The 66,779-nt window shown below is 38.5% G+C and overlaps 1 protein-coding gene and 1 long non-coding RNA gene across 2 annotated transcripts; one reads left to right on the forward strand and one right to left on the reverse strand.

Moving 5' to 3' along the window:
- The first annotated feature begins 986 nt into the window (after positions 1 to 986).
- Positions 987 to 60,024, forward strand: LOC309506434 (NACHT, LRR and PYD domains-containing protein 3-like). The gene is made up of 15 exons (XM_082180381.1): positions 987 to 1,160; positions 11,878 to 11,973; positions 12,159 to 12,272; positions 19,093 to 19,206; positions 19,493 to 19,606; positions 22,930 to 23,043; positions 23,327 to 23,440; positions 23,516 to 25,324; positions 26,396 to 26,566; positions 47,686 to 47,856; positions 48,548 to 48,718; positions 52,593 to 52,763; positions 56,733 to 56,903; positions 57,341 to 57,519; positions 59,566 to 60,024. Coding segments are annotated over exons 1-15 (3,615 nt in total). The 5' UTR covers positions 987 to 1,056; the 3' UTR covers positions 59,568 to 60,024.
- LOC309506468 lies at positions 2,176 to 11,479 on the reverse strand. Its single transcript, XR_014208773.1, has 3 exons — positions 11,300 to 11,479; positions 5,029 to 5,186; positions 2,176 to 3,056 (listed from the first exon to the last, which is right to left on the reverse strand). It is a non-coding gene; the product is annotated as an uncharacterized lncRNA (long non-coding RNA).
- Positions 60,025 to 66,779: the final 6,755 nt, after the last annotated feature.

Here is a 66,779-nt window from a genome sequence, read left to right on the forward strand (position 1 = left end):
CAGTCAGCCATATTTAAAACTTAAAAAAATAGTAATGTATTGCACACGTACCCAGTGTTACTTGCTTAGAGGAGCCAGCACCAGGGTCAGATTGTACAGCACCTGTAATCCCATCCATAATCGGCCGTCCCTTATTGCCTACTCAGAGTCAACTCCTCCGCCAGTGTATTCTGGTTTTCTGAATTTATCTCTTTATTTCTTTTTGCTGCAAACAAGTGTTTGTGATAAAATGTTCACAAAAATAATAAAAGGTTGTAGTAAATACTCACCACTTTGAATTACATTTTTATATTTAGTCTTTATCTGCTGCCAAGAACATTTGGAGTTGGGGTTGCATCTAAAAATCAATGAATATTAATCTTTCTTAGTACATGCACATTTTTATATCTTATAAAAATAGGCTATATTACACATATAGGCTACACATACATATACATAACTTTACATAAATATAGAACGTATTTGTTTAACTTACACATTAACAATCAGCAATCTTTCTCCAACAGTCTTCTCTTGCTTTGGCAGCAGAGACCGTATTGTTTCGAGCTTGAAATACATATTTAAATTCATCGTAATTATTAATGATTATCTCTTGCTCCTCCGCGGAAAAATATATCGCTCTCGCTCTACCCGCGATTGGTTGTTCAGTGTCGACGTCACTCTTTTATGTGCACGCGCGCGTGGAGTAATCATAGCTTGAGGATCAAAGCCTGATTTGACAGAGAAAGTTGATGAGCTGCATCATGGTACCAATAAAGCCTGATTGCATCGGTTTGGTTTTGTCAACTCAAAACTAATCCTGTAACCCCGAGTTTGTTCAGCTACCTTCATGGTACAGGTCCCTGGTCCTTATAGTTGCTGCTTTCAAAATAGCCTGTATGGGCAGATCATACTGCGAGTGCGTGTTTACCAAACAGAACACGTGCACGTGCAGGACTGTGAGCGCGCGCGTAACGTGACGCCATCATTGTTCTGCGCGTAAAAAGTGAAAGCAAATGACCATAGTTCATGTTACGCCATTTAAACAGCCAGAATCGATTCTAAACTGAGTATCAAATGCACAGTGTTTCATGGAAACCTTCACAAAAGCTAAGACCGGAACTTAGGTGTAACACGGCGGTGGATTTTGTGAACCTGAATGTGATCAAACGTTTTTCGAGGTGAGTGTTCAGGGGCCTCATTTATAAACGTTGCGTACGCACAAAAGAAGGCGCACGCCGCTCTCTACGCAATAATTGTTTTTTTTATAAAAATCAAACTTGACGGGAAAATTTGCGGTCCTTCACGCAAGCTCTGACCCAGGCGTACGCACAAAAACGGGTGAAATGAGAAATGGCGACACCGTCGGAAGATGGAAGAAACACGTGAAAGTGTGTGAAACTGTAGACCGTTAAAAGAAATGGCAATACTGCCCCTCATAACATGAAGACTTCACAAAGCAAGTCTTGCAGACTACACGAACACCCGTTTGATCGATCTGCAGTGTAAAACAAACACAATCAAACGAAGATTACAACATAAATGCAAATTAACACATATTTGCAAAAAGAAAAGTGAAATATGTTCTGCAATAATATGCAATTCATCCTCATAACACATCTGTAGCTTGTCAGATGCAATCAAATGGATGGTAATATGATGCCATCACAATGCGTAATGACGCACAATTCACATTGAGTGAAGTTACGTTTCTTGGTTTTCCTCTGCCGTGATTTCGCAAACTTGTGGGCGTTTCACGGACTATTTATGGGCAACTATGGGCGTGACATGAAGCCGCAAAAGCTGCGCTACATTTAGAATTGATTGTGATTTATTAAGGGAAAACTGCGTAGGATGTGCGTGCGCACGGTTTTATAAATCCGAATATTTCTGTGCGTACGCACGTCCTATGTTTCATCCGTAAACGACGCAAATCCTACGCAAAGTTTTATAAATGAGGCCCCAGGTCTCGAGACGTTTTACGGGTGACTTTTAGGCCAATATTAGCCTATTTCCCCTAAAGGACATATTAGTTATTTTATCTGTGTTTGATATTTGTCATTTTAGAGCAAAACATGGTTTCATTGTTTCGTGTTGTCTGTGATTTATGTAGCATTTGTGTAAGTCAGCAAATTCACTTTGGCAAAGATGTGGGCCAGATAAACAGCTGAGCTGTGGCCCAGATTAGTTTGTGTTTGCCGGCCCAGATATGGCCCACAACTCCTTTGCCAGAACTGAACCAAAGGACTGCCATAACTCCACCAAGCATGAGCCAAATACTACAATTTCATGTGGCCCATATGTGAGCCTGGTATGCAACTTTAGTATGGTTGAGTTCTGTTAAAATCTAACGGCCCTTATGTGGCACACATGCAGCTGACAGTATTTAAAGTCTTATTAACTCACAGGTAAATTAAACACTCAACAACAAATGTACTCAAAACTATTTATTTTGACAAGCATTTAAATAATTACAGCTAAAGTGTTGTACTTAATTACAGTAGTATTCAGTTGAAAACATTTCATAAAAATAAATATAATTACAGCAAGAGTTGAATAATAATTACAGTAGTATTCAGTTGAAAACATTTCATAAAAATAAATATAATTACAGCAAGAGTTGAATAATAATTACAGTAGTATTCAGTTGAAAACATTTCATAAAAATAAATATTACGGCAACAGAGTTGAATTTAATAATTACAGTAGTATTCAGTTGAAAACATTTAAGAATACATAGAATTACAGCTACTCAGTTGTACTTATTTTAAGTAGAATTCAGTTGAAAACATTTAAGAATACAAATTAATAATATAAATAGCAAAAGTTAATTTTTTACACCAAAGTTCAAAACACTCGATCAAAGCGTGTATTAATGTTATATTCAATTAGTCTAATGAGAGTAATACAAATAAATCACAGTAACTTGGTAAAGAGAACTTTAAAGAGAAATTAAGAAAGTTAAAGCAAACTTGAAAGGTAAAGAGTTGAGAAGTGTGTTGATGTGCAGAGAAGTCTCCAATGAGGGTCCGCAATGTGTTGACCTTTTCCAGTAAGGGGATTCTGCCTGCCTGCGCCTGCAATAAAGAAGAATTTAAATAATGTTAGCAGCAATACAACCTGGAAGCTAGAGCTGCAGGATAATGAAAAAAAAAAATCATTAATGTAAATTTCCTTTAATATTTTAATTGCAATTATTAACAAATGAAACACCTCTGAATTACCACTGTATGAAAGTTTTTTTCCAGTAATTTTTCAAAAGGAATTGCAAATTGTATTTTTCAATATGTGGGCCAGAATTATACCATAATTCCTAATTTAAATTTTTAGAATACTTTTGCACCAACCGGTTCAAATTTACAGTACTGCATGTATTCTGCTTTTTTTTATTTTTTAAAAAGACATGCACACTCTAATGTAAAAACACACCAACACAGACAGCATTAATGTCATGTTTTAGTCCAAAGACAGAGTCAACAAAAATAAGTGTTTTTACTAACACAAAATAAACTCAAGATAATCCGCAATGATGCGAGACAATTTGAAAGCAGAAACAAACAAACAATAATGGGCCAAGTACTGAATGCAAGGAGGAACATAAAGGGTTAGTTCGCCCAAAAATTAAAATTCTGTCTGTAATTACCCTCAAGTTTTTCCAACTTCTGGGTTGTACGTCAGAGCGTAGACTCACTATTGGCCGACGCTGGTCATGTGTGGGATGCTGGCCAATCGTGAGCCTACGTTCTGACGTACAACACAGAAGCACTGTGCTGTTACACTACGTGAACTCACTTAGAGGAAAATGAAGAGTTGAATAAAGTCGTTATTTTTGCTTGTTTTGCACACAAAAAGTATTCTCGACACTTGATAAACTTAAGGTTGAGCCACTGTATTCTTGGACTATTTTAACAATGTCTTTACTAACTTTCAAGGGTTGGCAAGTTTCAATAACAGAGAAGCCTATGGAGGAGTGATCCAGCTCTCAGATTTCATCATAAATATCTTAATTTGTGTTCCGAAGATGAACGAAGGTCTTACGGGGTTGGAACAACATGAGGGTGAGTAATTACTGACAGAATTTTCATTTTTGGGTGAACTAACCCTTTAAATACACAGTGATAATGAACTAAATACAGATAGTTGTAGGCATGCGCTGGTATGAGACTTTGACAGAATGATAATCTTATATTGTGATTACAGCTTTAAAATGTATGATTGAAACGATATGATTCGCAATATATAAAAAATAACTTTCTTTAAAAACAAAACATAAAACTTCTAAATAAAAAAAATGCAGTCACTTAAGTGAGCCATGTATGTGATCAGGTAATGACAAAAAAAGAGGGAAAACCAGAATAGCTAACCCTATCCCCTGTAATTATTATTAATATTTTAATTAAATTAATAAAGATGTCTTACTTTTGCAATTATATACTGTAATTATTGTACTGTAAATATTTTTTATTTATTTATAATGCATTCATAATAACAACATTACAATAATATTTCGATTGCTTCTGATAAACAATAATACACTTCATCCTTACGCATCACTTTCTGTGAGGACTTTTACATGCTTTTCCCAAATCATTGAAGTGATGTCAACGTCCGGGTTAGCAGTAGCATTCGCCGTCAGGCAAGTGTTATTTAAATAAACTCCCGATGTACTTACAAACTTTCCCATGCCTCGTTTTATGAGTACAGAACCTATTTGTACTACTGTAGAAGTTTGGTACCATTCTGGGCATTATTAGTGGGGTAATTTATGAGATAAACCTGGAGCCGTTAGCGCCTGCACTAAGCCACATCCGGCTGATATCTCTAAATAAGCTCTAACTTAAATATTGTTTGGCTCGATCTCATGGTGCAAATGACCCTATAGGTTGATTTTACTCCGAACCATCCCTTTAAGCTCTGAACCATGAATTTGTGACTATTACTGAGATAATATATGAAATAAAAATACAATGTTCTGTAAAGCGGTTTTGAAAAGTTGTGCATTGTGCAAAGTGCTATACAAATAAAAGTGACTTCTAAAAAAGGTCTCACCAATGACAACTTCCTTTACGACCAGGCGTTGGACACCAATCTTCCCATTGACTTCTCTCCAATTCATAACGTGCCACAGCAGTTGTAAAAGTGCCTTTCAGCACTCTCCACACGGTGTTATTCAGGTCAAAGCCACCAACCAGACCCAGATAGGTAATCTGATAGAAAAAATAAAAAAAACATTGTGTAAGGGGTTGAAATATGCATTTAAATAGACCACCCTAAAATGAAAGTGCTTTTATATTCAAAAATGAACTATAAACTATTACTTACTCCATCTGAAACCATATTTTCTAGGTTTTTAATATGGAAATTATTGTCATTGCCCCACCCATACCGCACATTAGGGCTGGGCGGTATGACAGTATACCATAGCATGGTATATAGTAGGCTTGTTTGAGATGCGCCTTGCCTCGCCTGAAATGTATGCGAGAGTAGGCGGCTGCAGTGAGAGGAGGAGTGAAAAAAGTGCAGGCAAGCCGGACAAATCTCTCTTCTCGCAGTGGATCTGACACCTGTGAGATCAAAGATGGATATCGCGGGATTCACGTTCGTGCACAGTGTTGCTAATGAACTGGATGCAATTCAATTTCTGTAGCTTTTATATGAAAATAAATAAAATGAACAAGACACCCAAAGTACTTGTTATTTAATTCCATTCCAAATACATGTTTATCAATATTTTTTCTTTAATACAGACATATGTGTTTTTATTTATTTATTTTTAAATTAAATTGCATAACCGAAAGAGATCGCACTGTCAGATAGTTTGGGAATATTCACACATAACATACACATAAAACCTGATATTAGAGTTTTAAAATCAAAAATTTTAAAAGAGAACAATACATCATGGTTGTTTAAACCAATGAGCATTAAGCTGTGTCGTCAGCAAGTCGTTTCCCATCGTGCTTTTGATCAGCGCAGTCGGTGGAGAAGCAACTGCGCTCGACTGCAGAATCCGACACGTGCGCCTTGCGCTCGCGAGAGATTTTTGACATACGTCAGCATGACATCAGAGCCAGGCGGACAGCACTCAGACACATTTCTAACCGGCATGCATCTCGCGCTGATCACCGGTGATCGGTTCTGCGCAGATTTTGCTCATCTCAAACAAGCCTAATCTCTATCGTTAGAAATCAGAGTAATTATAAAAATGTCCTGCCTCTTCCAAGCTTTATAATGGCAGTGAATGGGCGTTCAATTAATTGATAGTTAACAGAAATACAGCAATTCATTGTTTGTTCATGTTAGTTCACAGTGCGTACCTTCATGTGAAGTTAACAAGTACAATTTTTGGTATTAAAATTTTGGTCATAATTTTGGTATTGTGACTTGACACTAATAGCCTAATGTTACAACTTTAATTTTAAAGAGGGAAAAGTCATGAGAAAAAGTCATGGTTGAATATCATTTCAGAGTTAAATAAAAAGATACATACAATAATGCACACGTATTAATGTGTTTATTCTTGGAATTTTTATATTATTATGATTAGTTGAATGATTGTGAACACAAATTAGGATTTAGGTTTTTTGACAAACAGTAACACCGACATTGGACTGCGTCGCCTTAATTAAGTTGGCTTGGAAAAGTTGGAGAGGCCAATTAGACTCCATCAGCTGCCGCTCTATGTACTATTTCTAATTCATTGAGACTAATTTAATATTTCTTTCTTTCTTTCTTCCTAACTAATTTATCTATCTATCTATGTCTTTCTTTCTTTCTAATTCCGAACTAAATTCAAATTTTGACAGTTGGAGAGGCTCATTAGACTCCATCAGCTGCCATTCTATGTACTATTTCTAATTCATTGAGACTCATTTAAGCTTTCTTTCTTTCTTTCTTCCTAACTAATCTATCTAACTAATCTATCTATCTATCTATCTATCTTATATTTCTTTCTTTCTTTCTAACCTATCTATCTATCCATCTATCTATCTTATATTTCTTTCTTTCTCTCTTTCATTCTAACTCTAAACTAAATTCAAATTTTGACAGTTGGAGTCAAAGTTATTCGACGAAATTTCGCATCTAGTTCACAAATAGGCTACTAGTTGGGGGCCTTAAGCACATAAATAGGTAATTTCGCGCAAATTCATCTAAAAGCGCCAAATTTGGCACAGATGTAGCTCAGGTCATACCGAAATGATTTAGCTAGGGCGCCGGAGCCAGCGACCCTCGGGGCCAAGATGGCGGCCAAATCCAATATGGCCGCCGCCCGAAAAGGGTTCCGGCTTTAACTTTTGAACCACATGAGTTACAAATACAAACTTGATATGTTTTTCAGCTTAATTGATCATGAGAAACACATAGGAATGTTTATATTTATGACCCAGTATATCTGGACCCCTTGATCCTCCAATTCCAATATGGCCGCTGTCCAAAAAAGCAGTTTGGGCTGTAGTATGGGGCCTTACACACCATTGTTCGCGCAAATTCATCTACAAGCACCAAATTTGGCACAGATGTAGCTGAGGGGATACTGAAATGATTTAGCCAGGGCGCCCGAGCCAATGGTCCCTGAGACCAAGATGGCGGCCAAATCCAATATGGCCGCCGCCTGAAAGGGTTTCGGCTATAGCTTTTGAGCCAGATGAGATACAAATACAAACTTGATGTCTATTTTACCTTCTTTGACCATGGGAAACCCATAGGAATACTTACATTTATGATTGGGTATATCAGGACCCCCCAAATTCCCTAAATTCAATATGGCTGCTGTCCAAAAAACGGTTTTGACTACAAATTTTGAACCAAATGCGCTACAAATGAGGATGTGGTGTCTATGTTATGTTTATTGACCACAGGAAGTCCATTGGCATATTTATATTTATGCTTGTGTAAGTCTGGAACCTGTATTCTTTTCAAGACTGTGGTTGAAAATCCTTTTTTTTTTTACCACAACTTTGAAGGTTATTCTCAATGTTGATTCATTTCCTTATAGAAGTGAAATGGTTTTCAGTTTACCACAGGTGAATACATTTCAAAGTGTAATCATATAAGAAAAAATAAGACACAATTAATATTGCAAGGCAACATTTATATTGTCAAATTGTTAAAATAATAATATAGTCAATTTTTCCAAAACTCTTAAAGGTTTGCTTAGCATAACAAAAAAACAGCAATAACATATAAAACAACAGTGAATTCTCATGGTCTCTCACATGAATTATCAATATCACTCACAATCACCGGATCTCTCATTGTCTTCACCATCATTGTTTGTACAAGCACCCTCACATGCACATATAGAAGTGCAACGAACTCCGGCTTTACAGCACTTACAGTGCCCTCTACATGCTGTCTTGCAGCCACAGTGGAGGAGAATGGTGCAGGCTTTACTGGCGTCTCTGAGATTAGTCCAGTAAGGTTCCCAAGTCTTGCTCGTAGAGTCCCGAAACCATCCCCATGCATTAAACTCTGGGATATCTTGCTGGACAGCGGTTGCCTGATTCCAGTAGAAGCTGGCCTGCAGAAGTGCTCTTTTGATGTGCTGAATCAATGCAGCTTGGGTGGGTGGCAGGTTCTCGAGAGACTTGGTACCATTCGAGAAAGGTGATGTCTAGCTTCATCTACACGGCTGGAACCACAGCTCTTGCTGTACATGATGAGCTCATGTGACAGATTCATAGCTCATGGTCCAAATGGTCCGGCCAACTACTGAAAAAACATTCCATGACTACGTTAACACCAATATTGCTGGGTTTGTGAGGTCACACATGAGCTATGAATCTGTCACGTGATTGGATATTGTGTTTGATACATATCCAGAGGAGAACCTCAAAACACAAACTCACCAACGCAGAGGAACCAGATCAAGAACTAAAGTAGATGGGAGAACTCCAATTCCAAAACGTAACTGGATATATCTATTATATATATACTGGATATATTGTTATATATCTAACTATTTGGATATATCAGTGAAGAGATAACCAAGCATGGCATGTCAGGTAAACTCCTCCTTTCCACCAAGAAAGATGCTCTACTCTCCAACAGACCAGGGTATGACATGTCTGCCCTTCAGCCTTGTAATCATCCAGAAACAGATACAAGAATAATCCTGCATCTTGCACATGCTGGGGCCAATGGCCATAAAAAGGCATTTGTCCGGACTGTCGACAGCGATGTTGTCATCCTTGCCATCCGCTTCTTCAACACACTCGGCCTCACAGAGCTCTGGATCGGCTTTGCAGGTGGAAAAAACTATAGGGACATTCCTGCTCATGAAATCAGCAAGGATCTTGGTCCCAAGAAGTCACTAGCCTTACCACTCTTCCACGCTTTAACAGGCTGTGACACAACCTCAGCCTTCCTGTGCCATGGGAAAAAGAGTGCATGGGCAGCTTGGGAGGCAACACCAGATCTCACAGAATCTCTGGTTACCCTCACCTTGGAGCCTGAACAGATCAACAATGACGTCCATGTCCAAAGACTGGAGCGTATGGTCGTCATCATGTACAGCAAGAGCTGTGGTTCCAGCCGTGTAGATGAAGCTAGACATCACCTTTTCTCGAATGGTACCAAGTCTCTCGAGAACCTGCCACCCACCCAAGCTGCATTGATTCAGCACATCAAAAGAGCACTTCTGCAGGCCAGCTTCTACTGGAATCAGGCAACCGCTGTCCAGCAAGATATCCCAGAGTTTAATGCATGGGGATGGTTTCGGGACTCTACGAGCAAGACTTGGGAACCTTACTGGACTAATCTCAGAGACGCCAGTAAAGCCTGCACCATTCTCCTCCACTGTGGCTGCAAGACAGCATGTAGAGGGCACTGTAAGTGCTGTAAAGCCGGAGTTCGTTGCACTTCTATATGTGCACGTGAGGGTGCTTGTACAAACAATGATGGTGAAGACAATGAGAGATCCGGTGATTGTGAGTGATAATGATGATTCATGTGAGAGACCATAAGAATTCACTGTTGTTTTTTATGTTATTGCTGTTTTTTTGTTATGCTAAGCAAACCTTTAAGAGTTTTGGAAAAATTTACTATATTATTATTTTAACAATTTAACATAATATAAATATTGCCTTGCTATAATAATTGTGTCTTATTCTTTCTTATATGATTACACTTTGAAATGTATTCACCTGTGGTACACTGAAAACCATTTCACTTTTATAAGGAAATGAATCAACATTGAGAATAACCTTCAAAGTTGTGGTAAAAAAAAGGATTTTCAACCACAGTCTTGAAAAGAATACAGGTTCCAGACTTACACAAGCATAAATATAAATATGCCAATGGACTTCCTGTGGTCAATAAACATAACATAGACACCACATCCTCATTTGTAGCGCATTTGGTTCAAAATTTGTAGTCAAAACCGTTTTTCGGACAGCGGCCATATTAAATTTAGGGAATTTGGGGGGTCCTGATATACCCAATTATAAATGTAAGTATTCCTATGGGTTTCCCATGGTCAAAGAAGGTAAAATAGACATCAAGTTTGTATTTGTATCTCATCTGGCTCAAAAGCTATAGCTGAAACCCTTTCAGGCGGCGGCCATATTGGATTTGGCCGCCATCTTGGTCTCAGGGACCATTGGCTCGGGCGCCCTGGCTAAATCATTTCAGTATCCCCTCAGCTACATCTGTGCCAAATTTGGTGCTTGTAGATGAATTTGCGCGAACAATGGTGTGTAAGGCCCCATACTACAGCCCAAACTGCTTTTTTGGACAGCGGCCATATTGGAATTGGAGGATCGAGGGGTCCAGATATACTGGGTCATAAATATAAACATTCCTATGTGTTTCTCATGATCAATTAAGCTGAAAAACATATCAAGTTTGTATTTGTAACTCATGTGGTTCAAAAGTTAAAGCCGGAACCCTTTTCGGGCGGCGGCCATATTGGATTTGGCCGCCATCTTGGCCCCGAGGGTCGCTGGCTCCGGCGCCCTAGCTAAATCATTTCGGTATGACCTGAGCTACATCTGTGCCAAATCTGGCGCTTTTAGATGAATTTGCGCGAAAATGTGCTTAAGGCCCCCAACTATACTACACATGACAAACTATACTATTTTATATGTGTACGACAGTGTGCTGTTGATTTATAAACAAAAACATCTTAATTTAAAACGGCAAACCAGCGAACTGCTATAGCCTACATTAAACTTTATTGTAAGTAAACTGAGGAAAATATTAGCTAGTTCAACCCCTTCCTCGATGAAACGAAAAACTAAACGCATAATAACATGCAATATTGACACAAAATGCTGCATATTTCAATTATATGACTTTAAAATGCCAAAACATCACTTACCTGAATGTACACAGTCGTGAGGAATGCAGAGTAAATGGCGTCAGCTGCCCAGCGTCGCAGTCAAATTTGCGCCGTAGTCTCTCCACCAATAGGAGGGAAGATGCATAGCAACCTGAGGTGTGGAACGGCGGATGTTTGCCGCACTTGATTTCCGGATTCCTGTGTTTTTCCACGTATAAGCCAAATGTTTACCAATTACCACAAGTCGGTGTTTCTCACTGTGTGCCATAGCTCAACCACATATGGTTCTCATGTGTTCGTTGTTATCTGGGCCATATACCTCAAAATCAGTTGTGACCACTGATCTATATAGAATGATATTATATAGATCAGTGGTTGTGACCCAAGAGAGCATTTCCCGCAGATTTTAAAGTTATGGCAAAACAAATATGGCTACAATATGGCCCATATCTGTTCAGCCATGCCACATCTAGGCCATATGTGCCAGGTAATACCCACATGTGGCCCAAACGTAATTGCTATCTTTGTGTATTTGAGTGAATGCCGCGTCTCATGATCCTGTTTCTCTGAATCTCAGGTTCCGTTCAGCTGAATTATTGTTTATCATTTCCATTCAGAGTCAGTGGTGAAGATCAGATTCTGTTTCAACTGTTCAGCTTCATCATGGAGGAAACTCAAACATCCAGAGATGAAGATTTTTATCCAGGTTTCAGGTATTTTGAATAAACTCCAGATTAAATCATCTTTAAATTATAGGCAAGAAGATGTTTTTATTAAGTTAAAAACTTTAATTTTATCGAAAACCATTAGACCAGAAAGTTTTTTTTAAATTAAAATACCTTTTAAGAACTTATATGAAAATATTATCACCATTAATTATAAATTGTTTATGTTATAGTTCAGTTCATCAGAAGAGATCAGTACCAGAGCCCAGCTGTGTGTCTATGAGGAGTGACGCGTCTATGGGTCGGCCTGTAAATTTTAAGAGTGCAGATACACAACATGATATCAGGTATAGTGTTTCTGTGAAAATATGACTACTACAGCATGATATTTTTTATTATCAGAATAATATTGGTGAGATTTTCTTCAAGATGTGTGTAGCGAAATCAACTCAAATGAGGGGAATGTATAATTAATAATTAACAATTAATCATACTGGTTATGAGCCATTATTACCTACACATTTTAAATCGCCCAAAAAGGGAATACATAGCCCGTATATTTGTCAAGTCAAGTCAAGTTTATTTGTATAGCGCTTTTCACAATACAGATTGTATCAAAGCAGCTTCACAGTATTAAATTAAAATAATACAACAAAGTTTGTTTCAAGAGGAATTTATTGATTGATAAAATTAAATTAAATATCCCCAAAATATCCCCAACTGAGCAAGCCAAAGGCAACAGTGGCAAGGAACCGAAAAACTCCATCAAGTGACCTAATGGTGTCCTAAAACTCCATCAGGTGACCTAATGGAGAAAAAAAAACCTTGGGAGAACCCAGGCTCAGTCGGGGGCCAGTTCTCCTCTGGCATTTATGAGCTAGAGACCGGATTGTAGTTTGAACTGTAGGATTATATGAATGCCTGGCTGAAGAGATGCGACTTTAATCTAGTTTTAAACTGGGAGAGCGAGTCTGAGCAACGAACAGTATCAGGAAGACTATTCCAGAGTTTTGGAGCCAAATGTGAAAATGCTCTCCCTCCTTTGGTGGTTCTGGATATCCTAGGTATGACCAAAAGCCTTGAATTTAGTGATCTTAAAGAGCGCGATGGATTATAGGGCGATAGAAGATCCGTTAAATAGACTGGAGCTAAGCCGTTTAGGGCTTTATAAGTCAGTAGCAATATCTTATAATTAATACGGAGCTTTATAGGTAACCAATGCAGTGATGATAAAATCGGTGTTATATTATCATATTTTCTTTATCTCGTAAGAACTCTAGCGGCGGCATTTTGGACTAACTGTAGCTTGTTTATTGAGGATGCAGGACAACCAGCTAATAAAGCATTACAGTAATCCAGTCTCGAGGTCATGAATGTGTCACAGGCCGGGGTGGAGCGCCAGCGGGCCGCCCACCCCTCACTTGCGTGCCGCCCCTGAGGAGCTGACCGTGGACACAAAGGGAAAAGGCGGACACAGAATTCAAAATAAATAGGCTCTTTATTAAATAATAAAAACAATCTTAAAAAGTCTCTTCGTCAGCGTTCTCTTCGCGTATCTCAGCACTTTCAGACAGAGAGAGGAATGAACAGAATTCACAGCTTCCGTGTTCTCTTCTTCAGCGTTCTCTTCGCCTATCTCAATACCTTCAGACAGAGAGAGGAATGAACATAATTCACAGCTTCCGCGTTCTCTTCTTCAGCGTTCTCTTTACGTATCTCCGCACCAGGCTCAGGGAAGAGGTTAATGGTATTTCACCAATGCAGCAGGTTCAGGCAGAGAAGGGGTTAATGGTATTTCACCAGCGCAGCTGTACACTCACAGGGCTCAGGCAAAGAAGAGGTTGCGTATCTCACCAACGTAGCTGTACACTCACAGGGCTCAGGCAGAGAAGAGGTTAATAGTATTTCACCAGCGCAGCTGTACACTCACAGGGCTCAGGCAAAGAAGAGGTTACGTATCTCACCAGCGTAGCTGTACACTCACAGGGCTCAAGCAGAGAAGAGGTTACGTAGCTGTACACTCACAGGGTTCAGGCAGAGAGTATTTTCCCCGCACAGCTGCCAGCGATTACCCTCGTTAGCTTTCACTCCCGATATGTTTTTCCTGCTTCCGTGTATCCCCGGAACCGGCCTTGTGTTACACCGGAAGTGCTCCCCGCCACAACAACTTCCCGGCCTGTAGTTCCGGCTTTCGTCACCCTGTGACAAATGCATGAACTAACTTTTCTGCATCAGAAACTGATAGCATATTACGTAGCTTAGCAATGTTTCTAAGGTGGAAAAAGGCTGTTTTTGTAACATATGAAATATGATTTTCAAAAGACAGGTTGCAATCGAGTATAACACCCAGGTCTTTTACTGTAGAGGATAAAGTAACAGGACATCCTATGATGTTAAAGTTGTATTGTGCAAGGTTTTGTGGGCGGTTTTTTGAACCGATAAGTATTACCTCTGTCTTGTCTGGATTTAATAAAAGAAAATTACGCGTCATCCAATCTTTTATATCTTTAACGCACTCTGTCAATTTGGAAAATTTAGCGTTTTCATCCGGCCGTGATGAATTATATATTTGAGTGTCATCAGCATAACAATGGAAACTAATTCCATGTTTCCTTATAATATTTCCAAGTGGCATCATATATATTGAAAATAACAGAGGGCCTAATACAGATCCCTGCGGCACTCCATAGTTTACTGGAATTATGATCGATTTTTCTCCATTTAAATAGACAAAATGGTAGCGGTCAGATAGGTATGATTTGAACCAGCTTATGCTTGTCCTTGAACACCAGTATAATTTTGTAGTCGATCTAAGAGTAATGTATGATCTATAGTATCGAACGCAGCACTAAGATCAAGTAAAACTAGAATTGAGATACAGCCTTGGTCAGAAGCTAAAAGTAAATCATTTGTGATTTTAACGAGCGCAGTTTCAGTGCTATGATGCGGTCTGAATCCAGACTGAAACTTTTCATAGATATCATTTTGTTGCAAGAAAGAGCCCAGTTGAGCAGACACCACTTTTTCTAATATTTTAGACATAAATGGAAGATTTGAAATGGGTCTATAATTTGCTAGATTATTATGATCTAATTGTGGTTTCTTAATGAGAGGTTTTATAACTGCCAGTTTAAATGTTCTTGGAACATGACCTAAAGATAAAGACGAGTTAATAATATTGAGGAGAGGCTCTTCCACTACAGGTAACACTTCTTTCAGTAGTTTAGTTGGTATAGGATCTAATAAACATGTTGTTGTTTTAGATGAAGTGATAAGTTTATTTATCTACTCAAATGAGTTCTTGTGATGATATCACTAGTTGAAAACAGTACTATTTTCGGAAAGCATAGGCTCTGATATTGCGCAGGTGCACGTGATGCAAGGCTGTCAGAGCCGACAGACTTGTGTGACTCATTTCAGTGCAAAATAATTTGGTAAAAAACTATTTAATATACTGGAAATAGCCTACTTGTTTTTTATGTTTATTTATAATTCATTTAGGCGAGCAACAAGGCTACCAAGTACTGCGCACAGTGCGCAGCTAATTCATTTAACGGTTTTTTTGTTTTGTTTTTTACGTCATTTTTAGTAGATTTTTTGTCGAAAATTTCAGGATTTCAGTCGAACAAGATTTTGTTTAGTTGATTACAGCCCTAATTTTTTTACAGTCTATGTTTGAAAGTCTCTAGGTTTACACCGGTGTCGTGCCGAATTTCTACCCCCGCCAAATTATTACCCCCCTGGTATTGGTAGGTTTAGATTAGTTGTGGGGGAGGGGTTAGGATTAGGGGTGGGGTTAGGATTAGGCAATCAGGTACTGACTTCAACGAGGGGGGTAATAATTTGGCAGGGAGTCGAAATTCGGCACAACACCGGCACGCGCATGCCCAGTGTTGGTGAATGGTCACGTGATCTGCGTTTTCAGTCCTTTTAAAGGACAACTCCAGTGAAAAATTAACCTTGGGGTAATTAACACATGGTTACCGAGTCGATCGTTCCCTGGGGTGCGTTTTCATGATAATCGAATGTAAAGAGTTTTATTTATAAAAACAGATTAGCTCATAACACTAGTATATGGGGCAGAGAGTAAGTAAAAACAAATCGCAAGTTAATACCACTAACAAGGCTCAAAATAGCCTCACACTAACACGGTAGCATAATAAGGGTCCATACATGCAAACCGAAGCATTGAGAGCGTTGTAAGTGTACAGACAGTTTAAAAAGAAGATACTTTATAAAGACAGTACATTACGCGTTTACAGGCAGCGGGCATCTTGGAAAACAGACTCGATTAATCGAGCCACGAACGTCCTGCTACGTGAGCTGGTCGATAGGAATTACGTTTGTGAAATCTAATGTAGCAGGGCGTTCGTGGCTCGACTAGTCGTTACTGTTTTCCAAGATGGATCCTGCCTGTAAATGCGTAATGTACTGGCTTTATAAAGTATCTTCTTATTAAACTGTCTGTACACTTACAAAGTTCTCCATGCTTCGTTTTGTATGTAGGGACCCTCATTATGCTACCGTGTTAGTGTGAGGCTATTTTGAGCCTTGTTAGTGGTATTAACTAGCGATTTATTTTTACTTACTCTCTGCCCCATATACTAGTGTTATGAGCTAATCTGTTTTTAGAGATAAAACCCTTTATATTCGATTTTCATGAAAACGCACCCCAGGGAATGATCGACTCTGTAACCATGTGTTAATTACCCCAAGGTTCATTTTTCACTGGAGTTGTCCTTTAAAGCCACACTAAGTAGAAATTGTGTTTTTGTCAAACAGCGACCCCTAGAGTCGCTGTGGAATACTTGCACTGTCGTAAATATATTATATTATAACGTTTTTACATGATTGCAGCAAAATCACAAGTAAATAGTCTATAGTCTAGGCCTACTGTATAATTTAATTTGTGTTGTTTTTATTGGAATGTAAACATTACAAAATGCCAGATAACATCAATTAAGTTAAATGTACGTCGCATTATTTAATAACATTGGCCGTTATGATGTCATTAGACATGATTATTGCAATTTATCATAATAGTTTGCAAATTGTGCTCGTTTACACTATTTACAACCTCTACGTTAGGCTTATTTATGATAATTATGTGAGATATTGAAAGCTGTTCTCATGATAATCGCAGGAATCAACGTCAACAGCGTCGTCTGTATGATATCCCTCAGGACTACGTGATAAATACACCTCACAACACCTGAGTTCAGCTGGCAAACTAATTCGTGAGGCATAGCTATCTGATTTATCAAAACGATTCCATTTACACCTGGTCACATAAATGTATTTTTGCGAAACGGATTTAAATTCGATCTTCAATTCTCGCGCTATATGCAGATTTAATGGAGTTCACGTCACCGAAAGCAACAGATATGAGCTGCATTTTATTGATCATCAGCTAAAATTTCAAAATCAAAGACCGCAATAAGAGAGAGCAGTAACAGCCCTGGTAAGATCATTTCGTTTCTTTACTTTTAATGATGAAGATTGTGTGTTAAGCGTCTGCGACTTACTTTCACTTTGATTTGCGATAGTTTGCACGTTAGCTTGATGCAGTTGCTCATCTGCTGTGATGCGTGTTCCAGCGCGTCGTCATATCTGGATATAACATATAGCCTATACAACGCTCTCACACGTTTTTTTTAATTTTATTTTTTTAGCATTTTTGGGAGGAGTACAATTTACATATGTGGTTTCAAAAACCATATGCGTTTACACTTGTCCAGTTTCGTCTGGAATGCGTCTCAGACCTCCTCCTGAAATGGTTTGCGGGATCGGATTCAAATCTGTCTCAAATGCGTTTCGGAGGGCATTTAAACCTGGACTTTTCACGATCGGATAGCTATCCGATCTGAGAAAATGCATGAAGTGGCCAGGTGTAAACAGCCCCCATGACAAAAACATACGCACGAAAGCCGAAAACAAACGCTGGTTGGTCTCTCACGTCCAAATTTAACGAAGTGGTGGGGGAAGTGACGTATGCCGTAAAGCAGTCGAATTTTGTAGTTCTTTTTGTGCTCTGGTTACTACCCGAACCCCGAAGTTACATAGTGCCAGTAAAAGCGATACAGACCCTGTCAGGCTATGGCAGACGTGTCATTCAACCTATTGTAAGTCGATGTACCATCACAAGGATCTTGGAAATATATTATGAAGGTTGAAAAGTTACATAGTGTTGCTTTAATGTGGACGTATTCGTTTTAATTCTCCGTTTCTAAACTAAAACGCAGTAGTGTGGATGGGGCCATAGTAGTAGATAGTCCGCCCCTTTCCTGGGTGAACTGACCAATATACTTAAGAAACTTTGAGCGTGAGAAAGTTTCTTTGTCTACTCTTGACAGCCTAATTTGCATAGTTTATGATGGTGTTAGAATTTGTCATTTCTACTCCAAAAGATGGTAAACATAGTATAATTCATTTTATGGTAACCTACTATATATATATATTTAGCTTAGGCAAACCGAGAGGTTTAATTCGGTACCAAGATTGATATGTCCGGAAGATACAAACATAGAGATACATTCTTATTCTTTAAAATAAGCACAGTTCAACTAACACAACTAGAAAGTCATAACTAGGCTAATATAAGGGGGGGAAACATACATGCTTACAGGAATATATCATATACATTTCAGAATTACTTATATTCTGAGTTAGATGCAAAGAATGTTTGTGTATGTGTATTGGGCATCTCGGAGAGGGCTTTTCCGGCCACCTGGACTTCTTGCTTGCCGAAAGGCGGAATTGAACTGATTACGATCTGTTTGAAGCTCACAACGGAGTTTGGAGGTGTTTCTGTTCAATTTCCACCAGGCCACAAACGTGTCAAAGGGAGCAATTCGATTCAGACTCATTGGCGCCAAGCTGTGATTTACATGATATGAGTCAATGGGTTAAAAGCTTTTCTGAATTTTAGAATGAGCAAGTTATCTTGATTTTGTCCATACGCTACATATGAGAAATTCTCATTTATGTGTAGCTAATATTTGAATGCATAGTGTTACTCACACATGAGACACCTATATGAGAGCACTTAGTTCATTTTACAGGTTTGTTTTTATCAACATTGTGAAAATAAATTCTTTAAGGATAAATGAATGTGATTTTTAAAAACAGTTATTCTATGTATTAACTTTTAATCTATTTATGTTATAGTTCAGTTCAACAGAAGAGATCAGTACCAGAGCCCAGCTGTGTGTCTATGAGGAGTGATGCGTCTATGGGTCGGCCTGTAAATTTTAAGAGTGCAGATACACAACATGAAATCAGGTATTGTGTTTCTGTGAAAATATGACTACTACAGCATATTTTTTATTATCAGAATAATATTGGTGAGATTTTCCTCAAGATATGAGAAATTCTCATTTATGTGTAGCTAATATTTGAATACGTAGTGTTACTCACACATGAGAGACGTATATGAGAGCACTTATTTCATTTTACAGGTTTTTTTTTTTATCAACATTGTGAAAATAATTTTTTTAAGGATAAATGAATGTGTTTTTCAAAAACAGTTATTCTATGTATTAACTTTTAATCTATTTATGTTATATAGTTCAGTTCATCAGAAGAGATCAGTACCAGAGCCCAGCTGTGTGTCTATGAGGAGTGACGCGTCTATGGGTCGGCCTGTAAATTTTAAGAGTGCAGATACACAACATGATATCAGGTATAGTGTTTCTGTGAAAATATGACTACTACAGCATGATATTTTTTATTATCACAATAATATTGGTGAGATTTTCTTCAAGATATGTGTAGCGAAATCACCTCAAATGAGGGGAATGTATAATTAATAATTAATAATTAACAATTAATCATACTGGTTATGAGCCATTATTACCTACACATTTTAAATCACCCAAAAAGGGAATACATAGCCCGTATATTTGTATCTCTGTATATAGATAATTAACCACAACGAATTATAATTAATTATAAATAACCTATACAGATAGGCTATAGATCAAATTTCAGAATAACCTACAAAATTAATTCCACATCGAATAATCCGTTCGTCCACCGAATCGACCATACGATCTTCTTATCAACTCTCAGGGAGTATTCTTCTTCTTATAAACTCTCAAGAAAGGCCATTCTTCTGGCCATGAAGCATAACCTTCTTGTTCTATAAGATTACTAACCTGTAGGCTGATCAACAATGTAAAGCTTAAGATCACACATTTAAGAGGCTTTGAGACAATCAAGCATATAATGGGTTTTTAATAAATGAAACTATAAACATACAACTACATTTAACAAAGAAAAACAGTAACGAAAGTAAATTAAGAAAGAAAGAAAGAGCAGATTACAGAATGGCAAAATATCACAAACAGTTAACCATTGAGAGCCAGCAAAGTATTAATCACCTTAAAGACAACCTTAAATGCATTTAAATCTCGATAGAAATAATACTTGCATGGGACTTTGTTGCTGAGCGAGAATGCGTGTGTGTGAGTGTCCGTCTTTGGTGTGTCCTTAGTTGGAAGCGTTCTTTCGGTTCTCCGGAGCGCTTGTCGTCCGTAGGAAGTTCAAACGGTTTACTTGTAAGCGAAGTTGCCAGAAACTCAGTTTAAGTCCGTTTCACTCGTAGGTAGAAATGAATGAGCACGACACTAAAACGGGGCAAGACATAAAACAAAACTCGGAGAGAGGACAAACTTAGATAGACAAAACAAACTTGAAGAAAAACAAAAGCTTGAAGAGAGAACTTGAAGAGCGAAAACATGAAGAGCGAGATGAGCACCGTTATCTTCCTATAAGAGAATTAGGCCCCATCCACACTACTGCGTTTTCGTTTAGAAACGGAGACCTTTTGCTACGTTTGCACCTCCCGTCCAGACTAAAACGGCAAAAACGAAGACCTAAAACGGAGAAGTTTAGAAACGCTGCCGACCCCGTTTTGCGTTTTGAACCGCCAGAGGGCGTTTTAGTGAAGACGGGTCAAAACGGAGGATTTTAGAAACGATGACGCAGAGGCTCACGCTCGGCTCTATGATTGGGTGTCATCAGTCATGGAGTATACACAGGTAATATTCAGTACCAGTAAACTCCACCCGCTGGAACAGTTTCTTACAGTAAGGTGCGTCTCAGGCGCAATGCGTGCATGCTAGAAATAGAACCGACGCCTATTTTTTATGCGACACGCAAGCGTCGGAAGCGTTTCCAGGCAAAATAGAATAGGAAAAGATGTTTATATGTCATTTTGGCACAAATGCATATTAATAAATGACATTTTGATGTTTGAAAGCATTTTTTTAGGGCTGTAATCTCCTAGTCAATTAGTCGATTAATTGGTCGATACGTTCTGGCTCGACCAAAATTCTGATTGGTCGATTTTTTGCCGCGTTCATTTCATCAGGTGGAAAGCACTAATTGCTAAAGGGGGTGTTTTCAGAGCACCCCTGTTTCACAGATAACAGTCTGTCTTCAGAACACCCCCTTGCTTTCACTTCTTTTGGTTTAGCCCAACCCACTGGAGAAGAGACAGATTGAATAAAGTAGGCTACTAGAAGGTTTTCTGAATATTATTTATTTAATTGTGAGAGCGTTTAATTCATAGTCAGTCCTCTTCTACCATGTCAACAAACACATCGGCAGTGTGGCAGCATTTTTTTTTTATAGAAAACGGGAAAAAAGTCGAATGCAAATTTGCGCTGTGCCCACTGCTTGTATTCGTTTTGAGCCTATGCTTTATTTTTCAGTTATGCACATTATTTCGTTTCTGCTCTTGATCTGGTTTGTTTAATAAATATTCTTTTTTTATTAAAGTGGACGTCTTTTTTTTATTAAAGTGGACGTGCCTTTTGTGTTTAAGAGTAAAAGCTTTAAGTTAATAGTCTATTCGTGTCTCAGCCGCGAAGCTGAGCTCCTATGTTCATGCGAGCTGCACAGAGCGGCTGAAATGATAGTGTCTGTCAGTTATTAATTATACATATGACAAAAACAATTGTCTTAATTATGTTGTATATTCCTCAAAAGTTCTTGTGATGATATCACTAGTTGAAAACAGTACTATTTTCGGAAAGCATAGGCTCTGATATTGCGCAGGTGCACGTGATGCAAGGCTGTCAGAGCCGACAGACTTGTGTGACTCATTTCAGTGCAAAATAATTAGGTAAAAAACGATTTAATATACTGGAAATAGCCTACTTGTTTTTTATGTTTATTTATAATTCATTTAGGCGGGCAACAAGGCTACCAAGTACTGCGCACAGTGCGCAGCTAATTCATTTAACGTTTTTTTTTTTTTTTTTTTTTACGTAATTTTTAGTCGAAAATTTCAGGATTTCAGTCGAACAAGATTTTGTTTAGTTGATTACAGCCCTAATTTTTTTACAGTCTATGTTTGAAAGTCTCTAGGTTTACACCGGCACGCGCATGCCCAGTGTTGGTGAATGGTCACGTGATCCGCGTTTTCAGTCCTTTTAATGTGGACGATACGCAGCTAAAACGCTGGTGTGGACGGAGATCGTATTCGTTTTAATTCTCCGTTTCTAAACTAAAACGCAGTAGTGTGGATGGGGCCATAGTAGTAGATAGTCCGCCCCTTTCCTGGGTGAACTGACCAAAAAGGCGGAATTGAACTGATTACGATCTGTTTGAAGCTCACAACGGAGTTTGGAGGTGTTTCTGTTCAATTTCCACCAGGCCACAAACGTGTCAAAGGGAGCAATTCGATTCAGACTCATTGGCGCCAAGCTGTGATTTACATGATATGAGTCAATGGGTTAAAAGCTTTTCTGAATTTTAGAATGAGCAAGTTATCTTGATTTTGTCCATACGCTACATATGAGAAATTCTCATTTATGTGTAGCTAATATTTGAATGCATAGTGTTACTCACACATGAGACACCTATATGAGAGCACTTAGTTCATTTTACAGGTTTGTTTTTATCAACATTGTGAAAATAAATTCTTTAAGGATAAATGAATGTGATTTTTAAAAACAGTTATTCTATGTATTAACTTTTAATCTATTTATGTTATAGTTCAGTTCAACAGAAGAGATCAGTACCAGAGCCCAGCTGTGTGTCTATGAGGAGTGATGCGTCTATGGGTCGGCCTGTAAATTTTAAGAGTGCAGATACACAACATGATATCAGGTATAGTGTTTCTGTGAAAATATGACTACTACAGCATATTTTTTATTATCAGAATAATATTGGTGAGATTTTCTTCAAGATATGAGAAATTCTCATTTATGTGTAGCTAATATTTGAATACGTAGTGTTACTCACACATGAGAGACGTATATGAGAGCACTTATTTCATTTTACAGGATTGTTTTTATCAACATTGTGAAAATAAATTCTTTAATGATAAATGAATGTGTTTTTAAAAAAACAGTTATTCTATGTATTAACTTTGAATCTATTTTTGTTATAGTTCAGTTCATCAGAAGAGATCAGAACCAGAGCCCAGCTGTGTGTCTATGAGGAGTGACGCGTCTGTGATTCAACAAATACATTTTAAGAGTGGAGATACACAGACTGATCTCAGGTATTACATTTCCACAGAATATATGATTAAAAAAGACATTGTGTTTATTAATACTGTGGTATTTTAATTTTACAGCCATGAAGTCCTCAACAGGTTTAGATCAAATCTGATGAAGAAGTTTGAGTGTCTGTATGAGGGAACAGCACAGCAGGGAAACCCAACACTCCTGAATGAGATTTACACAGAGCTCTACATCACAGAGAGTGAGAGTGGAGAGATCAGTAATGAACATGAGGTGAGACAGATTGAGACACAATCCAGGAGAGCAGCAACAGAGGACACAACGATCAAATGCAATGACATCTTTAGACCTTTACCTGGACAAGACAAACCCATCAGAACTGTGCTGACAAAGGGAGTTGCTGGCATTGGAAAAACAGTCTCTGTGCAGAAGTTCATCCTGGACTGGGCTGAAGAGAAAGAGAATCAGGACGTCCAGCTCATATTTCCACTTCCTTTCAGAGAGATCAATTTGATGAAGAACAAAACACTCAGTCTTTCAGATCTTCTTCATGTCTTTTTCCCTGAAACTAAAGAAATGGAAATATCCAGTGACAAATATAAAGTGTTGTTCATCTTTGATGGTCTGGACGAGTGTCGTCTGTCTCTGGATTTTCAGAGCGATGTGAGGTTGTGTGATGTAAGTGAATCAGCCTCAGTGGACGTGCTGCTGATGAACCTCATTGTGGGGAATCTGCTTCCCTCTGCTCTCATCTGGATCACCTCCAGACCAGCAGCAGCCGATCTCGTCCCCTCTGAGTGTGTCCATCGAGTGACAGAGGTACGAGGCTTCAATGATCCACAGAAGGAGGAATACTTCAGGAAGAGAATCAGTGATCAGAGTCTGGCCAATACAATCATCTCACACCTGAAGTCCTCAAGGAGCCTCTACATCATGTGCCACATCCCTGTGTTCTGCTGGATCTCAGCCACTGTTCTGGAGAAGATGTTGAGCGAAGCAGAGAGAGGAGAGATTCCCAAGACTCTCACTCAGATGTACACACACTTCCTGGTGGTACAGATTAGCATCAAAGACACAAAGTACAAAGAGAAGAAGAACACAAACAAAAAGATGATTTTCAAATTAGGGGAACTGGCTTTTCAACAGCTTGTGAAAGGCAATGTGATCTTCTATGAGGAAGACCTGAGAGAGTGTGGCATTGATGTGACAGAAGCATCAGTTTACTCAGGATTGTGCACTCAGATCTTCAGAGAGGAGTTTGGCTGGTATCAGGGGAAAGTCTTCTGCTTTGTTCATCTGAGTGTTCAGGAACATCTAGCGGCTCTATATGTGCACCTCTCCTGTACAATCAACAGCAGAAATGTGTTTGACCAAATCATCAAACGAAGTTTGTTGTCTAAAGTCATAGACTGGTTACGGCTCATTTATCCAGAAGAACCTGTTTCATTATCTGAGCTGCATCAGAGAGCTGTGGATGAGGCTCTACAGAGTAAAAATGGACATCTGGACCTTTTCCTGCGGTTTCTTCTAGGTCTGTCAGTAAAGTCTCATCAGATGCTCCTACAAAGACTAATGAAACGGACAAGTAGATCTGACAGCAATGAGGAAACAGTTGAGTACATCAAGGAGAAGATCAGGACCATTGACTCTCCAGAGAAATCCATCAATCTGTTCCACTGTCTGAATGAACTGGGTGATCATTCACTAGTGGAGGAAATACAACAGTATCTCAAATCTGGAAGAATAAAGGAAGCCAAACTCTCTTCATCTCAGTGGTCAGCTGTAGTCTTTGTGTTGTTGACATCAGAGAAGAAGCTGGATGAGTTTAATATTAATGATTTTGCTGGAAGAGACAATAAAACTGAACAACTAAAGGTTCTTCAGAAGCTTCTTCCTGTGATTAAAGAATCCAGATCAGTTCAGTAAGTATCAATCAGAACAATCAGTTCACTGATAAAACATTAGGAAAATAACAGTTCGTCTTCATACAATCTTCAGTACTGCAGATGTTGTCTTGAGGCATTACAAACAAAGTCCGAAAATGTGTGTATGAATAAATAATTCAGGTTTACTAGTTGAATGTTTTTGCACATAAAGAAGGAATTTAAATATTTTAAATAAATGATAAAGAATTTAAGATCAAGCAAACAACTGTGCAAAAAGAAACAGCGCATTTATCAAGTAGCTCAAATCTCCTTAAAAACATTTGATGTATGGTTTACACAGCAGAGTCATACATTTACATTTTACTATTAGATGGACAATTAAACATTTACTTGATGTTTAGATTAAAGTTAAACATTTTAAATTTACTGTGAAATTGACAATTAAGAATCAAATCACTGAGTATGTGAAATTAGTGATGGTTCTCTAGTAAAGTGCAGATTTAATGTGTAGCAACGACTCTTACATAACAAGAATAGCAATGTAAAATGAGACATTTAAGATTATTTTCAAGTCATTACAAGCAACAATTAGGAATGGAATTTCAAAAATATATTGATATGAATGTAGACAGTCTATTAATCTGTTGTGTGTATCTATTTTGATATGCTGTTTTGCAGCGTGTGATTGGCCATCGGTCCTCTCAGCAGCAAGAAAAACAAAACTTTTATTGAATGGATTATGTATAGCCTCGAAAGAGCGCTTCCTTTTCAATTATTATAAAGCTGTCACTCATCTCAGTTCACAATCTCACAAAGTTCCATTATAAACAATAAAGTTGTCTACACTGCATAAAGAAAATCTGTCTTTTTGTAAATGAGAGGATTCACGAGCGTGAAGAACTCTGCACTGAACAAAAAAGAGATCAGCAAACATGTCTTTGATTGGCTACATTTCTTACTGCTGCAAAAACACTTTGTAAATAGAAATATTTGACCATGAACCTTGGATAAGAATTGTACTTGGTTAAATTAAATTGGAATTGAAATTTGTTGGAAAGCAATTTGATGGAGTTTAAATTATTCTATTTGATTTTCATCTCTCTACAGGTTGAGTAATTGTGATCTCACAGATGAAGGTTTTGCTGCTCTGACTTCAGTTTTGAGTTCAAACCCTGAACACCTGAGAGAACTGAGTCTGTCTGGGAATAAAATAGGAAAATCAGTGAATCTAGTGTCTGATGTACTACAGAATCCTCACTGTAAACTGGAGAAACTGTGGTAAGATCATATTTGACTCTCACACATGAATAACAATGTAAAGTATATTTGAAGTGTTCAGCCTCTTTCTGCTGCTGTGAGTTCAGATTATTGAGCTGTAAATGATTGAACACATGAGCTGATCCTCAATAACATGAAACTGCAGGACTGAGAGTCACACTGAAATACACACTTTCACACACAATCAACATTTCAGTCTCTTGACTTTAAACAGACTCGAGCTCAACACAGTCAGAACTGAGAAATGAAGAACATGCTGGATTCATTCTTACTGTTAATTATGTTCATATTTCTGCATTAACACTTTCTAAAGTATTGTTTTTAATTTTATAAAATGAAAACACACTCACACACACACTCAAATTGACACTCCATACATATTACCGTATTTTCCGGACTATAAGTCGCACTTTTTTTCATAGTTTGGTCTGCGACTTATATATCAAAATTAATTCATATTTGACTGACATGAACCAAGAGAAAACATTACTGTCTACAGCCGCAAGAGTACAGATGCTGCTCCTGTAGGCTACCCCTGAAAAACTGTTAACTGAAACATTAACCTAAAGACAACTGAGAAAGCCTGAACACAAACAAAATGCCCCCAAAAAGAAAAAAATCTCCTTGTTTTCGGTGGTGACGTGTTCATGTAACATGTAAGGGTGGCCTTGCCAATAAAGCACCTAAAAGCTGTCACAAAGAACCGGCAAAAGTAATGATTATGAATATGTCAAATATAGCAAGGAGACATTTTAATTGTTTATTAATAAACAAGTGTTTTCTGTGTCAGTGTTGGCTGCATAGATGAAGTTGACGATGCTGACTCGCGATCTTCGCAGTTGTGAACGCGTCAAAGAGAAATGCACATTTCATACGGATTACATAAGCAGAGAGCAGTCTGTTTTCATTCATTTTGAATTGTTCTGTTTAAAAGTAGACATTTCAGTATAGATATATTTCTCAGGTCTGTGAGGCAAGTAGGCTACCTTATACGCTGAGTTTCGGTTAATTTAAGAGACGAGCTCCAGTTCACGCGCCGGCGCCTCCGTGTCATGGTTATCTTTTTTATGATGTTTTATAAACAAAGTTCGGGAGGAGCACGTTCAAATAATCAATCCAATCAACTTGTCATCAAACAATTACTATATTCCAGCATGAGAGGAAGCATATATATATTCACTCTGTCAACTCACCTAACATTTCTTGACAGTTTTTCAGCATCCTTCCACCACCCCGACTCCTAACTCTTGGCTTATTCTTTCACAGCCAGGAATACGGGGGGAGTACTCTGGGTTCGGGACGAATACAGAGCCCGGAGCCCTCTCCTCGGACAGCACGCCAAATACACTTTTATTCTATCTGACTTATTTGTAAGTGTTTAATAAATTTCTTATTTATTAAATCCAGGCAATTGGTTGATGAAACATTGATTAAAATTGTAACAAAAACGACTCGGGTAAATGCGAATTAGCTCAAGCATATAGGGAATTTTGGAAATATTAAAAATCATAACTCATGGTCATAATTCATAAGTCGCATGTACATTTATTTTATCAATTATCGAGATTACCTTGTTCTGTAACTGGTCTGATCACCATGCAATTCGTCCAGCGAATAAATGTGCGATCAGTACAGTCAAGAAGGGGTATTTACAAACTCCAAGAAAGTTTTGTGTTCTGGCCACGGACATCAAACTTTCTGAGTGTATGAATTAAGAACTACTAAATGTAGTTTATATCGAGCTTGTAGTTTAGATCTTTTAGTTTCATTGACTTATAAAGTGGGTTTTCAAACACAGAGACAATTAAAAGTATAAATGGGTTTATTAATAAAATGGCACACACTAGAGATTATATGAGCTATAATATAAACGTACGTAAAAATGCAAACAGTAAAACAGACAACATTTAACCAAACAAAACATAAAACATCGCGTGGTCAGAATAAATGAAAGGAAATGAAAGAAAGAAAGAAAGACAGAGAGAAGAGATAGAGGGTAACTTAATTCACAGACCTAAGAACTGGACACCTGAAATCAGCGTTTAGAGAGAGTTACGTTACTTGCAAGATTCTGTGTTCTTTCAGTGTGGTGCTGAAGGGGCGCGCGTGCGCGTGTCCGGCTGGTTTGCATCTAGCTTCGTCTTTTGGGTCGTTTCGCAAGACGATGTAAAGCCTCACTTGAATTTAACGTTACCGAGAAAGTTCAGATTCATCTCCCGGGCAGGGAGAGGTTGCAAATCTTGGTTGCAAAGGACGCAGCTACGACTCGAACATGGGTTCGTTCGATAGAGAAGGCCAGGGCCTCCTTCAGATGTTCCTTGGAGAAGCGCTGCGCCGGGGAGAAGAGGAGAGTTGGAGTTGAGTTGAGTGTTGAGAGAGAGTTGAGAGCAAGTCCCGTCTTTTGAGGGAATCCCGTGTAGAATCCCTTTTGCGTGAAGGGCAAATCATCTGTCGAGATTTTTCGAGCGGGAAGATTCCTTTGTCCGGTTAGACACGCCCACTCGAATGAGTCATGATTGACTTTAACTTGAGAGGATTTTCTCCAGACATATGAACTTTATAAAACAATGCGCATCACTGCATTCTGCTATCGGAATTCAACTCCGTTAGCTGGAGAGGATTACAGAGATATCAAAAATAGAATATAGACGTTGTAGCAATGCAAAGATACATTAGTATGCATTAGTATAGGCATTTGCAGTTCTATTAATGTTACAAATAGGACATATGCTTTCCTATGGTTTACACACACCTCTTAACACACAAATTTATATATTTAGTACATTTAAGAGTGACTTTATGGGTAAAAGTCCTTTTCTGTAGGGGTTTTCTGTTTCAAAGTCCAGAGTGTGTTTGTGTGTGTGCGTTGGAATGTTGCGCCCTTGTTGTCTCCTTTGCCTAGGGCTGGATGAGCTTGGTGGTCAACTTTTATGACCTGCCAATGAGATCGGGTTACGGGATGCGATTCTACTGGGAGAACATTCTTCAAAAACACATTTCAGAGCCAAACACTCGAAGATCATAACTATATGATCAAAACAACATTAATCACACATACATACAGGAAGTTCAGATACAAGTCTGAGTTACACACATTAAGAGGATGTTAAGTTAAACGCAAAGGATGTTTGTGTGTGTGTGTGTGTGTGTGTGTACGTGTGTGTGGAGTATCTGGAATGTCACGAGTCTATAAAAGTCACAGGGAGTCCACGCTGAACTGGGGGGGGTGGGGGGTTTCAGACACCCCGGCGCTGGTGAATTACCCCTTAAGGGAGTAATATTTAACCAGAGCTTGTCTTCCTAAGGACAAAGAAGATGTGTTCGACACCCTCATGATTCACTTAATGTGAAAAGCAGCTGTCCGGATGTCATTGTTGCTACAAAATTAAGATACAATTAATACAAGACGAAATTAAATTTAAAGACAGGCTTTGTGCTTTCTGTTTGTGGTCTCTGTGAAAGTTATAAAGCAGTCTTTTAGTGCCGCTTTCAGAGCGGTCACGTCTGTAATGGAGAACTGTCCCATCTGTAACATAATTTTTTTGTGTGAAATAAATTTCGAAATAAATTTGACTTATATATGTCTTTTTCCTCTTTATGACGCATTTTTTGACTGATGCGACTTATACTCCGCAGCGACTTATAGTCTGGAAAATTCGGTACATAGTACAGTTTTAAGTAACATAGTAAAACTAGCCTACATTGTGAATAGTGTCATTTATTAAAGCAGATTTTGCACAACACTGACTTTTAATATAGTGCAATAAGAGATTGTTTTTCCTGATTGAATGATACTTTAGATGTTTTATGATCATGTTTTGTGACATTTTAGATCTCAATCTAATGATCCATCAAACATATTAATTTGTGCTTTTAAGTTTGAACTTTCTCTTTAATAAAGGATTCACTGCTAAACTGATCTGATCTGAACTGAGAGAGTGAAGTGTGTGTCATTGTTCTCTACAGGTTGAGTGATTGTGATCTCACAGATGAAGGTTTTGCTGCTCTGACTTCAGCTCTGAGTTCAAACCCTGAACACCTGAGAGAACTGAGTCTGTCTGAGAATAAAATAGGAAAATCAGTGAATCTGCTGTCTGATGTACTACAGAATCCTCACTGTAAACTGGAGAAACTGAGGTAAGATCATATTTGACTCTCACACATGAATCACAATGTAAAGTATATTTGAAGTGTTCAGCCTCTTTCTGCTGCTGTGAGTTCAGATTATTGAGCTGTAAATGATTGAACATGTTTTACATCATCAACCAATGACACGTTTGGTGATGTGAGCTGCGTTACACGCGGGATTGAAATGGTGGCTACAGAAATCTCTAATGTTTATTTTGGTCATGGCTTGTCTTGAAAAACGAAGACAATGTGACGGTTGTCGTAGGAGAAGTCACACTGCAGGACTGAGAGTCAAATCTTCAGACACTGTCAGAATCTCATCGGAGGGAAAATTTTATCGCAGCGGTCATTAATCGGCTGTCGGTGATCATATCAAATAGAGCTGCACGATTAATCGCAATTAACATGAAATCGATTTTGCTTATCCCTATTATGAAATCGCAAAAACTGTGATTATTTATTATGTGCAGCTTGTCAGTGACGTACGGCTCTGATCAGTAGTAAACGCTGCTCCATCTGAAAGCACTGTGAGTTTGAGTCGCTTTTAATGTGCATTTGAAAAAGAAACACTTACCAAACATCTTTCCAAACATGAGAAGCATTTATGAACCTTTTGTCCAACAAAATAACAAACTAATCATCAAACACTTCAGGTTTGGGCCTAAGATCAGAGGATACTTTTAGGATTTGCTAAATTTGTCTCAGACGGCCAAATCGTGGCCAAAATCGCACAGTGTGCAGTCGGCTTAACAGTAAACTAGCCTATGTTGTGAATAGTCTCCTTTATTAAAGCATATTTTGCACAAGACTGAATTTTAATTTAGTGCAAATAAGAGTTTATTTTTCCTGATTGAATGATACTTTAGATGTTTTATGATCATGTTTTGTGACATTTTAGATCTCAATCTAATGATCCATCAAACATATTAATTTGTGCTTTAAGTTTGAACTTTCTCTTTAAAGGGATACTCCACCGAAAAATGAAAATTCTGTCATCATATACTCACCTTCATGTTGTTTCAAACCTGTATGAATTTCTTTCTTCTGCTGAACAGAAAGGAAGATATCTAGAAGAATGTGAGTAACCAGACAGTTTTAGATACCATTGACTTCCATAGTATATTTTTTTCCTACTATGGAAGTCAATGGTATCTAAAACTGTCTGGTTACTCACATTCTTCTAGATATCTTCCTTTCTGTTCAGCAGAAGAAAGAAATTCATACAGGTTTTTGAAACAACATGAGGGTAGTATATGATGACAGAATTTTCATTTTTCGGTGGAGTATCCCTTTAATAATGGATTCACTGCTAAACTGATCTGGGCTGCGTTTCCAGATGGGGTGGGCGGTATGACCAAAATTCTGTTTCACGGTATCACTAATTTTATTTCACGGTAACGATATATTTCACGATATAGTTATTTATATCTATAGTTATTCTCGAAAAATCGACAAAAAGGGCTTTGTATAATAAATAAACCCAAATACTTTAGAAATGAAAAGTACTTCACTTTGTTTGAATTTTCTTTTTCTTTTATTTGGTAAATTATTTCTTTGGTAAACTATTTTTAATAGCTAAATACAAAACACTCTCATCAACTTTTAGATTAACTGCCCCCAACTGATTGATATTAAATACAACTCATAGGTGCAATTCAACTTTAAATAAAGTGTTGCTGAATAAGTTTTCAATCTCATGTTAATGGCTTTACTTCATCAATCAGTTTATAATATCTGAATATTTTATATTGAACTATTCTATTCATAATAAATTAGTTACTTCCTTTTAATTTGGTAGGATATTAGTAGATACTAGTTATGTTTAAATGTTTTCCCGGTACATTTTTGCCATGTCTGCTTTTAAAGGGCTTGTTTTGCTCTTTTTGTGATATCTGGCAACCCGTCACCTTAAGCTTTTAATCAAGAGAGGTTCAGAAGTGTCAAGTAAGTTCATCAAGTTCATAAGCGACTAGGGGAACAGCAGTATGAAAACCGAACAGCAGCTACTGTTAGTGTTGACTAAGTAGTGTAAATTATACACACCTTGTAACTGCGCCATTATTTTACATAGCTCGGTGAACACCGACACACCGCGCTCCCTCTCTGTGCGTGTGCACGCGCGCGTCTTTTGCATCAGTAAAATGCAATCGGTTAATTTGAGTGACAAGTTGTAACCACTCATTGAATCAAATCAATATTTCATCAGCTGGTTCAGTGGCCAATTGTTTGGAGTTAGAAATATATAACTCGCGCTGCATATTTAGTAATTTTGCCTCAGATACAGGATTGTACATTTGCTTTAACAAGCAGGTTGTTCATTACCACGGCAACCGCTCGCGTGTCATACTGAATGCGAGTTTCGTGTTTAAAAAGTAACTATACATAAGAGACAGAAAGATGCAGATAACTATGCATTATTTAAGGTTATTTCTATTCGTTACGATATTGATATATGAACTGTTGTTGTCAAGTAAGCTTCATGCTTTCCCCGTTGCGATCGTGCACTCCTCTAAACTGTAGCCTGTGGGTGCTGCACTGCTCTAGTCTAGTTGACTGCTGCGCCTTTCCCCCCGAAAATATCACGTTAACAACAACCCTTTAGAAAACGTAATTCCTTTGTGGATCCTCTTGATCTGCTTTCTCCATGTTTCATTGAGAAGTCTCAGTGTCACACACGCTGCATGTGAGTTAACCACGCCCACTTATTTACATGTCGCGGTATACACGGAATGAAAAAATCTGTTACGGTTGACATTTTCTACCGCGGTAACGATATATACCGTCATACCGCCCAGCCCTATTTCCAGATAACGATGGATCGTATCACTTATGAGGATTTTCTACGAGCGACTTTACGAACGTTTGTGTTCATTTCACGTGTTTCTCACAAAAACGGACTTAGCATGATCGCACGCAGCTGTGCTTTAAGTTCTACTTAAGAGTCGCTGTCCGTTTGTCAAGTGCTGAAATGTCACCTTGTAGAATGGCTCGTAATTGTAGCACACGCTTGTATTTTGAAATCTGGATTGCCTTGGATTACCTGTGTCTATCAGAGACCTGGCTACATAAAAACTCTCCAAGTGCAGCATTAAGTTTCCCAGGCTATAATATCTTTAGGAGGGACAGGCCTGAAGGAAGAAGAGGGGGGTTAATGTTTTATGTCAGAGATACCATCAACTGCCGTCAAATCCAGTGGAAACATGAAAATGGGCTTGAATGTATCGGACTTAATATTACATTGTCTCCACAAATGTCCTTCAGCCTTATTGGCTTGTATAGACCACCCTCTTCCACATTAGTTTTGTTTTTAGATCAACTAAAGAGTATACTAAAAGAATGTAATTCTGGAAAAGAGGTAATTTTAATGGGGGATTTTAACATAAACTGGGAAGATAAATGTAATAGAAGTGCCCTTAAACAAATTACAGATATTTTTGACATGACACAGCTAATTAAGGGACCAACAAGAATAACACAGAGGTCAAAAACACTGATAGACCTGATTCAGTAATAAACCAGAGAGAATTGTTAAAACATTGTAGCGACTACGAGAATGAACCAAACACAATTGAAGCTTTTAGGTGATTTTGTTCATACATAATCCCACAAAGAGTCTTCACATTCCAGACTCAAATCACCAAACCCAGAGCCATGAATCACCACAGGCTCCAGAGAGTCTGCTAACCAAAGACTTTTATTGGTTAACTAAAGGAAGAACGTTGTCAACGTTTGATAATTTTGCAAGACGGATCGGTTCAGAGAGGGTACTGCTCAGGGCCCTAGCAAGAGGTCACCTGACCCCTGCAACTAACAGACCCCGTCTTTCTTAAGGACCAAGGTCCCACGAGAGATGAACAAAACAGACTTCAGCGGGAACTATCCATGACCTCAGATTGGAATGTCTTAAAACATATAAAGTGTGTTGGTGTGTAAAGTTTATATATCAAAATCCATAAAACTCATCCCAGAACAATTCTTGACTGACCTATAATCAAACATCGTTCAACTACATTAATTATTTTATGTCTATACCTGCTTAGACTACATATAAGTCATTTAATGGTTATAACTGTTAGATGTTTGAATGAAAGTGTGTTGTTTCATATCAATATGACTGTATGCTCTTAACTCAAGAGTTGGCTTGAGTGAAATCTGTGTAAAATGTTTTGTATTCTTATAATACTAATGATGTCTAAACTGTGGCATTTGTTCTCTCTGTTAGTAAGGAGAGCACAGATGAGCATGATTTACGATCAGAACTGAAAAGAATTTAGCCAGTGTCTAATTGGCCAGAACTCATCCTGGAGGTTGGACAAACTTTGAGTTTAAAATATTAGACCCGAAAAAAGAAACTCTCTCTCAAAAAAGGCTCTCTCAAAAAAGGCTCTCGAAAAAGTCTCTTCAAAAAGTCCTCGAGGAGGTTGGGGGTGCAGAACAAAGATGAAGAAAAAACCAGACCGACTAGTAACCATGTAGACCGCAGAGACAAAGAACCCAAATTAAGATCAGAAGAACGGGTTCAACAGCTTTATTCAAGCCATCATCTACTCTCGTCTCAATTTTCTTTCTTTTCTAAGTTTTCCTTTATTTTCCGTTGTGAGTCTTGGTTCTAAGTTAAGTTTTGCGGCAAAGTTTCGGTCCACGTTTCTTCTGCAAAGCAAGGTTATTTCCGTAAACGAAAACTGAAACTATGACTAAAACTATTGGTCAAAAAACATTTTCGTAAACTGAAATAAAATTTGAAATTCATAATAAATGAAAAACTAAACGAAACTAACATCAGTAACTGAAAAACTAACTGAAATAAAATAATTATTGTCAAAAATAAATAATCGTTTTCGTATTTAATAAGCTCTTTACTTTGGTGGAAAGTCTGACCTGTGGCTGTTTAGGGAAATGCCTGTAAATGGCGCTTCACACGCGTGAAGTTGCTGAGGCGATTAACCGCTGTCCTGTGACACGCTCAATGAAGGACCAGCGAACACATCGCTAGTCCTAAGCGGCTGTTCATAAAGGATGCGTCTGTGGCAATGGAATGGGAAATAATAACTCAAGGCAATGAGACGCAATTTTGAACTTCTTTTAACTTGAGCGAAGCGTTTTTTAGAATGTCCTTTCATTTGAGAGACGCGGGTGCAACAGCAAAACAAGTCCGTCAAGCACAAAAATACCTTAATGTGGTGATGTCATGCTTTCATGAAGGTTGACAGGCTGAAAGGTGCTGTTGTTATCTTTGTTTTTACAAAAGATTTTCTGCTAATAATGTTGTTATCCATGTGGAGACATGTCCCGGGACACTACACACACACACACACTCACACTCTCTCTCTCTCTCTCTCTCTCTCTCTCTCTCTCTCTCTCTCTCTCTCTCTCTCTCTCTCTCTCTCTTTGGTCCACTATCTTTGTTGGGATTCTCCATAGATGTAATGGTTTTTATATTGTACAAACTGTATATTCTGTCTCCTTACACTAAACTGACCCCTAAACCTACCCATCACACACACACACACACACACACACACACACACACACACACACACACACACACACACACACACACACACACACACACACACACACACACACACACTAACCCGACCCCTAAACATACCCATCACACACACACACACACTAACACGACCCCTAAACTGACCCATCACACACATTTTCAAAAAAACTAATTCTGTGTGATTTAATTTAGGCCCACAGTGACACAAGTCCCCATGAGTCTGTGTGCATTCAGGTTTAAGTCCCCACCACGATAGAAAAACATGTACACACTCACACACTGCATAGATACTTCATTATTTAATCACACTGGCTTCACAGCAGGTTGTCAGATTCATTTAGCTGTTTTTTTGTTGTTGTTGTATGTACCAGTGTCACTCTGAAAAAAGTAAACTGTTTAACAAGATTTCATCTTTAATATGAATTAGTTTGTCTGTATTTTTCATCGTTTTTTTCTTGTATACTTTTAAGTTCCATTTATTTGGTGCTTTGTTCAATCTCAAACCATTATTTTTATTTTTATTATTAAGATGTCTGCACAAGAGTTAACTGTAATCTCGGCAAACATTAAACTTTGCTGAAATTATGCGTCTAGCTTTGGTTTGCTCTGCTAAACTATAATTACTAAAACTAAAACTGAAACTAAATAAAATAAAAACTAAGTAGAAATGTGTTTGCAAAATAAAAACTAAACTAAAACTAACAAAACCATTAATGAAACTACTAAAACTAAACTTAAATTTAAAGCAAAATTGAAAACGATATTAAAATAAAAACTAATTTAAAAAAGCAAAACTATAATAACCTTGCTGCAAAGCCAGCTTCAAACAAAGACTTCCATCAACCCGCCAGTAGCCTACACCACGTGATTGGCCGCCTCAGACCAGGCACGAGGAGAGAACGAACTCGGGAAATCCCTTTTACTCCGAAAGGGAATCCCAAGAGAAAAAGCAAACGCAAACAAGCAAGTACTGCCTCCAGACTCTTAAACTGAACTGGTGTATTTGATAGAGATTTAGTAACCCACCTAAGAAACGAAGGGTGAAATTAATTATTGATGGTTCGTTCAGGTTATGTCTTATAAGTGCATAGAATCGTGAGATTTCATCATCTCACTCTTAAACTCATTCTTTCCAAACTCATTCTTTCTTTCTTTCGGCAACTTGTATGAATGCGTGTGCGTGTGTTTGTGTTAGATATTAGTTTTATGTGTTAGTCATATAATCAATAAAGTATTGTTTGTATTTGAAAAGAGAAGTATTACTTGTTATGTGCTTACTAATTTTTTTTCTTGAACTGCGATCTAAGTTACCGATGCTTTTACCCTTGATTTATTTCTTCATTTACTGTTAGCTGGGGATTATTCTTTCTTGGCCAGGAAGATATTATATTTCCTAGAGTTAATAATTGTTTATGCTTTCTGTTCATTGGATGAACTGATAAAATTATCATAGGCCTACTATTGATTCTGCTACAGTAAATTCTGAAAATAATTAAATTATTAATTATTGATCATAATCCGTTATGAATAATAATTAGTTATGTTTATACGGGCGTATAAACGCTACAACATTCAATTTGATCACTGGGTTATCCGACCACATTATCCGGAGTTATGAAATTGACAAAAATGCGTTTTAACTGTTGTGTAAAAAAGCATAGTCAGCTCAGAATACCTAAGGGACAACAAAATGACTTTGAAAATGCAATTAAAGAAATTGAATGGAATAATATATTGTCTTATTCTGATGTTGACTCTGACTGTAAGATTTTTTTCTCCACAATTCAACGTACAATGAATAATTTTTTAAGGAGAATTAAACCTGACCGCAGGAAAAAAAATGTGTTTCCATGGCTAAGTGGTGATCTACACAAACTGATGAGAGAACGAGATTCGGTATTGAAAGCAGCCCTAAAATCAAAACTAGTAACTGATAGATTAAAATTTGTAGGCCTACGAAATAAGGTAACAAAAGAGATTAGGAAAGCAAAAGCGAATTGTTTTTCTTAATGCCATTGACCAAGCAAAGAGAAATACCAAACTGATTTGGGAGAACATAAAGAGGTTGACAGGAAAACATCATAATGGTAATGAACAGCGCTTGGAAATCTGTTTTAATAATAGTATTACACAGGACGAAGCACAAATAGTAGCAATTTTTAATTAATACTTTGTAGAATCAGTATCGACCCTGACACATAACCTATCCACCAATTCACTAAATATGATGCCTGCAAACTACAATAAACCTGTATTGGAGATCCAGGACATTTCTGAAGCCAAAGTGAGAATGATAAGAAGTTCCCTAAAGAATTCCAAAGCTAAAGATGTGTATGGACTGGACACAATGTTTCTGAAAGTGTTTAATGAGTGTTTGTCTAGTCCATTAACTCATATTATTAGATCCATCAATGAAGGAATTTATCCAAAAGCATGGAAGACAGCTATAATAACACCGATCCACAAAACAGGTGATACATCTAAGGTTTGTAATTACAGACCAATTAGCATAGTACCCATAGTGTCAAAGGTAATTGAAAGATATGTAGTAGAACAACTTACTAGCCACATCAACAACAGCCCTTTCAGATTGCATCCTATGCAGTTTGGTTTTAGATCCAACCATTCAACGGAAACTGCAAACTGCTTTTTCCTGGAGAATGTGAAATCTAAATTAGATAAAGGAGGAGTTGTTGGGGCCATATTCTTAGATCTAAAGAAAGCTTTCGACACTGTGGATCATGGTGTCCTACTCAAAAAGCTTTCATGGTTCAATGTCGCCCCCAATGTTATTAAGTGGATGCAGTCCTATCTGGAAGATCGAGAACAAAGAGTCAAGATAAATGATGAGGTGTCATTGGCCATCAGTTGTAATATTGGTATACCTCAGGGATCAATTTTAGGGCCCCTGTTGTTTAGCATATACATGAATGATCTTCCCACTGTATGCAATGAGTCTGACATTCAAATGTATGCAGATGATACTGTCATTTATGTACATGCACCGACCAAACAGCAAGCAGCTATTAAGCTTACAGCAGTGATAGCCGATGTCATGCAATGGCTTAATAATTCCTGTCTTTATTTAAATATAAAGAAAACCTCATGTATGTTTTTTACGAAGAGGTCAACAGATAATTTCACACCCAATATTTGTATTGCAGGGGAACAGCTGTCAACGGTATCTGATTTTAAATATCTAGGTATATTAATTGATTCTAATTTAACATTTAAAAAACAAATTAAAAAAGTTATTAATACAGTAAAATTCAGTTTGTCAAATTTCCGTTATATCAGAAATTGTTTAACTACAAAGGCAGCGACAATATATTTTAATTCCATGATCATGCCACATCTGTTATACTGTTTGACTAGCTGGGCACAAGCCTCCAGTACAACACTTAAACCTGTGGAGCAACTTTACCACCAAGCTTCTAAGGTGCTTTGAAAGAAGGACAAATACCTATCACCACTGTTACTGTTTAAAAAAACATAATTTAATGACCTAGGACAATCTTATCAATTTAACAGATGTTTGTCTTGTTTATCAAATTTTACATGGCTTAGCTCCTCCCCCACTTACTGCTTTTATAAAGCAGAAAATAACTTGTAACGCAGTTCAGATGTTACGGGAAGGAGGAGGCGGGAACCAGCGAACATTCAAACATATTTTAATAAATACAAAAATGAAAGTAAAAGCCAGCAGCCCCTCGCGGATGACTGCTGGCAACACAAAACAGAAACAAAACATCAAATAAAACACAGGCCTGTTCCTCTCTCGCTCTTCACTGTCGTCGCTCCTCCTTTATGCTTCCGCTCCTCTGTGAGAGATGCGAGACCGTTGCGTCGCGCACGTGTCGCTCATTATCAATCACGCCACCGGCCTCGCGCCGTCCTCCCACGGCCCTCGACCTCGTCGTGCTCGCCACATACCCCCATCGCCCCTCGCAGGCCGGGGGGCACCCATGAGACTGCGCCTACTCCCCCTCCCCGGGGGGACCGATCACGGCGGCTGTGGTACCTGGGCTGGGGGTATGGATAGACGAGGTGAGAGAAAAGGAAACGGAAGCACGAGGAGCGACAGAGACGAGAGAGGGGAGAGAGGAAAAAATAAAAATAAAATCTTGATCCGGTCCCCGGACACACTGCCGCTCGGTCCTCAACCAGCTGAGAGTCACTCGCGGTGCCATGCGATGGTACTGGACATCCATTGGGGGACGACTGCGCCTACTCCCCCGCCTCCTGGCGGACGGGGATGGCTCCTCCGGTCGAGGGCAGCCGGCAGCGAGTCTCCCGTTCCCTTCTCCGTCCCCATCATTGCCGACGGCAACAGGCTCCGGCCCACGGCGAACGGGAGCGACTCCTCCGCTCCCTCTCGGACTGGAGCCACCCCTGCTCGACCCAGGAGCACGGCAGCGAGCTCTCCGTCCCACCAGATCTTCCATCGCTCCAGCACCATCGCCTCGGGCAGCAATCGGCGGCCATCGCTCCCTCGTGCTGCCCGACCTCCTCAGCACCGCGATCCCCCTCAACAGCGAGGGCTCTCCGACAGCGTGTCCCTCCTTCGTCCCGGGTTTCGGCACCAGTGTAACGCAGTTCAGATGTTACGGGAAGAAGGAGGCGGGAACCGGCGAACATTCAAACATATTTTAATAAATACAAAAATGAAAGTAAAAGCCAGCAGCCCCTCGCGGATGACTGCTGGCAACACAAAACAGAAACAAAACATCAAATAAAACACAGGCCTGTTCCTCTCTCGCTCTTCACTGTCGTCGCTCCTCCTTTATGCTTCCGCTCCTCCGTGAGAGATGTGAGACGCGTTGCGCACGTGTCACTCATTATCAATCACGCCACCGGCCTCGTGCCGTCCTCCCACGGCCCTCGACCTCGTCGTGCTCGCCACACAACTGTTGTTAAACACACCAGGTCTGTGTCAAGAGGTGATTGTGTAATTCAAACGAGGAGAACTGCCTTTGGACAGTCAGCTTTTTCTGTGAGAGCAGCTCACACATGGAAAAGTTTGCCTACGTCTATCAGAGACTGTGATTCATATTGGTCATTTAAAATTAACTTAAAATCATGGTTAAAAGACAATCAAGTGTGTGCCCATACTTTTTAGTTATTTAAATCATCTGAAGCATGTTTTGCCTTGTTTTATGTTTTGTTGTCCTTGTGTTACTGTACTTTATGTATTTTATGAAATGCGATTTAATGTTTGTATAAGTATTGTTGATTGTTTTAATGTATTTTATCTGACATCACACCTGCCCAGGAACTACAGTTGAAAATTAGCCAAGTTGGCTAAACTGGCACATTTACATAAATGTTTATTAATGTGCACTGTCCCTGTAACTTTAAACTGTATAAATAAATAAAATAAAATAAAATCTATAAAAAGCACAAACCTTCGGGTGGAGACACCAGCAAAATGGCAAAAAAAAAATATATATATATTTCTAAAAGAGGAGATTAATGTCATTTTAGATGAAGTGGAGCTATACAAACGTATTATTTTCAGCAGGTTTAAGGGCAGTCAAACAAATAAACAAAAACAAAAAATCTAGGAGGATATTGCTAGAAAACTGACTGCAACTAGGGTCATTAAATTATCAGGGAAGGAGGTCAGGAAGAAGTGGCAAGCCTTGCTAAAGGAAATGGGCACTGCAGAGGACAACATTTAATAAAACAGGTGGTGGGCCTGTAAGGACCACCCATTGGCCCAACGACAGAATCCAACAGTGGGCGAAGGAATAATGCGTGTATGTCTTTTCAGCGCTCCAGTGAAGTTCACTTAATTTATTGGAATTTAGTTTCAATATTACATTAGCTCCACGCTTAATCTGACTCCAATTTCAAATGATAATCAAATTTAGATCGTGTTTCTGATTAGAAAATAATCATAAATATTGATTATGAATTAATTTAGATCTTTGATTATTCTGAGCATTTTATAATTTAAAATATTCGTTCATTAAGGACCCAGTGTCACTTTGAGATGTCACATCGCGAATGTGCGCTCACGATCACAAACTAGCCAGTTCTGAAATAGTCAGAGGGTGCAGTGAAACTATTTTACCCTAAGCGGCCGCTCACTGCTGACTCATAACAAAGGTGTAATTTTTTTAATAGTTGCGAGCTTGTGTAAGCTCGCGCTAGATCGGCCCAAAGTCCGGCGTCCGACCAGCGCGGAAGGTCTTAACGTGTTACTGTCCTTTTCTCGAGGCAAAGTATTTTTTGATTAAATGCGATACATTTGAATATGTATTCTCTCGTTATTTCATCTGACTCCATAAATGAAAAGGTTTTAATGATATCTGTGGATCATTAATTGTAAGTGAATGTTTGACTATTCCGTTTAACTCTTCAATGAAAATAATGTCAAAGTCAGTTAGAATAATCAAATGTAACAAATTATGATGTCAGGTAAATGTATCATGCCAATTTCATAATCAATTCAAAGATACAGTAATCGATACAAAACATCAAATTCTCTGGAATAAAGAAAAGAGATGCATACCCAACATTAAGAAATACATGAGGCCAAGAGATCTCTCTCTAAACCTTTACTACCTTTTGTTTTACTTATTTGGAAATTAGACATTTGTACCAGTCGCACTGTGACATTTTAAATGATACCAAACATGAAAAATACTCTGTGATAATCATTCACATTAAACTACATTTTCTTGGGTGAATTCAGGTGATCTGAGCCTGAAAGTGAGGGGGTGAGGGGAGAGGGAAAGAGATATAGATTAGGTGACTCCGACTGAGGTGACTCCGACTCAATTCTGACCCAAATTGTTATCGCCAAATTTCCATCCTACCATGCCTTGCCAAAGTTCTGGAGAAGCTCGTCCAAAAACAGTTAAATGATTTCCTGGATAAAAATCATATATTATTTGATATGCAATCTGGTTTTCGGACGGACAGGGGTGCATAACAGCCACCACAAAGGTCCTTGATGATGTAATTACAGCATTAGACAGCAAACAGGTCTGTATTGCCACCTTTATAGACCTCGCCAAGGCCTTTGACTCTGTCGACCATAGGATCCTCTTACATAAGCTTTCCAGTATTGGTCTGTCCTCCTCTAGCTGTGATTGGTTTGCCAATTATCTCACCAACCGTGTCCAGCAATTGAAGGTTGAAAACATTATGTCAGACCCACTTATTATCTCTAAAGGTGTGCATCAAGGCTCCATCCTGGGCCCAACCCTTTTTTCTATCTACATCAATGATATAGCCAGAGCTGCTGGCACCTCCCGGATTCATCTTTATGCAGATGATACCATTTTGTACTCAGTTGGTTCCTCTCCCAATTCTGCGGCTTCCAGTCTTAAACTCAGCTTCACCTCTATAGAGCAGTTCTTTGACAATCTCCACCTCCGTATTAACACCAGTAAGACAAAATGTATCCTTTTTAGCCGAAAACCGGTTACCAATCACCTGCATGAACGGTGTGGCTCTGGAGTATGTCAAAAAATATAAATATCTAGGTATCTGGTTGGATTCATCCCTGTCATTCATTACACACATCAATAACCTTCAAACAAAAGTCAAAGCTAGACTAGCCTTTCTTTTCTGCAATAAAGCTTCCTTTACTCATGCTACCAAATGCACCCTCGTTAAGATGACAGTACTGCCAATTTTGGACTATGGCGATATTATCTACAGAATGGCACCAAACACAGCCCTAAAAAAACTTGACACAATCTATCATTCAGCCATCCGTTTTGCCACTAATGCACCCTTTCACACTCATCACTGTGACCTGTATAAACTGGTGGGCTGGCCCTCCCTTTATACCCGGCGGCTCCATCATTGGTTTCTCTTCATATACAAGACAATCCTGGGCAAGACACCTCTCTATTTGTCATCTCTTCTTCATGCCGTTCATAACACCTATCACACAAGATCAAGTAATTTGATTAAATTTAGTACCCCCCCTACTTCTACTACCTTTGGACGTAATGCCTTCCGCTTTGCAGCAGTACATGACTGGAACATACTACAAAATACCCTGAAACTTACATCTCTGATCCCAATCTCCACCTTTAAGCAAAACCTCCAAAATTACATAGTTGACTCTTGTTCCTGCTGACAATCATGAACCATATTTATACACACATATTTAAGCACTTTATTATTTTATTTTTTTCTCTTTTCTTTGTTGTCTACCTTTTTTAATTAAATTGCTTGTTCTATGTGTCATGTGTTTGACTATGTACAGTTGTACAGTATGTTCCTATTTATTCCTGTAGCCTCTTGGCCAGGTCATGTTTGTAAATGATAAGTGGTTCTCAAACAGTTTACCTGGATAAATAAAGGTTAAATAAATAAATAAAAATAAAAAGGTGAGACTTTGCCTCACAAATGGTGAGTTTAAATGCTAATTTCCAGAGAGGTCCTTTTGTCCTCTCAGGGCATCTCCTAATTTCTCAATTCTTACACTTGCAACGTGCTAAGTCAGTGATAGACAGAAATCGGAAGGTCTCCCTAATATGATGTGCCCCATGCTCCATTCATAGTGCCTACAGTTTGATCTATCCTGGACAAAGTTTTGCGGAAACACCAGACTGCACTTTAATCTACTGGAAATAATGATTTCTGAAAACTTCAGAATAAATCAAGATTTATTAAAAGACTGTGTCTGGGACCTGATCAAGGTTGTCTCCATGGCAATTGCTGTGTATCGCTATGACATCCTGCGGACTGAGGCACCTAGTTTAGGATGCCAGGCGTAGTGACTCTCCAGGCCTACACATACACGAACTCTTACATATATACAGATATGCAATTTTATGTATGTCTGTATGGAAGGGTTGATGGCTAATTTCGCTGGTACTTGTGACTAAGTGACCATAAAGGCTACTACTACTAGATGTAACATTTATTTGTCAGGTAAAAATGTATCATGCCAATTACACAAGTAAATTAGTGATGCGCCGAAAACTGAAACTGAAGCCGAAAATGGAGTATATATTGCTTGAATTTAATGGATCTGAAATGAAAAATCACAATATAATAATCAAACTTTTATTAACAGTTACATAATAAAACATAAAATATTTTTAACAATAAATATAAATAATAATACCAAATAATATTATTCTTCAAGCTTTATGTTCCATCAAATAAAATAGTTTTTTAAAGGTTGTGCAAAAAAAATCCACAATTTTGGAGATTTTTGCAGAACAAATGTTACATATTGCAACTTTGGTGTCCTCTCGTATAGGGCTGTCACTTTTGTGAAAAAATCCTGTTCGATTTTTGAGACACAAGTGTTCATTGAATCGTTAGTAAATTGCCTATATGTGGCGTTGATTCGTTTTCAACGCCAAATATAGGCAAATCCACGGACAACTAAACAGGCATTAGGACAAACGTAAAGAGGGCGCTTGAGTCAGCAATGTGGACTGCCATAACATCAATGAAAAACATTTCTGAAGGCTACATATTATGAACTATATTATGCAGAAATAGGCTGTGTGAACCTGCAGTTGCTGTGTGACGCGCGTTCGCTGCGGGCGTATCGTGACGAGCTGGACGCGCTCCGAGAGAAGGCCGCTAAAATCGATTCCCTATTTTCGTTTTCGAAACTTGTGTTGGTTGGTCCGATCGATTGTGCAATAAGTGACAGCCCTCTGACATGCTTAATCTTTGATAGGCAGACGAGTGATAACAGCTCGACCGTGAGTGAAACCTAAGCGCTTGCGCACGGATGGGAGGGGCGGGTGAAATTCATTTTCGGTTTACATTTTCGGCTGTTTTTTTTTATTTCGACCCGAAACCGATAATGCCATTTTCGGCCCAACATTTTCGGTGGCTGAAATTTCGGTGCACCCCTAAAGTAAATGATTAAAAGCCAATTCAGAAATAATAAATACATGACATCATTTACTCTAGAAAGTCTAGATGACATCAAGATGACTCTAAAAGTAAGCAATGCATTCCTGACAGAGACACACAGGAAAGCACTGAAACAGAACTGTATGGGGGATGATCCTGGTAAAGGGTCCCAAAGACTGCTCTGTCACCTACCCCTAAATACCAAGACCAGAACAAGAGGGTTATACAAATATTGTTTAGAGTTGTTTTACAGTAGGTCGATTCATGTACCCCAGGGGGTAGCACCTGGTTTCGGGAGATATCTGGAAGAGACATCACCCAGAGAGGAGAACAAGATTCTCCTAAGTTCTCAAACTTTCTCATTAAACCAATGACTGCAATGAAGTTAAGACCATTTTACCAATTGCACTGAGACACTTAAAATTATACCAAACATGAAAAGGAAAAACAATAGATTTACTAGATACATCATATGTGATATAGACATTCTTAGTGAACTTTTGGTGACTTGACTCGCGAGAAGAGGAAGGGAGGAGGGGGGATGAGTTGAAGTCAAACAAGGAGATAAGTTTGGGCAGGGCAATGTCCTGTGCTCTTTCTTTGATATCTTCTGTCCAGGGTGCATTTTATGGCTTTATTGCAGGGTGAGTTTGGTCTTAGCAGGAAAATCAGTCCTTACAGGCCCAATGAGTCCTCCCTTCTCACAGCAGAGGAAGAAAAGGCCTTGTCAATACTTGGCACAAGTGCTTCAGATGGCATTTGTGGTGGTATTGACATCCATGGAGGAGTAGGGGTAATTCCACCTGAGCCTGAGTCAGGTCCTTCATGCTCAGATGAACTATCAGTTTCATCTGCCATCTCTCAGCACATCTCCTAGTCCTCCAAACAACCCTCCCAGGCCTCAGCCTCCATCTTCTGTTGTCCAGACTGCAGCCACACACCTCAGCAGTTTGAGAATCTTTGTAGTTGTAGTCAGGACATATGAGAGTGTCCTTACTTAACAGGGATGAATAAGATGAAGAGGTGGTGGAGGAGGAGGAGGAGGTCAAAGATGGCATGATGGGACCACATGATGGCCAACCAAGAAATGTCCAATACATGGTACAAGTCATTGACAGATTTTTTTTAGTTCATCCCTATTTTTCCCAGTCTTTGAAGCATATTTCATCTTTTATACTTTTTTTTTTTTGTTCATTCATTTAATTTAGATTAAAATGATTGGATTAAATTATTTCTATTTTTTTGTTTTCTGCCCTTTTTAATTATTTCATTTAGATTAAATTCATTTAAACAATAAACGAGTAATAAAGTGTACAATAAACTTTAAGTACAATCGAAACCTTATAATCACATTGCACTTGAATAAAGGTGTAATCTGCCGGTTGTCCTGCAGGTGACCTCATAACTCTGTCTTCTTACGATGCACTTAGGGATTTACAATTACTCCAGAGCACTCGTAGATCTACGATGATTTTCAAGTGCTACTTAAATTACGATGCTTTGGGGAACAGACCGTAATATTAAGATCAGTCGTACGATCGTTTTTACGATCTTCTTTGGCTTACGATGATTTTGGGAAACGCAGCCCTGATCTGAACTGAGAGAGTGAAGTGTGTGTCATTGTTCTCTACAGGTTGAGTTTTTGTGATCTCACAGATGAAGGTTTTGCTGCTCTGACTTCAGCTCTGAGATCAAATCCTGAACACCTGAGAGATCTGAATCTGTCTGGGAATAAAATGGGAAAATCAGTGAATCTGCTGTCTGATGTACTACAGAATCCTCACTGTAAACTGGAGAAACTGTGGTAAGATCATATTTGACTCTCACACATGAATCACAATGTAAAGTATATTTGAAGTGTTCAGCCTCCTTCTGCTGCTGTGAGTTCAGATTATTGAGCTGTAAATGATTGAACACATGAGCTGATCCTCAATAACATGAAACTGCAGGACTGAGAGTCACACTGAAATACACACTTTCACACACAATCAACATTTCAGTCTCTTGACTTTAAACAGACTCGAGCTCAACACAGTCAGAACTGAGAAATGAAGAACATGCTGGATTCATTCTTACTGTTAATTATGTTCATCTTTCTGCATTGACACTTTCTAAAGGATTGTTTTTAATTTTGTAAAATGAAAACACTCTCTCACACACACACACTCACACTAATTCATACTCCATACCTATTACATAGTACAGATCTCAGTAACAGTAAAACTAGCCTACATTGTGAATAGTTTCATTTATTAAAGAAGATTTTGCACAACACTGAATTTTAATATAGTGCAAATAAGAGATTATTGTTCCTGATTGAATGATACTTTAGATGCTTTATGATCATGTTTTGTGACATTTTAGATCTCAATCTAATGATCCCTCAAACATTAATTTGTGCTTTAAGTTTGAACTCTCTCTTTAATAATGGATTCACTGCTAAACTGATCTGATCTGAACTGAGAGAGTGAAGTGTGTGTCATTGTTCTCTACAGGTTGAGTTATTGTGATCTCACAGATGAAGGTTTTGCTGCTCTGACTTCAGCTCTGAGATCAAACCCTGAACACCTGAGAGATCTGAGTCTGTCTGGGAATAAAATAGGAAAATCAGTGAATCTGCTGTCTGATGTACTACAGAATCCTCACTGTAAACTGGAGAAATTAGAGTAAGATCATATTTGACTCTCACACATGAATCACAATGTAAAGTATATTTGAAGTGTTCAGCCTCTTTCTGCTGCTGTGAGTTCAGATTATTGAGCTGTAAATGATTGAACACATGAGCTGATCCTCAATAACATGAAACTGCAGGAGAGAGTCAAACACACTTTCACACACAATCAACATTTCGGTCTCTTGACTTTAAACAGACTCGAGCTCAACACAGTCAAAACTGAGAAGTGAAGAACATGCTGGATTCATTCTTACTGTTAATTATGTTCATCTTTCTGCATTGACACTTTCTAAAGGATTGTTTTTAATTTTGTAAAATGAAAACACACACGCACACAAATTGATACTCCATACCTATTACATAGTACAGATCTAGTAAGTAACATAGTAAAACTAGCCTATGTTGTGAATTAGAGCCCGACCGATGAAGAATTTTTAAGGCCAATACCGATACAAATATTTGGATTTTTTTTTTATCTGATATTCCGATATATCGGCCGATATATATATATTTTTTAAAAATCCAGAAATGCGTAACAAAACATAAACAGATTTCCCTAACATTATTTATTTGTAGTTATTTATGAGTCTTCAGCCTCACTAAAATAATATAATGCAGTTTAAAAATAAACTTGTTTGTTTTATTGTCACAGCAGAACAGAGAAACATCAAAATATATTAAAGTTCTGATAATTTTTTTTAATAAAAAAATACAAACTTAAGATATGAAACGTAAAGTCCTTTGAACAAAAACATAATAACAAAAATTATTATTAAACAAGACAAAGGTCACTCCTAATGTTGTTAAAAATATTTTTTTAGTAATTCTGTGAATTACACTGTGCAAACCAAAATCATACTACCCACCGGATGAAGAAGGGTTGGCTGTCCACAGAACAAAATATTCATTTTATTTGATTTTTCGTGTTCGCATTTATGAGGAAAAAACAATGTTACGGACGTGTCATTTCTCCATTACGGACGTGACTGCTCTGAAAGTGGCACTAAAAGACTACTTTATAACTTTCACAGAGACCTCAAACAGAAAGCACAAAGCCTTTCTTTAAAGTGAATTTCGTTTTGTATTAATTGTATCTTAATTTTAATCAATGTTTCATCAACCAATTGCTTGGATTTAATAAACAAGTATAGCAAGCAATATAACTGTAAAATATTTGGTGTTTGGCTGGTTAAGGATGAGTGCTACCAGAATGGTGTGTCGATTAGAACACAGGAATGAGTCCAGGAGATACTTCTCAATTGATTTATTGCCATTTGCTTTCTTTCTTCGTTGTCTCATTTCCTTAATGTGGCTTTACAATTGCTGCATATTGCTGGTATCTACAATCAAACAAATCTAAATTTACTGATACAAATCATTATAATAATAATTGTACATTCACATTACCATAAAGAAAATCTTTAAACAAATTAAACAAATCAACAGTTATCAAATTAATATCAATACAAAAGGTTTAAATAAACTTACAAAGTCATAGACGCAACAAACACATGCAGCAAGCAGAGGAGCAAGCAGTCAGCACAAAGAGAGACACACTAGTGAGGTTGATTGGTAATTATCCTCAGGTGAAGGGAGTTCCAGGAAGTGGGCGTGTCTCCCAATAGAGTGACAGGAGAGTGACTAATTGGGATTTTTAACAATAACCACGACACTGAGGCGCCGGCGCATGAACTGGAGCGCTTCTCATAAATGAACCGAAACACAGCGTATAAGGTAGCCTACTTGCCTCACAGACCTGAGACATATATAGAAAGCTTGAAATGTCTACTTTTAAACAGAACAATTCAAAACGAAAGAAAACAGACTGCTCTCTGCTTATGTAATCCATATGAAATGTGCATTTCTCTCTGTTCACTACTGCGAAGATTGCGAGTCAGCATCGTTAACTTCATCTTTGCAGCCGACACTGACACAGAAAACACTTGTTTATTAATAAACAATTAAAATGTCTCCTTGCTATATTTGACATATTCATAATCATTTCTTTTGCTGGTTCTTTGTGATAGCTTTTAGGTGCTTTATTGGCAGTGCCACCCTTACATGTTACATGAACGCGTCACCACCGCATCACTGCACCCCTCATTTTTTTAAATATTCATTTATCGGCCATTATAAATGCAGATACCAATAGTTTGGAAAATGCCTAATATCGGCTGATAATATCGGCCCGCCGATATATCGTCGGGCTCTATTGTGAATACTGTTATTTATTAAAGCAGATTTTGCACAACACTGTATTTGAATATAGTGCAAATAACAGATTATTTTTCCTGATTTAATGATACTTTTGATGTTTTATGATCATGTTTTGTGACATTTTAGATCTCAATCTAATGATCCCTCAAACATATTACAACCCCAAATCAGAAAAGTTGGGACACTGTACAAATTGTGAATAAAAACAGAATGCAATGATGTGGAAGTTTCAAATTTCAATATTTTATTCAGAATACAACATAGATGACATATCAAATGTTTAAACTGAGAAAATTTATAATTTAAAAAAATAAGTAGATTTTAAATTTCGTAGCATCAACACATCTCAAAAAAGTTGGGACAAGGCCATGTTTACCACTGTGTGGCATCCCCTCTTCTTTTTATAACAGTCTGCAAACGTCTGGGGACTGAGGAGACAAGTTGGTCAAGTTTAGGAATAGGAATGTTGTCCCATTCTTGTCTAATACAGGCTTCTAGTTGCTCAACTGTCTTAGGTCTTCTTTGCCGCATCTTCCTCTTTATGATGCACCAAATGTTTCTATGGGTGAAAGTTCTGGACTGCAGGCTGGCCATTTCAGTACCCGGATCCTTCTTCTACGCAGCCATGATATTGTAATTGATGCAGTATGTGGTCTGGCATTGTCATGTTGGAAAATGCAAGGTCTTCCCTGAAAGAGACGACGTCTGGATGGGAGCATATGTTGTTCTAGAACTTGGATATACCTTTCAGCATTGATGGTGCCTTTCCAGATGTGTAAGCTGCCCACGCCACACACACTTATGCAACCCCATACCATCAGAGATGCAGGCTTCTGAACTGAGCACTGATAACAACTTGGGTTGTCCTTGTCCTCTTTAGTCCGGATGACATGGTGTCCCAGTTTTCCAAAAAGAACTTCAAATTTTGATTTGTCTGACCACAGAACAGTTTTCCACTTTGCCACAGTCCATTTTGAATGAGCCATGGCCCAGAGAAAAGCATCCAGTATGGTTTTCCGGCCTTGACCCTTACGCACAGAGATTGTTCCAGATTCTCCTAATCTTTAGATGATATTATGCACTGTAGATGATGATAACTTCAAACTCTTTGCAATTTTTCTCTGAGAAACTCCTTTCTGATATTGCTCCACTATTTTTCGCCGCAGCATTGGGGGAATTGGTGATCCTCTGCCCATCTTGACTTCTGAGAGACACTGCCACTCTGAGAGGCTCTTTTTATACCCAATCATGTTGCCAATTGACCTAATAAGTTGAAAATTGGTCCTCCAACTGTTCCTTATATGTACATTTAACTTTTCCGGCCTCTTATTGCTACCTGTCCCAACTTTTTTGGAATGTGTAGCTCTCATGAAATCCAAAATGAGCCAATATTTGGCATGACATTTCAAAATGTCTCACTTTCAACATTTGATATGTTATCTATATTCTATTGTGAATAAAATATAAGTTTATGAGATTTGTAAATTATTCCATTCCTTTTTTACTCACAATTTGTACAGTGTCCCAACTTTTTCTGATTTGGGGTTGTAATTTGTGCTTTAAGTTTGAACTTTCTCTTTAATAATGGATTCACTGCTAAACTGATCTGATCTAACTGAGAGTGAAGTGTGTGTCATTGTTCTCTACAGGTTGAGTTATTGTGGCTTCACAGATAAAGGTTTTGCTGCTCTGACTTCAGCTCTGAGATCAAACCCTGAACACCTGAGAGAACTGAATCTGTCTGGGAATAAAATAGGAGAATCAGTGAATCTGCTGTCTGATGTACTACAGAATCCTCACTGTAAACTGGAGAAATTAGAGTAAGATCATATTTGACTCTCACACATGAATCACAATGTAAAGTATATTTGAAGTGTTCAGCCTCTTTCTGCTGCTGTGAGTTCAGATTATTGAGCTGTAAATGATTGAACACATGAGCTGATCCTCAATAACATGAAACTGCAGGACTGAGAGTCACACTGAAATACACACTTTCACACACAATCACATTTCAGTCTCTTGACTTTAAACAGACTCGAGCTCAACACAGTCAGAACTGAGAAATGAAGAACATGCTGGATTCATTCTTTCTGTTAATTATGTTCATCTTTCTGCATTGACACTTTTTAAAGTATTGTTTTTAATTTAGTAAAATCACACACACACACACACACACTAATTGAGACTCCTTACTGTACATATTACATAGTACAGATCTAAGTAACAGTAAAACTAACTTACATAGTGAATAGTCTCATTTATTAAAGCAGATTTTGCATGAGACTGAATTTTAATATAGTGCAAATAAGAGATTATTTATCCTGATTGAATGATACTTTAGTTGTTTTATGATCATGTTTTGTGACATTTTAGATCTCAATCTAATGATCAATCAAACATTAATTTGTGCTTTAAGTTTGAACTTTCTCTTTAATAGTTCAAATAGTTCAAAGTTTATTGCCATTTGCACAGGTACGTTTCAGTACAAGTACATTGGAATTCTTGTGCGTTTCTCAGAGTCAGCTTTTAATTAAAAAATATATATTTTAAGGTAGAGCAGAGAGCAACAAAACATTGTAAAAATGCAAAGAATGCAACAAAAAAAGACTGTATATAAATAACCTTTCTAATTTAAATAAATACACATTGTAATAGATACATTAAATTAATAGTATTGCACGTTGTAAAAACTCGAAATAAAATAAAATACTATTGCACTAGTCATTACAATGATTAAAAACATGGAGTAGGGTACTTTTTGCCCTCCTTAATGTCCTGTGCCACTAACCTAACAGTGGCTGGAAAGAAGCTGTTAAACAGACTGGCCTTGTGAGTACTGATGCTCACAGGCCTGCAGTGTCTCAGGTTGTATCCTGTGTCCACCCACTTAAACAAAGCATAAGCTGGGTGGTGTCTGTCCTTAAGGATGCTCTGTGCTTTCCTTATGTAGCGCTGGGTGTATATAGTGTCCATCGAGGGGAGGTTAGAGCCGATAACCCTCTCTGCAGTTTTTTTGACCCGTTGCAGTGATTTCCTTTCAGCCAGGGTGGTGTTGCCATACCACGCTGTGATACCGCTGGTGAGGATGCTCTCAACAAGGCCTCTGTAGACATGGGTTAGGGGTTGACATTGAAGTCCGGCCTTTTTCAACACTCTGATGAAATGCAGCCTCTGCTGAGCACTTTTCACTGTTGCCTCAATGTTTTTAGCCCAGCTGAGGTTTTCTGAGATATGAAGTCCTAAGAACGTATAGCTGTCAGTCCGCTCCACCTCAATCCCCTTGATGGTGAGAGGCTGTAGGAGGGTAGCTGTCCTCCTAAAGTCCAGAAGGAGTTCCTTGGTTTTGTCAATGTTAAGAACAAGATCATTGTCCTCCCCATAAACTGATTTTGTGAACCCTATCCCTGTATGATGACTCATCGCCCCCTCTGATGAGGCCAAGGACAGTTGTATCATCTGCATACTTAATGATGATATTATTATTGTCCTGGTTAGTGACACAGTCATGTGTATACAGTGAAAAGAGTATGGGGCTCCTGTGCTCACTGCAAGCTCAACTGAGACCTTCTTTCCCATCCTCACCACCTGTGGCCTGTCTGTGAGGAAGTCCGTTATCCAATTACAAGTGGTCATTGGTACACCCAGGTCTGCCAGCTTACCGGTCAGCTTCATTGAACATCGCTCCTGCACAACGCTATGTAACCCAAATATGGGCATTTCCTTTCTATCAGTAACCAATCGTGAATGTCCAAAGGGGGATTTAAAGCTAATGACGAAATCTCATTTAGAGTTTTTAAATCTTTAACTGCCATTTCCTCAAAATGAGTTTTTTTTGTCATTCTCCAGTACAAACATCTCAGCCTATGTAGCACCTGTGTACACCAAACTTTCCAGTTATACACTTAGCAGCATTCTGAAGATATGTTCAGAGGGATTTGTTAATAAATAATTCCTGGCCTGATTTATGTGACATTTAAATTTTAAAAAATGGCAAAAATAATTTTTTTTAAGGCTATGGACATTATATTTTGATTTCCTAGGTAATGAAAGCATATATCCTGAAATCCCTCTGAATTTTATTTTTCATCTTGTGTGTAAACAAAATGAAAAAATAATTTTGCACTTGGCTTTATCATATGTTCAGATCTATCTACCGAAAATATATGCAAAACCGTGCATATTTAATGAGAAAATGTAAATTACAAATTTCAAAAACTTGTAATACATTTTTTTATATTCTTGTGTAAGTAATCAACTGAGGAAGTGTCATGGTGATATCTATTCCTATTTAAAAATGTTACTCTATTCACCTGTAGTGTCTCGCCTTAAAGATGTTAAGGTTGTCCAGTAGAGAGGAGTCTTGGATCACAGTTCTATTTGCATCTTTCCTGTAGTTGGTGACTGACTGGATTCCTTGCCACATCCTTCTGGTGTTATTTTCCCTGTAACAGTTCTCAAGTCTCTGGGTATATGTCTCTTTTGGCGGCCCTGATGGATTTTTAGAGCTCATATAGGGCATGCTTATACTCCATGATGTCTCCTGACTTGAAGGCTGTACTCCGGTTTCTAATTTTGATGCGCACATCCAGATTGAACCAAAGCTTCTGATTAGGGAGAACTCTAATAGTTCTGGAGGGGATGCAAATGGAAGTGCACCAGTCAATATAGCTGCTAAAAGTATCTGTATATTCATGGATATTGTCTGTAGCTTCCCTAAAAATGTTCATATCTGTGGACTCCAAACAGCCCTGCAGTTCCACCAATGCATTATCAGTCCACATATTCACAGTTCTGACTGTGTCTGGCTCTGCTTTAAGCCTCCTGATGTAAATGGGCTGTAGCAGAATGGCAAGGTGATCTCATTTCCCAAAATGCGGCTTGGAGACAGCAGTATAAGCAAACTGATGGAATCTTAGAATAGTTTTTCGGAGGTCACAATGATTAAAATCTCCTAAAATCACAATACCAGCATCTGGGTATGAGTTTTCGTGCCTGCTGATCATGTCGTGCAGTTCTTTAAGTGCATTATACTCATTAGCCGTGGGAGGAATATACACTGTGCTCAGTATAACGCACTGTAGTTCCAGGGCAAATAAAATGTCCATTTTGGCCATATTGTCGGTGCTCCAGGATTGTTTGACGAGGATAGCCGTTCCCACCCGCAAGTTTTACTGCAATCCATTGCGCCTTGGTCGGCTCTGTGAACAGTGTAGCCTGCCGGTGTTATGGCTTCATCGGGGGTCCTCTGTCCAAGCCACGTTTCACAGAAACATAAAATGGAACAATCCTAAATGTACCTCTGTGTAGCAATCCGACTAAAAAGATCATCCATCTTGTTTACTAGTAACTGGACATTAGCGAAGTATAATCGGAAGAGTTAGCCAGCCTTTGCTAACCAGTCGGCAGAGTCTTCATCCCCCTCCCCCTCGCCTACCACGCTTCCGGGTCGGCCTCCTGGTGCCAGGAAATCCCCCTGTTGTGGCCTGGCATCACTCCAGCATGGAGATGTAGCTCCGGGAAGGAGTTGAGAACATTTGTTTCGAAATGTCCTCTATAACTCAGTTCTCCTAGTTGTAACAGGGTCCCTCGATCATACTTAACACAAGCTCTAACATACCTCACATAAAAGGACACTACCAATACAAAATTTAAGTAAAACTTGACTCGGAGAGCTACGCTATGTCGCACACAAGGGAGTGCCATTACCTTCATTTACTGATAATGGATTCACTGCTAAACTGATCTGATCTAAACTGAGAGAGTGAAGTGTGTGTCATTGTTCTCTACAGGTTGAGTGATTGTGATCTCACAGATGAAGGTTTTGCTGCTCTGACTTCAGCTCTGAGATCAAACCCTGAACACCTGAGAGAACTGAATCTGTCATGGAATAAAATAGGAGAATCAGTGAATCTGCTGTCTGATGTACTACAGAATCCTCACTGTAAACTGGAGAAATTAATGTAAGATCATATTTGACTCTCACACATGAATCACAATGTAAAGTATATTTGAAGTGTTCAGCCTCTTTCTGCTGCTGTGAGTTCAGATTATTGAGCTGTAAATGATTGAACACATGAACTGATCCTCAATAACATGAAACTGCAGGACTGAGAGTCACACTGAAATACACACTTTTCAGTCTCTTGACTTTAAACAGACTCGAGCTCAACAGTCAGAACTGAGAAATGAAGAACATGCTGGATTCATTCTTACTGTTAATTATGTTCATCTTTCTGCATTTACACTTTTTAAAGTATTGTTTTTAATTTTGTATAATGATCCATCAAAAATATGAATTTGTGCTTTAGGTTTGAACTTTCTCTTTAATAATGGATTCACTGCTAAACTGATCTGATCTGAACTGAGAGAGTGAGGTGTGTGTCATTGTTCTCTACAGGTTGAGTAATTGTGGCGTCACAGATGAAGGTTTTGCTGCTCTGGCTTCAGCTCTGAGATCAAACCCTGAACACCTGAGATATCTGGATCTGTCTGGGAATAAAAAAGGAAAATCAGGAGTGAAGTTGCTCTGCAATCTGAAGGATGATCCACATTATAAACTGGAGACATTACACTACTGTGAGTATATTTTTATTTCAAGCCTTTAAATTGACCCAATTTTAGTAACAGGTCTCATATGTGTGTAACTGGAGAATATAAGATAATAATTCAGCTCCACTTTAGTCTCTGTAAACTGTTTTTAATAAGAGTTGAATTCTGTAATGTGAATATGATCTGTGAATAGGCTAGGTCTATATGAATATTTTCATCCCTACAACTTTTGTTTCAATTGGAATTAATTCTTTCCGATTGATGGATCCAAACGTAGTGTTTACATGAACGATAAATAAAATGATCGGGTTGATGTGTGTGTTTATATGACACAAGCTTCAAATCAGAATTGAGTTTTTGACATGCACACACTGCACAAATTTTTCCCGCTGTTTGCACATACTATTTTTATACTTTGTTTGTTTGTTTTAAACAGCAGGCTTAAGAGTCCCATATTGTCAAAACTGAAATTTCCTGGCTTTTTTCATGTTAACAGAGGTCTAGGGGCAATGTAGTCCCTACATTGTTGGGTCCGACCTCAAATTCGTAACCCATAAATAAACTTCTAACACATTTTATCTTACATAATTGAGCCAGCATAATCTGAAATTATAGTTTGTAAATGGATACAAATTGATGCTGATGTGTTGTTTTGTACAGTCTATGGTTGCCACAAGCTTTGATAGAATATCTATTGGAAACAAGACAAAAAAAAAAAAAAGATAAAATACGTTGTTTTCCTAAGTTACAGACAGTTGGTGTATGTTGTTTTTATTGAGTTAAAGACGGTGAGATTGAGTTCACTCAGTCTCTGTGTCTTTTGTTTTGCTAACAGAAACTAGTTTGTTTACAGACAGTTTAAATTAGCGTTAATGTTAAATCTGCGTGCAGCCTTGATGTAATACTCTTACAATAATGCGGAAAGTAAAAAAGTATAAAATTATTAGTTAATTTACTATTCTGAAACATCCTCGTTTGAGGAGGTGGTTGTTTGTCTCCTGTCGCCGCCGCTTCGGGGTCTGAGTCCGGCTCGAACATATAAGGCCGGATAACATTTCCCTCAGCAATGTCCATCATTACAGGTGTTTTTTTCTTCATTATTACAACTTACTTGTGAGCAGCACCAAGCCACAGCAGGCTACAGCCATAGAGCATACATTACCCTAGTTACCTGTGGTTGGCCTGGCCGTGCGTCACTCAGAAAACAACAGGCCAATCAGAAGAGAGGCTCATGTATATTAATTAGATGGGCCAAAATTGACCTGTTCTTGGCAGAGCTCCTGAGAAAGGAGCTGTAAAAATATATTGAGATGGTTTTTGGTACTTATGCCACAAATATATATATATATATTCTTAAGGACATCAATACCTAAAATAAAACTCTAGAAAGGTGTACAATATGGGACCTTTAATATTTATATATTACGGGTCAGGTCCTAATTAGGAGACCATGAGCACATGTATCGTTGTGCTGTGCTGCTTATATTTATCACGCAGTAAAAACACCCCTACCTGCACCCGAAACAGCCTGTGGATGAGAGTCTGAAAGAAGGACTGAAGGCCGTGAGATTGTGTTGGTCATTCATGACACTTCATTCAACAACTACAACAGCTCGTACGCATCATACGGCATTACGTCATTGCACACGCACAGTACTTTCCAGATTCGGTTTTCAATCTGATCAAGTGTTTACATGTCCTCTCGATCGGATTAGAAAAGGAATAAACCGCCCAATCCGGTCGAAATTTCATTTGGATCAAGCTCATTCGATTAAAGTGTTTACATGAAGGCTTTTCAGTCCGACCCGGCAATCTGATTACTAACGGATTATTTGTTTGCATGGAAATGTGGTGTGTGTGTGTGCGTGCGTGCGTGCGTGTGTGTGTGTGATAAAGTGAGAATTGTTCATCATTTGCTGTTATTAATCTATTCCAGTTTTTCATTAATATCTCTGGCTGTAATATGAATATACTAATATCTCTGGCTGTGTTTTTCCTGAAATGATCTCCAGATGTGATGTGACTCAGTAATGTCTCATACTCATATGTGTCTGTCTGTGTGTTTTATTGTAGGACTCTCAGTGTTTAGACGTCAGTTCAGTTTCCTCAGGATCAGCTGATGGTGAATAAAGAGCCGCTACAGAGACTGAAGACACAGAGACACACAGCGATCACACTGACGTGTGTGTGTGTGACTTCACACCAGTTTCTTGTTTTATAGTAATGGCTCATGAAAATGAGTGCTGAAAATAGCAGCTTTCAATTGTTTCAGATTTGTTAGATATTGATTACAATGTAGATTGTGAAACACTTAAAATATGTGGCAAACGGTTAAAGCAAAGTGAAAACAAGCCTTAGACAATAGATTTATTGTGCAACACAGACAGTGTTGGGAAAAGTGTTATAAGTTTTATCAAGAGTTTCACTACAGAAGAGATGTTGTAAATTATACCAGCAGAGGAAGACAAAGATTATGCAAATAATTTCACTGAACATTTATTTCTGTCAAATATTTATTTATTATTTATACATTTTTTATATGATGATCTATTAATGTTTCCAAATAAATCTTCACATTATTTTACTGGTTTCTTGTTTTTCCCCTCCTGCCTCTGAACACAGTTAAATACTAATTACAATGTTAATTTCTATCATATTCCTCTTCATGTATCAAGTATTTCTAACAACTAAAAAACAGTGATATGAATGCGGGCTGCGATTTGATCCAGAAATCAATCCGGAGGGTGAGTGTTTGTTACACTAATCTAGTTACAGAGTTTATTCATGATCGAAAGTGTAGGATTGAAAATAATCCTAGATATTTTCTTTACTGTTTACACCCCCTCTTTCTACCACAAGGACCATTTGGAGTTTATAAAGGCACAGAGATTTCTGACAGTGATCTAGGCCTGTAGCCCAAGAGGTGTGTACTTTGAATTGTCACACCTTTAGTACGGTGGGGGAAGTGTAATTATCTGATTGGTCAGTTTGAATGTCTCACATTTGGGTTTTAGTCACATGGTCAAGGAAAGGATAAAATAAGATAGAAACTGTTGCTCTGGCTCTCTTCTTCTCTGGGTCCCTTTCTTGGGGCTCTCTTCTTATTCTTGGGGCTCTCTCCTTTTACCTCCTATTCTCTCTCTCTCTCTCTCTCTCTCTCTCTCGCTCTCTCTGTAACATATATGCTGGGAACAATTAATAATATAAGTTATCATTTCATACATCTATTTTGTAACTATTTTAAGTGTAAGCATAACCATATTTTGTCATTAAACCTTTTCAATTACAAGTGATGTGCTAAATAGTTTTGATTTGGTACTGACTTTGAAGTGCTACAAATTGCAATACAATATTGTCACTCTCTATAGCAACGCTCTCCCACATATTAAGTTATTGTAACAGTGATTATTTCCGTGGTTGGTATAAGTGGCAGTGGGTGGAATAGACAAGAAATGTACAGTTTTCTACCATCTTGCTAATAACGTTTCTTCAGTCATTCGGCAGTCTTGCAGCTTGAACCACTGCAGGAAATCCACCCTTACAAAAGTGTTACATATATAATTTGTGTAATGGATCCACTAAAGGCAAGTTGAGAGAACCCAAGTGCAGTTTATTTATAACAAAAACAAACATGAAACAAAAGCATGACAAGGCATGAAAAACGTGAACTTACAAGCAGTGGTTACAACTAACAATACTAGACAAAGACACATGGCAAACATGAGGGCTTAAATACACAGAAGACTAATGACTAGACAAGGGACACCTGTGAACAATGACAACATGACACATCAGACAAGGGAACACATGACAGGATCACATGACTTACAAGGGATCACATGACAGACAAGGAAACATGACGTGAACAAACCCCAAAACAAAACCGTGACAGATCCCCCCCTCTAAGGGCGGCTCCCGACGCCCAACAAAACCCCCCAAAAAACAAAATTCCAGGAGGGTGGTGGAGCGGAGGCGGTCTTGGGGGAGGGATGGAGGGCCAGGCCCGTGCAGGGGGACAGGACATGGGACATGGCATGGCGTGGGCGGACCTGGGCTGTGGCATGGCAGAGCAGGCTGTGCAGGCGGCCAGGGCGGATCCGGCAGTACAGGCAGCCAGGGTAGACCAGACAGTTCATGTAGCCAGGGTGGAGCTGGCAATTCAGGGGACCATGGGGGTGCAAGGCAGGCGTGACGTGAACAGCCTCTGGCTCGTGAACAGGCTCAGGTTCTGGCGTGGCGGCGGCCATCTCAGCTGAGGGCTCAGGTGACGTGGTGGCGGCCATCTTGTCCGGAGACACTGGCTCGGCGGCGGACGTGGTGTGAACAGACTCAGACTTGGCAGGCATGACGTGAAGAGACTCAAGACATGGCAGACATGACGTGAAGAAGAGGCTCAGGCTTGGCAGGCATGACGTGAAGATATTCAGGCTTGGCAGGTATGACGTGAAGAAGAGGCTCAGGCTTGGCAGGCATGACGTGAAGATATTCAGGCTTGGCAGGTATGACATGAAGAAGAGGCTCAGGCTTGGCAGGCATGACGTGAAGATATTCAGGCTTGGCAGGTATGACGTGAAGAAGAGGCTCAGGCTTGGCAGGCATGACGTGAAGATATTCAGGCTTGGCAGGTATGACGTGAAGATATTCAGGCTTGGCAGGTATGACGTGAAGATATTCAGGCTTGGCAGGTATGACGTGAAGATATTCAGGCTTGGCAGGCATGACGTGAAGATATTCAGGCTTGGCAGGTATGACGTGAAGAAGAGGCTCAGGCATGACGTGAAGATATTCAGGCTTGGCAGACATGACGTGAAGAGGCTCAGGCTTGGCAGGCATGGCGTGAAGAGACTCAGACTTGGCAGACATGGCGTGAAGTGGTTCAGGCTGAGAGGATACTGGGGGTTTGCAGTGTTCCTCATCCGTTAAACCCACAGTAAGAGTTGAACCGCTTAACAAAAGGGCATGGTCAATATACTGGACCAGGGAAAAAATTATTTTTCCCCCTGGCAATCGGGACCGCACCGGATCGTTCAGCCCAAAACGAAAAATGTCCTTAAGAGTCAAGTCAAGTCAAGTTTATTTGTATAGCGCTTTTCACAATACAGATTGTATCAAAGCAGCTTCACAGTATTAAATTAAAATAATACAACAAAGTTTGTTTCAAGAGGAATTTATTGATTGATAAAATTAAATTAAATATCCCCAAAATATCCCCAACTGAGCAAGCCAAAGGCAACAGTGGCAAGGAACCGAAAAACTCCATCAAGTGACCTAATGGTGTCCTAAAACTCCATCAGGTGACCTAATGGAGAAAAAAAACCTTGGGAGAACCCAGGCTCAGTCGGGGGCCAGTTCTCCTCTGGCATTTATGAGCTAGAGACCGGATTGTAGTTTGAACTGTAGGATTATATGAATGCCTGGCTGAAGAGATGCGACTTTAATCTAGTTTTAAACTGGGAGAGCGAGTCTGAGCAACGAACAGTATCAGGAAGACTATTCCAGAGTTTTGGAGCCAAATGTGAAAATGCTCTCCCTCCTTTGGTGGTTCTGGATATCCTAGGTATGACCAAAAGCCTTGAATTTAGTGATCTTAAAGAGCGCGATGGATTATAGGGCGATAGAAGATCCGTTAAATAGACTGGAGCTATGCCGTTTAGGGCTTTATAAGTCAGTAGCAATACCTTGTAATTAATACGGAACTTTATAGGTAACCAATGCAGTGATGATAAAATCGGTGTTATATGATCATATTTTCTTGATCTCGTAAGAACTCTAGCGGCGGCATTTTGGACTAACTGTAGCTTGTTTATTGAGGATGCAGGACAACCAGCTAATAAAGCATTACAGTAATCCAGTCTCGAGGTCATGAATGCATGAACTAACTTTTCTGCATCAGAAACTGATAGCATATTACGTAGCTTAGCAATGTTTCTAAGGTGGAAAAAGGCTGTTTTTGTAACATATGAAATATGATTTTCAAAAGACAGGTTGCAATCGAGTATAACACCCAGGTCTTTTACTGTAGAGGAAAAGTAACAGGACATCCTGTGATGTTAAAGTTGTATTGTGCGAGGTTTTGTGGGCGGTTTTTTGAACCGATAAGTATTACCTCTGTCTTGTCTGGATTTAATAAAAGAAAATTACACGTCATCCAATCTTTTATATCTTTAACACACTCTGTCAATTTGGAAAATTTAGCGTTTTCATCCGGCCGTGATGAAATATATATTTGAGTGTCATCAGCATAACAATGGAAACTAATTCCATGTTTCCTTATAATATTTCCAAGTGGCATCATATATATGGAAAATAACAGAGGGCCTAATACAGATCCCTGCGGCACTCCATAGTTTACTGGAGTTATGATAGATTTTTTTCCATTTAAATAGACAAAATGGTAGCGGTCAGATAGGTATGATTTGAACCAGCTTAGTGCTTGTCCTTGAACACCAGTATAATTTTGTAGTCGATCTAAGACTAATGCATGATCTATAGTATCGAACGCAGCACTAAGATCAAGTAAAACTAGTATTGAGATACAGCCTTGGTCAGAAGCTAAAAGTAAATCATTTGTGATTTTAACGAGCGCAGTTTCAGTGCTATGATGCGGTCTGAATCCAGACTGAAACTTTTCATAGATATCATTTTGTTGCAAGAAAGAGCCCAGTTGAGCGGACACCACTTTTTCTAATATTTTAGACATAAATGGAAGATTTGAAATGGGTCTATAATTTGCTAGATTATTATGATCTAATTGTGGTTTCTTAATGAGAGGTTTTATAACTGCCAGTTTAAATGTTCTTGGAACATGACCTAAAGATTAAGACGAGTTAATAATATTGAGGAGAGGCTCTTCCACTACAGGTAACACTTCTTTCAGTAGTTTAGTTGGTATAGGATCTAATAAACATGTTGTTGTTTTAGATGAAGTGATACGTTTATTTAACTCTTTTTGTTCTATAGTTGTAAAGCACTGTAATTGTTCTTTCGGGGTGATAATTGAAGCTGAATTATAAGGCGCGATTGAAGATTGAACGTTTATAATTGTGGTTCTGATGCTTTCTATTTTCTCAGTGAAGAAGTTCATGAAATCATTACTACTGAACTGTAACGGTATATTTTGTTCGGGTGACGTCTGTTTATTTGTTAGTCTAGCCACGGTGTTAAATAAAAACCTTGGATTGTTTTGGTTGTTTTCTATTAGTTTGCGGAGGTGCTCAGCCCTGGCCGCTTTTAGTGCCTTTTTATAACGTGACATACTGTCTTTCCACGCGATTCTAAAGACCTCTAAATTAGTTTGTTTCCATTTACGCTCTAAAATATGGGTTTCTCTCTTTAAAACATGCGTAGTATTGTTATACCTGTACATTAGAAACAGTGGTGTAAATATGTGAACACTAGATCTCACAGATGTCTCTGCTTCGTTTGCTCGTTCTCTTCCAGCACAACTCTCACTTACCTTGTCTAGTCCCACAGTCAGAGCAGCACAATCACTGCCTGATGACCACTGGCTCTTATGGCTCATCTGAGAATATGAAATTAAGCATTACATACAGAAACACTTCACCTAAGAGTTTAAAAAAAGCATTATAAATGGAATATATAAAGGATAATGTACAGTCAGTCAGTAATTAATACAAAATAAACTGACAGGATAATAAGGGTCCTGATACACAGCTACCTATCAATAAATATTTGCACATGAAATACTGATTTGAGATAATATACAAGATTACAAAATAGTTAAAGTTTTCAAATCAATATTTCAATATTTAAATGCTACCACAAGGTAATGTTCACGGCTTTTATGCATCACATTACATGTGTTTTCATTCCAGTGTGTCAGGTTGTGTGTAGCTTTACACCAGTTTTATGAGGACACCGTTTTATGAGGACATCATAAGAGCATGTTCCTGATGTTTGACTTGACTGAAGAATCTCAGTGTGTTGTGTAAGTTTAACAGAATCCTGGTCTATGAGGACACTAGATTTATGAGGACATCATAAGAGCATGTTCCTGATGTTTGACTTGACTGAAGAATCTCAGTGTGTTGTGTAAGTTTAACAGAATCCTGGTCTATGAGGACACTAGATTTATGAGGACATCATAAGAACATGATCCTGATGTTTGACTTTGACTGAGTGTGTTGTGTAAGTTTAACAGAATCCTGGTCTATGAGGACACTAGATTTATGAGGACATCATAAGAACATGATCCTGATGTTTGACTTTGACTGAGTGTGTTGTGTAAGTTTAACAGAATACTGGTCTATGAGGACACTAGTTTTACTGGGACACTGGTAACTAGATACATTTGGACGGCACTGAGTTCAAGTGTGTGTATGTATGAGAGTGATACGAGACATTGCGCCTGTGCTAGATGTACAGTAAGTGATCGTGACTCACTTCTTACACACACAAACATAATTCAGGGACTGATAACAGTGGCAAATAATCTGTTTCTGAGGAACACTGGTCGCATGGCACTGCTTAAGCATGGAAACCCTGAACTCACCTTTATAATGATTGCTGAATCTGCCCTGGAGCTCATCTTTGTCTGTAAACGGCATGTCCTCTTCCAGATCTTGATCTTCTCCTTCACTGACTCACTTCAGCCATCATCCCATGTGTCTGCGCGCATAGAAAAAGACTCTCATTAATCACGACCATTGCATTTCATTTGACATATTATTCAAAAAGCTTGTTTTAAATAAATTGATCAATTATGGTAAACAGCATTCAAGTTATTTTAATACTTTATTATTATATGATATTTAAGGAATATGTTAATTGATAATAACTATTCATTTATAGATTTCATTCACAATTGATACATTATAGGCAATAATAGTGACAGTATTAATAAGACTGAATCAGACTGACAGTTCTAATAATATTCAGAGTATATTTTATTATAGTCAGGAGTAATATGAGCACATATTTGTGTCTTAATGTGTTTAAAGCAAGCATAACTGTAGTAATATTAACAGTAGCATATCAGGATACTGTACTGGGTGAAATAGCCTCCCCTTCACATACTGTAGTCATGACAACGCGTTATTATGATGGCTAGACTATTTTATGAGATCAGAAAAGGTAGCAGTTACAAATATAGTGCAATCGAAAACGAGTTTAAAATGACAAGCATCGCTGATTCCCTCATGTCAGTCTGTAAACAGAATCACTATAGGTCCGCTAGCACCGTTAGCATCACGCGCTAGCTGCTTTCTAACTGTAAAACGAGCAGCGAAGAGCATACAGAACATGCACAAACAAGCCAACCGGACCCA

Source organism: Leuciscus leuciscus, assembly GCF_965113295.1.
Source record: "Leuciscus leuciscus genome assembly, chromosome: 9".
NCBI classification, from domain to species: domain Eukaryota; kingdom Metazoa; phylum Chordata; class Actinopteri; order Cypriniformes; family Leuciscidae; genus Leuciscus; species Leuciscus leuciscus.

Bases quoted from the DNA above. Each gene is read 5' to 3' on its own strand.
- LOC309506434 (XM_082180381.1), top strand. From the start codon at position 1,057: ATGCACAGTGTTTCATGGAAACCTTCACAAAAGCTAAGACCGGAACTT. The intron at 23,044-23,326 runs GTATAGTGTTTC...TTTTTGTTATAG, and splicing joins GATACACAACATGATATCAG to TTCAGTTCATCAGAAGAGAT. The intron at 56,904-57,340 runs GTAAGATCATAT...TGTTCTCTACAG, and splicing joins TGTAAACTGGAGAAATTAAT to GTTGAGTAATTGTGGCGTCA.